We start from the raw sequence: 51,413 nt of genomic DNA on the forward strand, positions 1-51,413 counted from the left end.
GGTGGTAAGCCAGTTCAGACGGGCACATCCAAGGGCCGCCCAAGCTGTTTACAGTTTTCTTCTGTGTCCCGACCCACCGCCAGAGGGGAGCGTTTTGAGTCGGGTGCCGCCACTGCCATCACACGCAAGCCGACTAGCGCCAGGTCACGGTGGCTTACTGCCAGCAGCCTAGACGGGGGATGAGCCGGACAGGCTATAATTAGGGGGCCCTCGCCAGAGCACAGGGACTGCTGCTAATCCCATTAGAGCGGGAAGGCGGGGCTGGCAAGCCCACACAAGCTGGCGTTGGGTAACAGGGTCCTGCCAGTGAGTGACAAGTTGAGGCCAGTGAAGCTTCAAGGCGTTTATTAGGAGCGGTCAGACGGTCAGACCTCTGCGGCACCAAAGTGCTCGGCCATGGCCTTTAGGGCTCTGTACCTGTGAGAAATCTGGTTCTTCTGCTCTTTGGGCATCTCGGCGTACCTGAAAGAGACAGAGGGGGTATCAGTACAAGAGTGGGCACCCAAAGCGCTCCACAGGTGACAAGTCGTCCATCGTGGCGCGGCCCTCTTGTGAAGAGGGGCCACCATAAACTCACGTCTGCTCAAATCCATCTGGCAAGAAGCAGGGGTCCCAGCCAAAGTCCCGAGGCCCACGAGGCTCCACGATGCGGCCCTAGAAAGTACAAGAAAAGCAGTTAAGCTGGCGTGATGGTGTGGTGGACGGGCGCTGTGCCCACTCACACCTCTCACCTCAGTCACTCCCCTAAAGAGCAGCACTGGCGCTGCCTTTCCTGAGCTGTAGGCAAACGTGCAAAGTGCCGAGGCCCTCTTGTCCTCAAAGCCGGCCAGCAGCTTGTAGAGACCTGAGGGGGGAAAAAAAAAATCAGCAGCGCCCGGGTGCCCAGCAAACACGGCCGGTCCTGCCAAGGGTCACGTAGCGGTTAGGGGACCAGCACAGGTGCACTGCATGCCAAGTGACACTTATCTCGCCTCTCTGACCTGTGGCCCCCCGCGGCCCCCCACAAGCTTCTCACCTTCAGGTTTCAGTTTGTCCAAAAACCACTTGCTGAAAACAAAAAGACAGAAAAGGAGTGAGGTGGGTCATGATAGGAGGGGCTGTGCCCACAAAGGCTGGCCTGGCACAAGTACTCACATGTAGGGGCCGGGCAGACCCCCCAAAGCGTCGAAGCACAGGCAGGTATCCTCGACAATGACAGGACCATCCACCTTCACAGGGGGGAAAAAAAAAAAAAACTCAGGCAGACGGGCACAGCTGGCACTCCTCAGTGGGCAAAACTCCAGCACACACCCACCTGCCGAGCTGCCTCCTGGCACTTCTGAATGGAGATCTCATCCGGCTCCCCCTGGTACTCTGGCACTGCAGGGACAAAAACAACTCAGTGACAGAAAACAACAACAAAAAAAAAAATACTGGAGGGCATCCAGCAGATCCTACAGAGGAGTGCCACGGCCTGCCCACCCTGCACCACGGAATTCACAAGCCGCTTCTACTCACAGTCAATCTTCCTTGGCACCAACGTGTATGGGAACTTGCTTCCTAAGATCTGAACCACCTGGAAATGAGAGGCAGCAGATCAGCAGGGCACCGTCATGCCAGTGTGGCACACAGACAGCCAACATTCACCTCTGACGAGTTCCATGCTTCTTTATCTTATTAAAGCTCCTGTCATCAGGGCATCTTTCTTAAACTTCACACGTAAACTCAACAACACATCACTAAGAAGATGGCCATCAAACGTGGGCGTATCGGGCATACTGGGCTGATGCCACCTGCTTACCCTGTGACTTCAGCCTGTCGCCGTTCATTGAAATTGAACTCACTCAGGAGATTCAGGAGGGTCTTTGGAACTCTGAACCTGAATGTTCAGAGATGTGGTGGGCGAGTCCCGTCTGACAGAAGACCCTCTGCTCTCCGCTCGCTTGTCAAACACGCCTGTGACATGGCACTGACTGTCGACATCGTCTCATTTTACTGCGGGACACCCAGTAAGTAAAGACAAACGCAATCCGAGATTTACAAACGTGTGGCATAACAGAAGGCCTCGCATTATGAAGATTTCATTTCCTTCAACAGTAGAGGGCGCTGCTGGCCCTTTTTACAGAGGCCTTCCTTAAAAGTCACTTTGGAGTCTCCAGGTGTCCCCAGATAGTTAGAACTGTCACCAATCTCCACCGCCTGGCCTTGTGTGCTAAGCTCCTGTCAGCGAATGGAGTTTCTTCTGATTAGAAGTTCCTTACTTTTTAACAGCCTCCTCAGCACGGCTTTCATTCTCATTCAGAAGGCTTACAATCACCGAGTCTCATCAAATGTTAAGATGAAGCCGTTTTCAAATTTACTGTCACGCCCATTAAGGCAGAGGACGGAGACATGAGACGAAAGGCGAGACCCCTGAGGGGACTCTGCAGATGAGGACAGCATGGCAGGCAGATGGCCATCGACTCTCGTGACTTGGTTCACACGTCTCTCTAGAAGTGTCCAGATCTGAAGAGTCGGAGCCTCACATACGTCTTGATGCCCTCCAAGTGGCCGTAAGACAGCTGAAGTGCCCCTACTGGGTCTAATAAACTAAGCCTGCTCTGCCAGCTGCCTCACTCTACATTCTTCCTAAGCAGTGATGTCCAAGTCCAAGCCACTGGGCAGAAGTCATCAAAGCTTTTTAGCTACTGAAGTTCTGTCCCGTTTCCACAGCCTAAAGAAGGCCAGGTGAGCTCTCAGGAAACTCACGTCAGCTTTCCGATCGCTCCTTTAACGAGCCAGTGCTTTGGAAGAGCTCTGAATTCAGAAAACCGTCCCACCAAACTGACCTTACGTCACTCCTGGGGCCTCATGTATAATGCCATGTGTAGAACTCACACTATAACATGGCGTAAGCACAAAAGTGGGAATGTGCGTACGCACAGAAAAATCCTGATGCAGGAATCTGTACGTACACAAACTTCCACGTTCTTCAGCTACATAAATCACGATCAGCGTGAAAAGTAAAGCACGTGCACGCGCCTTCTGTCCCGCCCCAACTCCTCCCAGAATTACGCCTCTTTGAATATGCAAATCAATATAAATAGCCTTCTGGGAAAAGACAATGGGAAAAGCACGGGGGAAAATATAAGAATTTCAGCGAATACCAAGTGGAGGCAAAGGAAAAACGTACAATTTGTTGGTTTAAACAGTGGTATAATCAACAAAAGGAAGTTGATCGAGTAACATAGTGTTGGAGAAACTCGAGAGCTCAAGTTCACAAAGTCGCACAGTGCCCGAAATAAAAAAGAAATCACATATCACAGTCACCGTGAAAAGGCGAGTCGTAGCCCACCGTCTGAGTGTCATATGAAAGCTTATTAGGGTACAGACAAAAAAAAATAGGCACACAGTGGGGAAAAAAAGCACGAAATGTCAACTTTGATCTCGAAATTTCCACTTTAATCACGTAGTTTATTTTGCCATTAAAGTAGAACATCATAAACTTCATCTTTAAATCGTTTAATTTACTAGTTTCTCAAATCCCATCGTAACTAAAGTGGCATGTTAAATGCTTTGTTCTGTATTTGATCTTCTATGTGCTCTGTGTGTGAATCACTACGTGCTTCTTAAACTGACTTTCTCTTTCTCCGACAGGACACATAATCCATGACATTCGTGATATGACAGCTCTCTGAATAATTAAAATACTGAGATGTATACGTGATATCTTTTTCATGATGATAGGAATGGAAGCATGTTATTAAACATGGGAACACGGTGGCGCAGTGATTGTTCATGTCTCACTTAAGAGGCTTGCTGCACCATGTGCGACCTTCGATGAAATAATTTATCACAGCAGTACTGTCTCTTTCAAACGTACTAACCTCCAATTCCTGTCCTTACTTTTCTTTCTCCAAATACCCAATCGCCACACAATCAGCTCTGTAACAGACGTGAAGCCATTTGTAAGCTTAGAACGCCGATTCTTCAAAGGAACATTGAAATATCTTAGTAGCACATGTTTAATTATTCTCTCCGTCTATCCTTCCAGTGTCGCGTCAGCACCAACAATAATACAACGCAAGGCAGGAGATATCCATGAACCAGCTATACGCTGCGGCACCGTGTCCTCACATGTTTAATTATTAGCAATACAGATTATTTAAATGAAGTTAAAGTTTTATCTGTATAATATAATCAACACATTTTGCTGCATTTCACCTTAAAAATGATATTGTCATCATATGTAAATACGCGCTTTATAAAGTGGCGCAGGTTGTGTAATATTATAACTGTATCCCAAGTTTACAGTGAGGTGATTGTACTTATAAGTCCAGACAGTTCTACAAGGAGCACTTGATGGACTGATTGAGTGCGTTTAGAGTTCTTGGGATGAAACTGTTTCTAAACCGCGAAGTCCGTACAGGGAAGTCTCTAAAGCGTTTTGCTGTGGCTGAGGCACCGTCTGCTTCATGCTGTATTCCTGATAATTCTCTTTCCGATCAGCTGCTGCTGTGATTCACACTCAGACACTGATATAAATACTCCGAGTGGTGCAGTGAGAGTAATATGGAAAAAGATGACCTGCTGTGGCAACCCTTAACGGGAGCAGCTGACAGAAGAAGAAGAAGATGCATTGAGAGTAACAACGCTAAAGCAGTTCTGGTATTTGGAATACTATGGCTATTCCTTGGACCATTATATTGCTACAGGTTAATTACAATCAGATGCATTACACTAATAAACAATATGCAGTTAGTTTCAGTGTACTTATAAAGCCGCGTCAGGAATGTGGAGCTAAGAAAGACCACACAGGAACAGTAGCACTGCTTTGACGCTGGGTGCCACCAGTCTGCAAAACCGAGCGGAGAAATTGCGTACGCCAAGGTATGAGGTACCGTGGAAATGTGCGTGGCTTTACGCCAAGTTTAGGTTTTATACATCACGATTTGAGCGTGGAAACGGGAGTACACAACATTTCTGTGCGTACGCAGCGCTTATACATGAGGCCCCTGGTGAAGCACCTCGCTTTACAGGTCGGCTCCACTGCAGTTTGCGCAGGAGGGGGTCCTGAATGTCCTCCATACCAGTCATTTACTTTTGGAGAAACTCCTTTGTGAGAATCCCATTTATGGACTTTACTTCAGCCTTTGCCTCCATGAAAGTCAACGTCCTGTGAAGTAACCTCCAGGGGCTGTATGTGGACCCCCGTATCACCCGAGGGATTATGGGCTTTGTCCTTAACAGGGAGCAGTTTGTTGAGGCTGATATTTAATTATCTTTTTACAGTCCATCATACATCAGTAGCTTCTCCACAAGGCGCATGGATCGCCCTGGTGCTCTTCTCCATCCATACTGAGAGGACCTGTTCAGCTGTCAGGTTTGTAGACGAAACGGCACTGAGTGACACCTCTAACAATGGGACACATTTGGAGGAAGAGACTAAGAGGATGAAGAACCTCCAGCTAATTGTGAGCTGCTCATTGGTTTAGGGGAGAATTCTGACCCAGTACCCAGAATCGCAGCAATGGAAAACATTTCACCAAGCACCCTATGGAGCTCCTCTACACACCATATGGCCTGGTTTGGGGGCCTGTCTCGGACTAATAAGAACAAGCCATTGGGGGTCTAGGGCTTCACAACCAAAGTGGAGAAGACTGTAAAGGACCAGGCACACTGCTTGATATCCTAACATTACCTTCTGAAAGATGACACCTGCTGCCAAAACAAATAGAAACAGAAATAACATCTACTGACCGTAGTAAAACTTTTAAAAACACACCAAATTCATCCATCATCCAACCAGCTGTACCCTAACTACAGGGTCACGGGGGTCTGCTGGAGCCAATCCCAGCCCACCACAGGGCACACACGCAGGACAATGTAGAATCACCAATGCACCTAACCTGCATGTCTTTGGACTGTGGGAGGTAACAGGCCGAATTCAAAACGTTTATAAACCTGCCGCGGTTTTCTCTCTGCTTTACTGCACACCTCGCATGAAGCAAAACGTTCACCTCTGGACACTAAAGGTATAAACGACTTTGGAGCCTTCTGTTGTTCTGATGCCAGCCTGAAACGAAACACAAATATGGAGCTGAGCTGAGCTGCACTGAGAGGGTCTGCGCTCACCTCTCCTCCGCCTTCAGCCCTGCACTCACTCGCTCGCTCAGTCAAATCTCCAGTCGCATCCATGAAATCCGAGTGGCCGCTCAATTTTGATTATTTCTGGACCGCCAGCGGCCACCTAAGGTCTTAATGTCCGAGGACAGCGTCTAGTCCGCTGGATCCTCACACTCAATCTCGGAATCTTCTCACACGACAGCTGGAGAGATGACGCCAAATAAGGCTGGAAGAGCCCCGAACGGATCAACGGGAAGAACGTGGACAGGGAGAGTCCGTGTGTTGAGACTCCAAGCCGATAGTCGCGCCGCCATTTAACTCTGCAGTCTTTGACGTCCGAACGTACAGCCGTGCCACCCCACGATGCGGTATTTTAAGACGCCTCCTCGTCGCCCACTCTCACCTCTTCCAGTTTCTTGCTGTTGCCCGTCACAAACACCACACTGCGGCTCGCCGGCGCCGCCATAGCTGCAGACCAATAGACCAATGAGAGGGTAGGAAGGAGTGACGCGCGCGTGCGCACTGCTCGGCGCTTCCGGAGGGTGTCCCGGCTGTTCAGACCGGAGGGACACACACAGCGTGTGTAGCGGACAGCGAGTTCCGCAGTCCGCCATGGAGCTGCTGCCGAGGAGTTCGGAAGAGTTCAGCAGCGCCGAGTACTGGGAGAAGTTCTTCACGAGGCGCGGCGACAGGGCCTTCGAGTGGTACGGGGAGTACGCGGAGCTAAGCGTGGTGCTGCACAAGTACTTGAGGGCGCAGGACAAGGTGAGGACGAGGCGCTATACTGGCATACTGCACATGCCCGACGGAGGCGGCCCGAAAATGGTCGGGGGGTACACGTGGTACGGGTGTCTTGGACGAGGGGCGACGCCGCGGTGCCCCGCCGCCATACGAGGATCATTCTGCGCTGAAAGGGACAGCACGTTAGAGACGCACCGGGTCGTCTGCATTGCCTTCTTTCAGCAGGTGTGCAGGTAACTAACAAAGGAGGGGCCGCTGGAGAAGATGAGAGGAGAAATGAAAACGTGAGACCGAGCCGAGTCGGAGAAGAGGCTTTGAGGGCCTGGGACAGAACACAGACCGTGGCTCAAGGCAGGCCTGTCACGAGTGGGCTTTGGGAGGCGCCTCTCTGTCCCGCCCCTGTAGATGGCTGGCTACGTGACGGGCCCGTGGTTTAATTTTGAGTTTCCCCGATGGACCAGGGATTGTTGGTGACACCGCAGCTCGTGGGGACTGGTGGGGACTGTGACTCTCTTCCGTGGAGTGAGCTGCGGACGAGACGTTTGGTGGTCGATGGAATGCCGGGGGCGGCCTGGTGGAGATTTAGAGAGTTGGGGTTCATCTCCGAGTGACTGCTATGAGGGGCGAGAGGTGGCACTGCGGAGGCTGAGAGGTTTTAATATGCCAGGGAGGGCAGGAGCTGTGAAGAAGACAACCGTCGTCAGTCACTTGGAGGTTTGAAGGCCCAGAAAGCGGAGTGAAAGGCTGGCATCTTAAAATGTTGACTGTGAGATGGCTGGAAATGACTGAATTCCTGTAGCTGGCATCAGCGCCATCACTAGTATGGTATCTTCTGTACAGGTGAAGTAGGCCGAGTGGTGGCACTGAGGCTAAGGATCTAGGGATCACTGACAATCGGAAGGTCGCCGGTTCGAATCCCGTAAATGCCAATAGGGACTCTGCTCTGTTGGGCCCCAAGCTTTGAGTAGTGAGAACAGCGCTATATAAATGGAAAGAGTTATTATTATGGTTATTATTATTAAGTACAATGTCTAGGCAGGAAGAGAAGAAGCACTCTTGATGTTGGCATAGCGCATTCTGTTACCCACTGCAATGCCACTCACCAGGTGTTAAAGTTGCCTTCAGAAGTGAAGGCACTGAGGGTGAGAACCAGTTGTGCCAGTCTAAGGCCGCAGGGGGTATGTGGGGGGATCCTGGACTGGATGGACTGCCCGTCTGGGGGTGGTGAGCCCTTCATCGTGAGGAGTGACCGTGTACAGAGAGGCGATGTCCCTTGTAAGGTGACAAACAGCTGGTGGGCATGGTTACTAACCTTTAAATGTGACGGGACACCTGCATGAGAAGCAGACACAGATTGTCCGGTTTGTGGATTTGGGGGAGAAGGGGTCTTCAGCATTGAGGCGGCTGGCACTGGCAGACCTGTCCTTTCTGCTGATGAGAAGTGTCGGAGTGACCTCCTGGTGGTCTTCATCTGGCACATCCTAGAGAGTTGGCGTGTACAAGGCGCTATACGGACATTCAGACCAGTCAAGCAGTGTGATGTGACACATGTGGCCAGGTGACGTGTCGCGTGCCTGGAGGGGTAGGGGCACGGGTGAGGCACTATATGGGGACGCTGCCACACTGACTGCCCCTCTGTCCACAGGTGCTGGTGGTGGGCTGTGGGAACTCCGAGCTCAGTGAGCAGCTCTACGATGCCGGCTGCACACACCTGACAAACATCGACATCAGCGAGACGGCCATCGGGCGCATGAAGGAGCGCAATGCCACCAAGCGGCCCGACATGCACTTCGAGCTGATGGACGTGCTGGACCTGCACTTTGACGATGGCTCCTTTCAGGTGGCGCTGGACAAGGGCACACTGGACGCACTGGCCTCCGATGAACGAGTGGAGACGATGGAGCGAGTGGAGCGCATGTTCGGCCAGCTGGCGCGGGTGCTGCGTGTGGGCGGCCGCTACGTCTGCGTCTCGTTGGCACAGGAGCACGTGCTGCAGGCTCTGGTGGGCTTCTTCACACGGGCCGGCTGGCCGGTCCGAGTCCACAGGATGGACAGCAAGGCCAGAGACGGGTTTCACCTGCCCGTATTTGTCATCGTTTGCACCAAATTCTGCTGGCCCAAGGGTGCCACAGGGGTGGCCCAAGTCCTGGAGGTGTGTGACAGCGAGGCGGCCCCTCCCCGGCGGCTGGGCACCCCAGAGGACCTGCTGGCAGCAGTGAAGCAGAGCCAGGCCTACGCCCTCCTCCGTAGCAAGCTGGGTACCCGCATCGACCCTGGCGATAAGCCGGCACTGCAGCTGTGCCACGCCACCTCCGGCCAGCCTCGCTACACCATGCACGTCGTGGACAGCCCACCTGCCGGGAAAGGCGCCAGGAGGGGCCACTTCGCCGTCTTCATCGGTAAGCCCCGGCATGTGCTCAGACAGGCTACCCGCCCTTGGCTGCCCCTTATTGTGCTGTCTCTGCAGTGCCCCAGGGTAGGGAGACAGACTGGCTCTTCGGGACAGCGGAGGGGCGCAGCCAGCTTGCCCACACGGCCAACTTCCGCAGGCTGCTGATTGTGGCACTGCACCGCGGCCAGGACTACGGGGACATGCGGGCAGTGCAGGCGGAGCTGTCGGCCAAGGTCATGGAGCTGGCACCGCCCGGCCTGCCCTCCACTCAGCAGGTGAGCGTCGTGGGTCATAGCCGTGTGGGGGGTGTGGGCAGCAGTTTGGCGCTGATGACTCAACCGTTTTCTCTAAAGGTGCCCTTCCTGTCAGATGGCGGAGATCTGGGCTCCCGTGAGGTGCGGCATCGAGGGCACAGCCCGCTCAGTGGGGACTTTGTGGTGGAAGACGTGCGAGGCGAGGAAGGGCAGCTGCGGCGGCGGCTCGTCTTCCTCAGTAACACAAACGTGGTGCAGTCGGAGAGCCGGCTGGCACGGCGCGCCACAGGTAAGTGGGGTGCTCTGAAAGTGACCACCCGGCCGGTGGTCTGCCACTGAGTGACGTCCACCTCTCCTGACTCAGGGCACAAGAAGGGCAAGCGGAAGGGCGCTGAGCCTGGCGGGGCACCTCTGCTGGTGGACAAAAGCTTCCTGTGCTGCGCCCATCATCGAGTGATGGTGGCTGGACTGGCACTGCTGGACGAGGGCCGTGTGGCCGCCAAAGGTAAGCAGTGGTGGGTTTTGTGGCTGGCACCCACTTGGGGCCTCTCCCACCAATCATCTCTTTCTTTTAGGGCAGTCGGTGTCCGTGCTGCTGGTGGGCCTGGGAGGGGGTGGGCTGCCCCAGTTCCTGCATGACTACGTGCCCCGGGCACAGGTGGAGGTCGTGGATATCGATGCGGCCATGCCAGAGGTGGCCAGTCAGTGGTTTGGCTTCCAGCAGGACGACAGACTGACGGTGACGGTGGCGGATGGCTTGGAAGTCCTAAAGCAGCGAGCACAAGGAGGTCGGGGTCCTCGCCTTTGAGGTAGGGACAGGGTGCCACTGGTGCCCACGTGCTGTCATGGGCTCACATCTCTTTGTCCTGGCAGGTGGGCACTCTTACGACGTCATCATGTTTGATGTGGACAGCAAGGAGCGCACACTGGGGATGAGCTGCCCACCTGCGGCCTTTGTGGAGAAGCCCCTCCTGCAGTGCGTCTGGCAGCTGCTTGCCCCGCGAGGTAAGGACCCCCGTCTGGTCACTGTCTGTCCGCCCGCCTGCCACCCGAGTCGTACGGCTAATCCTCCTGTCCCGCAGGGATCTTTGTGCTCAATCTGGTGTGCCGGGACCCGACTTTGAGGGGCAGCGTGCTGGCCGTCCTCGGGGACGTCTTTGAGAAGGTGCTGCTGCGGGCCATCGATGAGGAGGTCAACGAAGTGGTCTTCTGTCACAAGGCCGAGGCGCGGCCACTTGCCGAGCTGCCATCTGCTGGTCACGCTCTGGAGCGGCACCTCAGGACACCTGGCAAGCCCTGGGATGCCAGTCTCTCACTGGCCGCTCTCCTGGATAAGGTCAGCCTGGCGTGAGGTGCCACCTCTCTTGGCACTTTAGTGCCCGCTTGACCCGCTGCTCTCCTCACAATTTTCTTTTGTTATTAAGAACCCAATAAACGTCTTTGACTTTGTAGTTGGGGTCTGCGCTTCCTGCAGGCTGTCACTGGGGGGGGGCGCCTCATTTGGGGCTTTATAATGGGCGAGGAGAGGAGAGCGCCACCTTGTGGTGTCAGACGGTGTGAGGAGTACGTTAAGTGGGCACAGGAGGGACACAGAGTTGAGGCTCAGTTATTATAATTATATAGCGCCTCTCCTCAGCTGGGGGCACCTCCAGAGTGCCATCACACTGGGCACGCTAAGATTGGAATTGGCAGCCAGATGCTTTCCAGTCCGGTGCCCTGCCCCTGGCGGCACACTGGCTGCCTTTTCTTTGTTTTGACCTTTCACCTCTGGACTTGATGCCCCCCCAAAGGGGTCTATGGAGTTGTGATATTCGAGGAGACATCTGGAAATTGGTGAGTGGCCTCTGTGCCATCTGCTGCCATGCTTAGTGAGTGGCTTCTCTCTGCCAGCCCAGGGGACACTGCCCACCAGTGCCAGTTGAGTAAATGACATGTGGCCTTTTTCCAGATTACAAGGGGCTCCTCGTGCTTGCTGCTTGGCTTTGACCCACTTTGACCTTGGTGGTCATTTTCAGGGTCCAGGACCTCTAAAGTCAGCAGACCTGCTGAGTGAAAGAAGTTGGTTTGTGTGCCCGTCTCCTAATCCTGGCCCCTGGCACCTCCTGCTGTGTCTTTGTTGGTTTTCTCAATAAAATGGTCCTGGGTGGACAAAAATGGATCTGGCACTGGAGTGGCGCCCCCTGCAGGGTAGCTGAGCACATTCCATTGTGAATTGCCCCTTAGATAGTGTGAAGGACAGCCGGGTGCCATGCCTGGCAGGGACACTCCTGCTGCATCTGTGCTGGGGGACCAGCCATGGACACTTCAGTATCTCCCCTGGGACACTTGGTGGCAGCCTCCCTGGCGGACGATGACTCCCCAACCTGGCGCATGGCTCCATGGGAGATGGAGTTCTCCACGGCCTGGTTGGGGGCTCGGATGGCCGCTAGGGGGAGCTGCATGGAGTCTGCAGCCCGGCTGGTCGAATCTTCAGCCCCACCTGGAAATGCAATTAGGACCAGGTGGTCAAGCACCTGAAACGCTTCTGGGTGGGCTATAAAAAGGGCCAACCAGCACCAGTCAGAGCGCCAGGGTCAGGAGGAGAGAAGACTCCGTTGTTGGGATTGTGCTTGTGGGACTGTGTGGTGCCTGTGGGTCACGGGGAAGACGTGCGCCCACGGGTGAAGAAAAATAAAAAGTCCTTGTGTTTTATATGTGCCTCTGTGTCGTTCTGGGCCGGGTCAGGCGCCTATATAGCGCCTTTTCTACAATAGATACTTTATTAATCCCATCTATCACTGCTGTTATAGTCCGCCTCAGCAGCCAGGTAAGGATGGGGTGGCACAGCAGCATTGGGCCGTTTGAGAGTGGCAGTGCCCGTTGGAGCTGCGATGCCTAATCCTTTTTCTTTTGTTGCACTTCATTTGGTGTCCAGCAGGGGGCGCATGTTCTTTTAGGGCGGCAACAGAGACGGCAGGCCAGTGGTGGGTTGCGGGACGTTGGGGGAGTTGAGGACCAGGAGTGACGTGGGGTCCCTGCTGGACATCCTGGGGCGTCTTCAGTCCATGCACTGGCGAGCCCCTGCTGCTCGACACCCCAAACTAGCCAATCAAAGACATCGCTGAGTGTGACATCACGCCGTCCAGCAGCTCTCATTAACGGCTTAGTGACCACTTGGCACGACCCACAGGAGCTGCGTAGCCATCGATGGCAGCCGTGGGGTGCATTGGCTAAGGCTTTGGGCTGTCACGGCGGACGCTGGGTGACCCTGAGAGAGTCACTTCACCTACCTGAGCAGTGCGAGCGCATCTCGACGTCACCTTCGATAAAAGCAAGTTAATAATGTGAACCTGACCACCCTGCTGCCCTTAGGCAGCCCTTTATAGCGCCTTCAGGCTCACCGGGCACCACGGCCACACTTTAGGGTCCTCCTGGCCTGGGAGTCTTGATTTATGGGTGAAGGTCCAGACCACAGCTAAAATGGTTTGAAGGGTCCTCGTTGTCACCTGTACGCAGTCCAGAGAGCCTGTCAATCGACACGTGGCCGCCCTCTGGTGCCATCATGAGTGATAGCTATGAAAGGCGCTATATAATAGATGAGATAGGTGTCTGGGGTCCTCACTGTCACGTGTACCCGGGCCAGTGAGACTCATACATGCCAATCAACGTGTGCCATGTGGCCCTGTCCGCCATCATTAGGTGGACAGCTGGACGTAAAGACAGAAGAGGAGGGCGTGGACAGGTAGACGTGACCTGCAGCACACACATGGCAGACAGATATGTGAAAGGCGCTATATGACAGAAGGTCATTCGTGTGCAACGTCCTACTCCTCAGCGCCACCTCTGGTGGGCCTCACATCTGCACTTTCACCTTCTCAGCTGACAAACCTCAGAGGCTCACGTTGTTGTGGACGTCCGCCATCTTTAGCTGACGTCTTAATTTCAGGTGACTTGGACCATCTGAGAGAGCATTGGTGCCACTTGCTTTGCTTATTTCTGATTGGGCAGGTGAAGTGACTTGCTCAGGGTCACACTGGATTTGAACCCACAACTGCTACGCCAGTCACAATGAGGCTGGACGCTCTATTTTTCTGTGCCAGTGAGTGACATCGAGTGCCCGTGTCACCAGGCCAGGTGTCTTGTGACTGTCCAACGCCTGACACCCCAACAACGACGTGAACGAAGAGCAGAAGAGTAAGTGTGTTTTATTGTGTCCATGAAAGGCGCTATACTAGCCTCCTGGGCTCTTCAATGGGTGAACTAGATGATACTCACCCGGGACCCTCAGCCACAGCAGGCTGCCCCCTGCTGGCCGGACCCCCTCAGCCACCTCTCGTGTCAGAAACGCAAGGAGCTTTCTGTAGGAAGTCCAACTTTCTCGACCTCAAAGATGGTGGACGTTAATTCCACATGAAACACCAGAGTCCCCTCCGGTGGTCCGCCTCGTGCGCTCACACAGGTGACAGTCCGTTCTTAAAGCAGCGCCAGCGTCCCTCAACCCTGGGAATTTTTTCTCCGTTCCTTGCATCTTCAAGCCTCTGCTCCATCTTCTTCCTCTCCATGCTTGTGTCCACTGGGGTCCATCTTCGTTCTGGATGTGGCATGTGACCTTCACGTGAAGCCCTGCGTCTCCAATGCTCTCAAACCCTTTGTTTCTATATAGCGCCCTGCATCGGCTCACGACTTGTCAGAGGTCTGGTGAGTGAAGCCCCTCTCCTCATTAGGACGTGGGGGTCTCGGCCACTCGCGAGTTCTGCTGAGCTCACTAGTCAAGGTGCTATATGAGAGTTTGCCCGGGCACTGGCATAGAGCCCATCAGCCCTCACAGGGCTTTCCTCGCGCTGCCAGGTTTGCTTCTTTAGCTTCGCCCCATTTGTTTTCTCGACTTTGTGATTTCGGCCACTTCACCTGAGATGAGACTTCACCAGGTGACACCTAGGCCACCTGTGCAGGGAGGAGGAGGGTCTCCACTTGGGTCACACGGCAGGGCACCCTGGGCATGGAGACCACGAAGGACAGCAGAAGCCGAGCTGACCTAAGAGCTCAAGTCACAAAGAGTGAAGGACAAGCAGGAGACAGAGGCGCATGAAGATGAGGGACAGGTGACAGGTGTCCTCGCATGAGTAACGAGAAGGTGACAGCAACAAACCCCAGAATCCCAGCTGTGCAAGCAGGAGAACAAAGCACAGTGCTGTGAGAAAGTCTCTGCCCCCCGCTGTGTTTGCATATTTGGTAAATCAGGACCTCCATCAGGTGAGACGAGGCCATTGAGCCCACCTTGCTGAATTTCTCCAAGTTGAGTCCTCGAAGCCCACCCTCCGGCCACTAGGGTTACCAGTGACTGACTGGCATGTGCCCCCTGCTGGCCACAGAGTGGAGTGACTCAGGGAGGTCCAAGAGCTTTGGTCTGTGTGAAAAAGTCAATACCCCCCCATACTTTGACTAATGCCAACTGGACGCGTCTTGTCGGCTTCATTGTGACCTGCTGGTCGGTCTGTGAGTCTCAGCCACTCATTTCAGGTCCTCGCCAGGACGTTGGGTGGCCATTCCAGAACGCCCGAGGTCCTCACTGGCAGACTCGCTTCTGTGCTTGCAGTAGGACGAGGAGCCAAAAGCTCCCTGAGTGGACGTCCGCCTTAAGAACATTGGGGGCAAATGCTCAACTCACGGCTCCTTCTTCAAAGCATCTCGACCCACCACACCAGTGCCGCCTGATATGGTGGGTCCTGTGCCTTGGCTTTGCTTTTGACTCGTCTGCCGTTCCCAAAGCCCTCCGGTTTGCTCCGATGTTCCTCATTTATGGCTGAGGTTTGCACTCTGCTCCTCTCCCCTCAATGCCACTTTACTTCATCATGGAGTCCTGAGCACTGACTTGGCACATTAAGCCTCCTCAGTGCCACCTAAATGGGCATAGGCAGGACTCCGAGATGCTCGCGTACTCAGTGCACAGCCTGCCCTTACCCATGTCATTTGTTCCATTGGTCTGCCACCCATCCAGGGAGGTACCCTTGTGCCATTCTCAATTGGGCGCTTTACTTATCAGATGAGCTAGAAAAGCAAACCAGAAGCCCTCAATCTGCGTGGCCACGGCAGGCCCCATGTTGACCGCCATCTGTTCTGACCACGGGATGAGCCACATGGCACATGTGGGGTGCTCTGTACCCGACAGTCAGCCCGTAAAGTACCAGCAGCAATGACAAGCCCAGCAGGACCTGAGGGTGACCAGGGATGCCCACACTGGGAGGCAAGTCATCCGACCCTGTGAAGGGGCTTTGGTGTGACCCGCCCAGCTGGCTGCTCCTTCACCAACACTGCGTCCCCAACGTGTCCCACTGGTCAGACTGGCCTCGTTCCTGCAGAGCCACTACTGAGGTGACCGGGTCACACTGTCCATCTTAAGGCCCAGATGAAGTGATGGGCCTGTGGACAGCAGAGAGGGGGCCACACTTACTGGACGGGGGGATCTCGATGGGCTGCCTGGCGTTTGGTCTGATAGGGTGGGCAGCACATCCTGCTGTCAGGGGTCTTCAGAAGGCAGGAACCCAGTCCATCAACTTGAGGGGCGTGGCAGGAGAAAGCGGGCACAAATGTAACAAAAATAAAATTGAAAGATGGGGCCAAGAAGTGCAGGACAACAGGCTGCCCCGAGGGTCCAGTGAAGCAGACGAGGACCTGTGCCAGCTGGACAGCCTGAATGTGCGTGCCATGCCAGGGACTGGCAGCATGGCGTAGTCTGAACGTCCACCTCACTGACCGCTGCGCTGGACAATCAGCTGAAGTGAAGCCCCCCCTGTAAGGCCCGCTGTTTGCATGGCAGCTTTACCTGAGCATCTCAAACACTTGGCAGTCAAAGAGCTGACTGGACGTCTCGGCTGGCATCTCTCCATTGGCTACCTTGGCACATCACCGGGCACAATGCGACGTGGCGATTTACTGACAAGGGGAGAATGCGCCAATTCCACACTGATGACAAGTAGCGGTGGCATTTGAACCTGGGCTCTAAGTGGTGGCTCTAACCTTTGTGCCACCTTCAAGGCACCTGTGTGGCAAATTCTGGGCACAAGTGGAGAGCCTCCTGTTAAAGTAGGCTCTGATTGTGGTCGGTTCATCTTTATTTATGTCACTGAAGCCCCTTCACATCCATTTTATTTCTAGGGAGGTGCCCCTCAGTGACCATTCTGCCCACTTCAGTCATAATTAGAAACACACCAAGCATCAATGGACATCCTCGGACTTCAATTCTGTGATTTTATCGATGAGTGAATTAAAACTATGAAGCAGCCCCCCCCCCCACACACCATTTAGAGACCACAGTAATCACTGGAGGTGCCCAGATACCCGCTGCTAATTGGCATTCAGTTGGTAACGTCATCAGACTGCTGGTCCGTCTGATCTGAAGGTGGTCACTCCGTGTGGTCCCCAGTCCACCGTGCCCAGTCCAAATCAGACCACAGGCGAGCAGATGCCACGTCACCCACTTCTGTCTTGTCGGCGTCCAGCTCTAAAAGTGACCACCGGCAGGGGCCAGCAGGTCTACAGTTTTGCGCAGGCGCAGTCGTCGCCACGGGGCGCCGGATAGTTAAGGGCGGGGCTCAGCGCTACTTCAAAAGTAGCGTGTCCGTGATTGGGCCGAATGAAAGTCAATCTCCGAGTGGGGTGCCACCATTGGCCGGCCGGGCCGCCTACACGCCTCTGGCTCGCGGGGCGGACGTGGGGCTCAACGGGCTTTCCCTGCGACCCTCCGAAAGTGGAGTTCAAATTAGGGGGTCGCCACTCGGCACGTGCGCTCTCACCAGCTCCATTGCGGCCAAGTGTGCCCCTATTGTAGTGCCGCCCGGTGCCCAGTTGGGGTGGCAGCTTGGATGCCCAGATAACTGCACAGCGAAGGCTCCAGCCTGTGACTGGCACCACGAGCTGCTGCTGCTGCTGCTGAAGGGAGGCACAGCAGATCCTCCTATGTGGGTCCATTAACTTGTAGAGCCCATGTGTCCCCTGACTAGTTAGCCCCCCCCCCAAAAAGCTCAGGTATATGACAATGTGATCCAGCCATGTACCCCCACAAAGTAAATGGCAAAGTGTGCCAAAGCCCAGGGGCAGCTTGTGCCCATTCTGTGCCCTGCCTCTTCTGGCAGAGTGATTACCAACCTGAGTGCCCATTACTTTGTACAGAAGGGGCTGCCACTTCCCTGCAGATGTCCCCACTTGAGCTGAATTTAAAGCGCCTCACAGCTGAAGGTGAGCCATGATGGCATCAGAAAAGAAGCTCAGGTCTCATGCCAGTTATTGGCACATTGTAGATACAGCACAGGCAAAGACAGGTGAGTGACCACCACTGATTGGCAGCAACATCCACCCGTACCAGGCACTGCAAGTACCACTCACAAGGCCTTAAGTGTGGGCACAGCCTGTTGGGGGGCTGCTCGATACCTTTTGTGGGTCTTCTTTTGTGTTTACTTAAGTTGGCACTGACTTGGCACCTCACAGTGCGTGACTTCGGATGGAATCTTGGTGACCCCTGGGGTGCCCATCAGCACATGGCACTCACTCACTCAAGTGTCCCTCTGCCCGCTAGTCAGGGAGGTGACCCTGTCCACTCTGACTTGCTGACCTACATGTGGTATCACAAGCCGGTAGGGGGTGCTGCAGAGTGGCAAGTCATGCCATGCAGTCCAATGCCAGCTCAGTGAACCATTTCATTTTAGGACAGCCTGGCATCTGTACGTCTGGCAGGCCTTATTTTATATAGCAGCCTTCACTGCATGTATCCATCTGCCCCTTTTATGACCCGCTTTGTCCAGTTCTGACGTGTATGGGCAGGAGCCGACCCCCGCAGCACTGGGCACAAGGCAGGATTGAGTCCTGGGCAGGGCAGCAGCCATCACCTGGCAAACAACACACAGGGCAATTTAGAGTGACTGATAAAACAAAAGAAAAGAAGCTGGCACACTGCCCTCTAGAGCTGCACCCCCACCGAAGGACTGGCGCGAGGCAGTGTGACGTGAAACGGGGCACACATGGCCCACCGGTGGCTGCCCTCATGTCCACCCAAACACCCAGCTTCACTTTGGGTCGAGCATGCAGGCTGTAGAGGTGGCATCCACGTTTGTCTCCTTTGTGGTGTGCTGGAGTGTCCCACCAGTGTGGGCCACATGTGTCCCAATGGCTCGGCGCTGTCAGGGGGGCTTTAATGCAAAGACCCTCGTTGTGTTACACGAAGCCATACAGCGCCTTACAGGTGGGCCGACGGCTCCTCGAGTGGTCACTCATGATGGCTGGACGACCTCCAGCATCGCCCATTAAATCAAAGGTGGGTCTGGGGGGACCGGGGGTCACTGCGGCTCTGTGGTCAGGTGGGCTGCTTGACCTTTGCCCTCAGGTCAGTCAGGCTGGGTTGTCATGTGACTGCCTGTCTGTGCCTGCTGTACAGGTGAGCGGATATTCTGTACAGCAAGTGTAGACAGGCAGACACGTGACAACTCGGGGCAGCCAATGGGGAGCCTCCGTCACGATGACATCAGCACAAGCCGGACTGGAGGAAGACGAGGAAGAAATAGAAAAGGGGACAAGGAGCACTGGGGGTGTAACAGGAGGAAGAGGGTGAAAAAGAGGAGCATGAAGTGGAGGAGGACGTACTGCTAATGAAAAGTGACGAGGAGGAAGAGGAGTGTGAGGAAGAAGTGGACAAGAAATGTGAAAAGAGAGAAAAGGACAGGTGGGCCTAACAGGAGGAGTGTGAGGAAGAGGAGTTGTGAGTTTAAAGGAGGAGGAGGAGGAAGAGGAGGAGATGTAGTGAAGCATGAAATGGAACAAAGAAGAAGAGGACTGGGGGGAAGATGGGTGGTCCTAACAGGGAGACGAGGAAGAGGAGAGTGGAGTACAAAAAAGGGCCGTGGACAAAGGAGGACAAGACATGGGACGGGGGGTCCGAACATGTGGAGTCCATCTGGAGGAGCCCGTGGGCAGGAAGGGGGGGGGGGGGGGAGACTGAAGGCGCCACAGGGTGCCACACACGGAGAGAAGCCCCCAAATGTGGGCGGTCGGCAGAAGAGAAAGCTGGAAGTTGAGAATGAGGAGCAGCACACAAAGAAGAAGAAGATGACGATGAAGAGGAGCAGCACAGAGGGGCGACGGGAAAGAGTAAAGGTCAGGCAGGGAGGAGGAAGAAGATGAGGAGCCCCATCGAGGAGGAAGAGGAGCGAGGGCTGGCCCAGAGGGGGAGGGTGGGGTGGGCACGGCTTCGTTCACCGTATGCCCCTCCTTTATTCCCCCTTGGAATGTCGGAGCCTGGCAGGCTGCGTTCCCGCACACACACCGCCACACGCTGGTCCCCACCCGGTCTGATGGCTTGGGGCCCCGCCACCCTCGCTGTGCCCTTCCTCATCCCCCCAAACCCCCAGGTGGCCAACCCGGGTCTGGCTTACCCGCTGCACGGCGTCCCCGGCGCCAGGCTCCCTCGCTGAGCGGCCTTGCCCCGTCTAACCAATGTGCAGACTACTGTACACCAGAAAGGTCCTGAACAGGTAGTCTGAACACTGGGGCGACGGGGCAGGATGGGGGGTCCCTCCCCGTGGCGGCGGCCGAGCCGAGTCCAGCGGACACCTTCCTGCAGTGGACGCCGGAGGAGACTGCCGAGCGCCCCAGCCTTGACGTGGCACATGAGCTGGAACTTCGGGATCTGGCAGCGGATTTAGGGAAGGCGCGGGAGAGAAGGGGAGGGGGTGGGCCTTGCGGCCCATATAAGGCGTGATGGGACCCCAGGGACAGGCGCGCTGGGCCCCTCTCGCTCGCACCGCCTCGGCAAAACGCTACCAGATGTGCAGGGCAGGCGGCAGCGAGGCAGGAAGTGGGCCTCTCTGGGCGGGCGCAGAAGGAGCGGCATGGAGGGGGGGCTACTAGGGGTCATCTGCAGCTGTGCCCCGGGCCCGTGTGTCCTCCGGGGTGCCCGATGGTCAGTAAACACACCCTGGTGGTGCCCCCAGCTCACCATCTTCTCCTCTGCCAGGCGGATGCGGGCGTCAGCTGGATGGCGCCGTGGCTCTGCTGCTGGAGGTCCTGAGAAGGAGACGGGCAGCATGTCCGTCCACAACCTGACGCACCTCATGATGGGGGAAGTGAGGGGTCCGACGCCCCGACCTATCAGCTGGCGTGGACAAGTGCCCAGGGGCAGCAGTCACTGGTGGTCTTTGGCACACCCAGTGGGCAGCGGTCTCCTTACCTAGACAAATGTGTGCCCCTCACTCACGGTGCCCACCGCACTCATCTCCTCTGACTGACATCCCCAAGTCGTCCAGCTGTGCCCCTCTCGGTCTCCTCAGGGTGAAGTAGGCTGGTAGATGACCTGCATCATGTGGCACCCACCTACTGTATGGTGCTTACCAGTCCATGTGCTGCCATCTCTGCCACTGTGACCCCTCACTCTCGGACTGACCAGAAGCCCAATGCCCGCCCCTCCGGCCTGTGAGATGCTGACCCCGAGCCAAGAAGAGCAGCTGGCACTGCCTGCCTGATGGCACCACTCTTTAAAAATGACAAACTGGCTTCAAGGACTCAGAAGGGGGCGATGGACTTCAATCCCAGCAGGCACTTGCCAGCCGCTGTGGGTCAGTGGTGCCCACCGAGTGAACTGTGGGGACACCCACGTGTCATTAATGCTCTGTGGTGGGGCACAAGGACAGATGTGGCAATTGGCACCAGCAGGTCAAGAGTCCCCAGGGCTCACTGGGGCTTCGTCCATAAGAATTGGGTTAATGGGCACAACACACTGGTTTTGACAGTCACCCCGGTGTCCCACTCGACTATCTTGGTGGCATCCAAATCTCCGCTCCCCTCTACTCCTCTTTGCCCACCCTCTCCCCCATGCCAGGCACGTGCCCATCAGTAAGTGACACAGGACGCAGGCCAAGTCTGGGGGCACACGGCTTTATTCAGCGCAGGAAGCGGGACAAGTCCTCGGTGATCTCGGCCTCGTCCCACGGCCCGTGGATGTTGTCCTTATGCAGCTGCAGGCAGATGAGGAGGTACGGGCAGAGCAGGGAGATGCAGAGGAGCAGCAGCGCCAGGAGCACGCCGCCCACCACCGTGACACTGAGTGCCACCGCCACGCTGGCCACCGACACCAGCAGGGACACGGCCACATAGCCCTGGGGGACGTGCGACTTGAGGCGGCGCAGCAGCAGGGGCCAAAGGGCGAACACCTCGATGGCGCAGGTCACCGTGGCAAAGGCGTGCAAGGAGCCGGGCAGCCGGGATGCCAGGCACACCGAGGCGAAGATGGCCACGCTGAGGGACAGGCTGCTGGACGCCACGGCCATGTGGGTGCTGTACTCGAAGAAGACCAGATGGGCCAGCAGCATGAGGAAGGACATGGCGTAGATGGTGTCCGTGCTGATGGACTCGGTCAGCGTCTTGAGCAGCGGAGAGAAGCCGTACGTGAAGAGGACAAAGACGATGGCGCTCTTCAGGTCCGCCCAGCGGGTGCGACCACTCTGATGCCTGCCCAGCCCACCGTCGACCAGGTCGTAGGCCACGTAGCCGACGGTGGACAACAGCAGCCCCGTCCCAAAGAGCCAGTGGGGCGTGAGCAGCCCCCGGTCCATGTACCACCAGAGCACCACGAAGACCGACACGCAGGCCAGCTGCTGCGCCACCAGGCCGGACTCGAAGACCACCGACCAGTAGCGGTAGCGCCGCACGTAGATGTTCTTGCGCAGCTCCTCCAGGAAGCGCTCGTCCACGTAATTGTCCGGGAAAGGCTGCGGTTCGTACAGGACCTTCCTCCAGCGAACACCGGGGTGCTCCATGTAAGCGCCTGTCGGGGAAGCAGAGACGCGCATCAGTGTGAGCCGGGGACCGAGGGGCCGCTGTCACCACCCGGCTTTCATCGGCACGTACCTGGGAGCCACCACCCGGGGAGCCCGAGGAGCGAAAGAGCGGCGCGAAGAAACGGCCAACGGCGCGTCGATGACGTCAAAGACGCCCGCGCACGCGCTGCCGAGGTGACGCCTGCGCACTGGGCCCTGCGCTGCCGCGTGTTGATTGGCTGGAGCGCTGCAGGGGGGCGGGTCGAAGCCTGGCGGTTAGAGCAAATGCTGCGCGTCGGGGTTCTGCAATGTCCGCGCAAGGCTCTATAGGCGCATTTCTAGTTTTAACTTAGCGGACGACGACATTGAGAACGGAAGGCCATTCGTGCCGGCATTAAAAATCGTAAGAAACAGTCGATTAGAACAGAAAACCGTCAAAGTCCACTTACCGTGGGGGGAGTGGGGCTCCGGCGGCACTTTGTGGAGGTCACCTCAGCTCTGAGCTCAGACCACACCGAAGCTGGAGATGAGCTTGGGGGTTTTCGTGCTCGGCGCTTTCCTTGTACTACGGAGCACGAACTGCAGGGGGCGCCACATCGCAACGCTTTCATTAATCTGATTCAGAAGATAAAACGTTAAAGAGTCGCGCTTAAGTTAACCAAAGTCCACGGACAGGCTGATGTCACCGTTTAGGCTGAAATGTGGCGGCTGAACGCCAGAAGAGAACGAGTGACGAGCCGCTCGCCTTTTAATGGCGTGCTGCTCATTCTTTATTTACGGAGATCTTCCTGACCACCAGGCGAGTTCATCCGCGCATCTTCCACCCCACATCGACCAATGACCAGTAATAGTTTTAGATTGAAAATAAACTTCTCAAGTAATTAACCAAAAATGTGGAAGCATAGCCGGTCTTGTTTTCGGCGACACAAAGTGGGCACAGCGGTAGCAATGAGGCCTTGCAACGAGCAGATGAGGGTTCGCGTCCCTGTGTGGAGTTTGCATGTTCTCCCCGTGCCACTCACAGTCCAGGTGAGGTGGGTTAGTCTTGTTATGTTGGCACTACCGTGAGCAGGTGTGCCATCCTCCCCTTGTGCCCGATGACTGGTGGCTTAGGCTCCAGCTGCCTCTCGGTGAATATTTGCTTTTAAAGTCGCAGCCTGCATTTTGCCAGCTTCTAAAATCTTCAATTTCTCTTTCCTTTCCCTTTCAGTGTCAGCTCTTTCTCGCTAAGTTGTGCCATCTTCCTTTCAAAATGGGCCTGCTGGCTGTGTTTCTGTGGTCCAGTGTGCCCACTTACCTGAGGGGGTCCCCTGTGGCTGCTGAGGACCTCGCGAGGTCACAGTGTGACCCTCAGCAAGTCACTTCACCTAGCAGATGTAACTCGTCGTCCCTCAGACGCTGAAAGTTGGCAGCTAAATAATAAGCACATGTAACACACGTTCAATTGCATTGCCAATGTCTGCTGCCGTTGTGCCCGCTGCGTTGTACCATCAGTTCAGCTGCAGAGCTGCTGGTCAGTTCACATGTGACATGGCGGGTCACCCAAGGTACCCCCACCTTTCTCTTCTTCTTTCCTTAAGTTCCCCCCCACTTCATGCCCTGTGCCATCTTCTCAATAAAGGCTGACGTCACTGCACGGGGTCACTTCTCCAGTTTTACTTGAGTGTCACTCTCGTCCTCCATACACTCGTTACGTCACGTCGATGTCACGTATGTCTCGCACCGTTTCAGTAGCTCTGCTCGACAGGTTTTTGTCACTTACTCCTCCCCCAACTCTAATAACAACCCCAGTGCAGCCAACTGTCATCGCTGACGTGTGACATAAAGTGACATCCTCCTCACTGGAGTCTACTGGCAGTGCTGTGACGCGTTTGTCACTTTGCATTACAGAGACTCGTGGAGCAATGTCACAACAGGACTCGGTTGCCTGACACAGCTCTCGCTCTGTGCCCTCCGGGTGCCCATTTCCTGGGGATGGCATGTGTTGTGCTTTGTCTGCTGGTGCCCGCCCATTGTGGCCTTTGCTCTCCTGAACTCAACCCTTGGACACTTTTTCTGTCGGTTTTATTGACAGTGACATCGCTTGTAAACACAGCCTGGGCCCCCTTGTGACATTAGTCCACATCACAGTTAAGGGCCACTGGTGTCAAACCAGCAACAGGACATGTGACGTCACACCCTCCAGTCACCAGGACTGGGACCGAGCTCTCGTGGTGGAGGAGTCGGCCATAGGACATTAATGTACGGGCACAGGTCTGGCCTACGTGGACCGCTCACAGTGTGTGCCAACGGCATGATCTCCTTGGGGGTTTTCAGCCACAGGCCACCCAGGTTTGGCTCTGCCTCATGCCTGCACTTTGGTCAACTCTGATCCTGCCATCTTATAAGCTCACCAAGTGACTGGTCTCTCAGAGTCACCCGCCCTTCTGCTGAATGTGGACATTGGGTGGCAAGGGTGGTCCGCAGCAATGAGAACTCTGTGACAGGCGAAGGGCACAGACTCCCAGAGTGGCAACCAACCCTGGTCAGGCTGCCGGTCCACCATAGGCCCAGTGTCACACCCACAACATGGGGGTATTCAGTGAGACCCCACCCAGACAGATCAATGAGATCAGACACCGTCCTTATTTACTTATGGAGGACGTGGGCACGATGGGCACTCACCCACTGGCCAGCAAATCTACAGTGGGCTGTAAAGATCCACCACATCTGCACAGTTGTGTTCTTTACCCACAATCCTGCGGTGCTCTATGCTAATGATGCATGGTTTATGCAAATGAGCTGAGGAGTTCAGGCCGGTTGAGAACAAATGGACTTTATGTTGGCAGAACCCTTTACTGTATGTGCTGCTACCCCATAGGAAAAGTCGCCAGTCAGTCAATGGCGTCCAGCACAGCGGGTATGACGGAGTGAAGGCTGGCAGAGACATTCCTGACCGCTCAGGCCGGTGTGTGACAAGTGACAACAGGTAGCCAAAATAAACTGACAAACATGTAGCAATGGAATCAAACCCAGAGCCCAAGTCGTCAAAAACTGGGTGCCAGTGGTTTGTCTGGGCACAAGTCTTGTTTGTGGAGGAGATGGCAGTCGATCTGCTCTCACCTTCATATTTTTAATTTGTTACGTTGGTGATGTCCACTTCCTCTTCCTCTGGGCAGGACAGTCTGCTATTTGGACACCAGGAATGAGACATAAGCAGAGGCCAGTGGCTCCAATGTCATGCTTACAAAGTGACCCACGTGGCACTGATGGCACTCCTAATAAAAGGAGCCCTATGCCCAATCCTGATGAGATGTTGAAAGCCAGAAGCAGCAGGATGTGCTGCCCCCTATAAGCACTGGTGATGGCGGCTACAAAATGAACATGGGCAGCCGTGCCAATCTGGAGACCCACTGCCACTCCCTCACCACTGGAAATGTTGGACACGAGGACTCACTTGGCATACATTTCTATAAAAGGAGCGATGAAGAAACGGCACAGACGTTACTCAAGGAGCAGCAGCAGCTGGCAGAGGGCCACACCATGGGCACTCAATGGTCCCCGCTGCTGTACTTCTGTCAACACTTTTATTACTCATAAAGTGAACATCAGCCACTAAAAATTGTGGTGGGTCCATGGAGAAGGTAAGCAGCAGCTGCCATGGGCCTCACAGTCAACTGGGCCGGCCGGCCGGCGAGACCACATCAAGAGTCCGGGCACTGCAGGCAGCGGGCACAAGTACTGATGGACCAAATCCACGGCCCCAGCCGGCTGCTATGTGCGCGTCTTCCTTCTGTCATCAAAGAGGCTGCGCAGCATGTAGACCTGCACGCTGGACACGAGCACCATGACCACCAGGTTGGTTGCTGACCACAGGTTCACCCGTTCATAGTTGCTCTCTTGCAGGTTTCGGTCCCGCGCCTCAAACGCTCGCAGGATTGTCTGGATTTGGACGCTTTTCCCCAGTCGAGCCTTCACATTGTTGATCGACTCCTGGAAGAGATGGAAAGAAAATCACGAGAAAGGGACACAAACGTCACAAAGTCTAGTGGAGAACCCTGCATCTCCTCAGTTCATAACACGTGGCAGGTGAACCCAGGGCCACGGTCTGGTCATGCAGTAGGCCCACTGGTCCCCCCCCCCCCCTTCCGTACACTTAGTGACCCTCGCACCCCTCCATCGGAGCGCCTTTCTGGGGTGGGTCCTCAGTCAGACTTTACACCTCCTCCTGTACTGCCCTTACCAAGATGTCCTCCAGCTTCATATCCAGGAGGTCGGTGCCCTGGACGTACTCCCGCCAGTCCTCTGGGTCGCCCTCCATACCATCTTCCATATTGTCCAGGATGAGCTCAAAAAAGATGATCTTCTCAGAGACGGAGCTGAAGGAGTTGTCAAAGCAGAACATGTAGTCGCCATCCTGGGTCTCCATCCTGCAAGACAGACTCGGTGGTATGAGGAGGCATAAGGCGGAAGACAAGCAGTCAAGCAAGTGGTCTCTTACGTGTGGACGCCGTCTGACTTCCTGTGGTCCGTAGCCAGAATATCTCCAGAGGGAGAAAACAGGACAAAGTCCACATCTAGGCCAGCCCCGTCCAGCACCTGAAAGAGAAAGCAAGAGAGCGGCGGTCAAATCAGGGTGGGCTGTCTGTCCAGACTTGTAAAGGAAATCCAAACCTCACAGGAGGAGAAGCCAGGATGGCAAGAACTGGGCAGGCCAACCCCTGTGCTCGAGTCGCTACCCAGGCTGCCAGTTACATTGACAGCTGTTCATCATCATCATCATCATCACTGTACTGCACACACTTTGAAATGTTACCTTAGCACACAGGACTCACTCGCACGATTCACGAGGCTCTTCTCTAGTGGACACCCTGCCTTGGCAGTTTGTACTGACCAGTGTCCTGACTGACCGCTCATCACTCACTCTGCTGCTACAACTGCCACTCCACTCAAAGTCCGACGGGTGGGAAACCTTCAGCACCTCCAGGGGCGCCACACCAAGGTTATCAGAGCTGTGCCTTTGTATGTTACTTTGTTATTTCGACATTTTTTCTGGCCTTACTTGGCAATTCAGTTTAGTTTTAGTTTTCCTTCATTGCGTTTTTTTAGTTTTCATTTCACAAAGTTCACAAACAGATCTGTTAGTTTCAGTTTTAGTAATTATGGCCTGGAGCTCCGACTGAGTTTAGATTTGTGTCACAATCAGACAGGACTGTACACTTGACGAGTTTGGATAGAATAGAATAGAATAGAGTTTAATGTTACTGGAAGCTCACCACAGCTCACGGCTTACTGTCCGGTTTTGTTGTTGTCTGATAAAACAAGTAGAATCCAAACCAGAAAGGGAACAGGAACATCTGGATCACGGTGCTGAACAAATGTGTGGCAACTGTTGGCACTTTGGATCTTTTCCTTCTTCAGCCATAATGGGACAATTAGTAATAAAGTTAGGGTGCATTTTAAGGTGGTTTTTATTTATCTACATCAGGGTTTCCCAAACTCAGTCCTGGGGACCCCCTGTGGCTGCAGGTTTTTGTTCCAACCAGCTTGTGTTTTTAATTGGACTCCTGGGCTAATTAAGTGATGTGTTATTTCCAAACGTTCTGTTTTGGGATCAATATAGAAATTAGAAAACTAAGTTTGGTAAAAAAAAAAAAAAATAATATATAAAACGTCCCAAGCAGTTCTATGGGAATAATGTATTTTGTTCTTTTTAACAATATTTACCTCTCGATTCTCATTCTACTTCCCAGGTGTTCTATTTGTTTAATGAATTCATTATTTATTTGTTAATGAGTGGGTCTGACGCTGAAGTACTTGCAGCCTTTGATTATTCCGTGTGTTGTTTGCCTGGCTGGCTGGCTGGCTGACTGTCTGCTCTGCTCATTATTAAGACACAATGAAGGGGAAAACTGCACAGAGAAAGGGAAAAATAGAATGAAATCAACGAAAGAGAGATAAGCATTGAAATCAAACAGCAAAAAGTGAAATATTTCTAAACTAGCCGACGCCCGCCATAGCATACAGCGGTGTAAGAATAGGAACAGAAAACAGTGAGAATTCAGAAATCAAGAACAAATAAATACTTCTTGAAAGACGCAGTGTGCATGTAGAATTTCCGGCCAAGCAGGATTACATGTGAGAGTGATAAATAAATCAGGCTTTCTGAATTCACGTACTTCAGCCATGGCATCCTGATAGTTTTGTTGCATGTATCTTGGACTTCCTGGAGATGTGGACGGTGATCTGATCATTTTGCCTACATGTATGTTGTTATTTTCAGCGTTTGCTTGCAGTGCGTCTGATAGTTCAACACGCAGATCTTGTTGATGTAATCTGAGATCGTTGAGACGCGCGCCCTCGGTTTTAACATACACATCTACCACTTAATGTTGGAATAGTTTGCCGCTGGAGTGCAAAATACTAAATGTATTCCTCATTGCTAATCTGTACGTGTAAAACTGGCATTGAGTACGCCTTATTCACTTGGTGCTTCTTTTATCTGGAACATGTTGTAAATCTTTATGCCAGTCAATGTCTCCATAAGGGAATAAAAGTGAGTAAACCACAGGATCGCAATTCATGTTGAGCGTGGAAATCTGTTTACAGGAGTTGCATATGGGATAGATGCAAATGTCCCTTTCGGCAGACGGTTCGCCATCTTCTCCGATGAAAATCACTGCAATGTCGGGGCATCGTATCGTCATAAATCCTGCCCAGGGTATTCCTTGAAAACCATTCGTACAGATGCTGTTGGATTGGACTGAGTGATTTCATGCATGTGTTTGTATGATTTAGCAAAGGGGTTGATGGTTCTGAGCATGGAATCTCGCTGGAGAAGTACATCTTCACTGCATGCAGAGTTTGCTTTATTTTGTTAGTGTTCTTCAGTAGCTTGCGCTGCGACAAAAACATACAACTGTCCATATCCTGGAGAGGTAGAAGTGTTAGCGTATAGTGGAGAGATTTGGTGATAAATTTGTCCGTGTATTTTAAAACAGTGTGGTCCGTGGCCAGGAGGTTGAGTTATCTGTGCACCCATGGAAGCAAACGCTAGAGAAGAGTTGTATTCTCAAATGTGTTCACGATCATTTTTAGCTTCTGATGTTTGCTGTGTAAGAAACTGTTGTAAAGACACAGGTGGCTCCTGCAAAGGTGGTAAAGCTACTTTACCGTTGTGGCAGCACCTCGAGTACTTGTTGGATAGATTACACTCAGCAGGCCAGTATAGTGCATGGCATGGAAGATGACGAATAGGAATCAAGAAATGCCGTGTGGGCGGGGCCAGTCTTGAAGTGGAGCAGGACGAACCAGAAGAGAAATATATATGAGAGAAGTCTTATAAATGTAAAAATCAGGCTGCTGTGCTTTTCTGAATGAAGAATAAAAGAAAACAAATCCCAGCTAATTAAATGAGCTCAGTGTGATCAGGTGTCATCACTGATTAGGAATATGGTTGGAACAAAAAACCTGCAGCCACAGTTGGTCCCCAGGACCGAGTGTGGGAGACACTGATCTACAGCACACAACATCTCCTGCTTCAAGACAATGTGCTTATAATGAATGCCTTCAATACTGCATTCAGAAATCTCCCATACTGGGCTTTGTTATTTTCTACCTGCCATATTGATCTCCGATTCCATCTCAGTTCAATTTATAGACAGATTGTTTCCACCTGCAGGCCTGCAAAGATATCAAAAATCAAAAAACAGGTGTGATCATGAAAACCACAGGGGCTTAGGCTTGAATGAGTGTGCAGACGCCATCTAACTGTATTGAGGGAAACAAAGAAAAACAAGCATGTAGTGTGAAGGTTAGGGGCAGTGAGACTTGAATAGCCCACCATAAGAACAGTAAACCCTTAATGAGTAGATAGTGGGTATATGGATGGGCACAAAACAACAGAGACAGCATCAGATTATTAACATGATCTAAACCTGTTTATCCAGAGCAGGATGGCAGGAAACCTGGAGCCTACCCCAGCAGACTTGGATTCAAGGCAGGAAAAATCCCTGGAATGCAATACAGTATGTATGATAAGGCTGATGTTAAGAACAAAGAAGAGATTTCAACTATCTACTCTGAGAGAGAGAAAAACACTGAAAATAGGGGGGAAAATATTCTAAAACATAATTCTGCTACTTGATTATTTTCACAATATCAGCTATTTTGAGCTGTGAGTAAAAACTAAAAAAGAGGAATTAATAAATATACAATAAATACAAAAACACATTAGTAGGTTTAGTTTTTCACCAGTCATAGACTCCCTTTGCCTGCTTACCTGTAGTTCAGTAGAGACGTTGGCAGCTCAGGAATTTTACAAGGTTTGGATCACTTTATTGTTAAACGACTTTTTTAAAGCAAAATGATTGGTCAGCAACAATATGCTGATCTTATACGAGGACGTAGTCAGTCTCTCCATCAGTGGCGTTTTATTGTCAAAAAGGATTTCTCCTGTGCAAGTGGCCGGTGAGTTATTGTCAGCAAATAGACACCTGAGAAATAAACTGAAGCGTTACGCACTCGGGAACTTTCTGTCCATACGGTGAAGGTTTTCTTGAGCAGCACATTCCGATTTCAGGAGTTTGAATTACATCTCGACGTACAACAAGTGCAAAGAAAGGCGGCCCAGTAAAAGCTTTACGCACCCGTGTTCAGCTCGCTCCGTCACCTCAAATGCTGTGTCGACACAAATCCTGTTCACTGGATGGATATGTGCAGGTGGCTCGTGGTGGAGGACTTTCAGTTTTAGAGTTAAAAGTTACAAGCGTATATTAAATATTCATTCAAAAACTAAAAATATTTTAGTAAATTATTATTTTCTTTCACTTCATCTTTCCAGCTAATTTAATAGTTTCGTTTTTTTGTTAATTATGTTATTTCAGTTTATGAACTTGTTTTTTTAATAATAGTTTCAGTTTTCGTTATCTATAGTAGCCTTGCACCAGACCGCCGTCAGACCAGCTCTTCAGGGCAGTGTGTGACGCCTGGCAGGGCACGCGGTCGGTCGGTCTGTCTGCCGGCCTCGGTCAGCGCACTCCGAGTCTCCTCCTTCCGTCCACTGGATTTTGTTTCCTCTCCAGCTGCTCCTCCGTTGTGCTGCCACACATTCTGTGACATTCATTTACCAGACGGAGGTTTCCTTGATTGTACTTCTCAGAACACAGCAGCAGGGCCTGAAGGCTCCTCTCCTCACTTCTGCTTTTTCACTCCTTTCACGGCTGCTAATCTTTTGGTTACCATTTTAGATTTGCAAGTCTAAGTATTCTTGAGGCCGTTTTCAAAGAGATACACAACTCCGCAGGTTTTTAGGGTAGTTCATCAAATATTATCGTTGGTATCAGGGATGCCCAAAACAAGTGACCAGTGCAGTGCGTCTTTTATAAATATCAAAAGCACAAATGACCACATGAAGGCTGACGCCCGTAACCAGCGTGCCCTTTGGTGCTCTCGGTGTTTTATTGTCTCTCCTGTTCAGGGGGAATGTGCATCAGAACTTGCTCAAATGAGAAGAACAATGCAGGTTACGTGCAGTTACTTTATTAAACGTGGTGATCTCTCCTCTGTTTCACATCAGTATACACGTCTCCATGAAGCTGCGGACCATGCAGCAGACAAGCAGAGGAAGCAGAGCGACTTCACTCAAACACCCCTCAGACTCCTGCTGATCACGTGTGCTTCTCTCCAGAGACCCCGTGACTTGTAAAACAACAGGCACCAAGGGAAAGGCAAAAATCAGAAAACATCAAAACCAAGACATGAGGCAAATTCACAGCCTGGGAACCAAGGGGATTACAGGCCAAAGGGGTCTTCATGGACTACGGCTCCTTCCCCAACCACTCAAACAAAACCAGAATTTGTTGTTTTTTTAAAATCTTCAGTCCAACGCACCATACAGGTGCGGAAAATGTCATGTGACCTGCAAAGGGAGGGGCGTAGCGACCACAAACAATATGGCTGACACCATCACACAGGCAAAAAGGTGGCAACTCTCAAAAAAAAAAAAAAAAACCCATCAGAACACAAACAGCACCACCACGGAATGAACAATAAGAAAACAAATAGAAACCGAAGTAGAACAATGGCCAAAATTAAACAGGGAGGTTCCAGGGCAGCCCCCATTTCAATTCACGACACTTGCAGCATACAGACTTTTAGATCCAATCAATGCGTCCGTGTATTCCGTTTTCTTAACAGATGATGTGCAATGCTGCCAGCTCAAACCCAAAACAAGACAGGTCTACCAGCGGGCACCAGGCATTGAACCTTCCTCAATCCCAGCAGGCCTTTTTGTGAAATTGCTGGCTAAACGCAGGAGTAGAGCCATCAGTCTTGGTGTCAGCGGTGGGATGACCATTGGCAGAGCAATACAATCGTCGTGTTATCGGTAGACAATGAGCAAAAAAGAAAAAATAAAACAGATAAAACAAAGGTAAAGTTGTAACCAGAGACCTCATGTATAAACAATACAATACAATTTATTATTGTGTAGTGCCACAGTGGGCTTTAACAGGCCCTTCCTGCCTCTTGACAGCCCCCCAGGCTTCCAAAAAAAAAAAAAAAAAACCCCTTGTAGGGAAAAAAATGGCAGAAACTTCTGGAAAGGCAGTTCAAAGAGAGACCCCCTTCCAGGTAGGTTGGGCGTGCAGTGGGTGTCAATACAACACAATAGACAGAAGAGAACACGTACGCCGTGAGCCTGGAAACAGACGCACACGAGACGTATAAAAACGAAACCTGCCATAACCCACAGACATTCCCATGGCAGCCTAACGCCACGCGTTCACACATTTCTACTTGGTGGCACCAGGCATCATAGCAGTGCTACGGCTTCTGTGCCATTGCCCTTTCCTTTTCAGGTTTGTATCCAGGACAAGGGCTTTATCAAATAACCCAAAATTAATTACGTATCATTTACAAGAATCCTTCTGGAACAATATATTGGGGCACAGAATGGCCAAACTACTCCAACCATCACAGCTGCTTTAGTGTTGTTAGAAGACATCGCAAATGGAGGGATCAGAAGAGAGCGCCTCGTATTTAGAGAGGATGATGATGATTGGCTTCTAAGTTGACTTTGATTTCCCAGAGCTCTCCTCTTGCTGTTGTGTGCTGTTAGAATATTAGGCTGAATACTTGATCTCATTTTTATGATGAATTGCATTAAAGTGTACATTACATTTTACACATGAATTGTTGACTTCATTTAATTAAAGTAGTGGGGTGGGGGGGCACATCCTGCGTGTCCCCTGCCTGGAGTTTGAACGTTTTCCTGGTGGGTTTCCTTCCAAAGGCATGCAGGTTAGGGGGTCTGGTGATGCTAAACTGACGCTATTAGTGTGTGTTTGTGTGTGTTGCTCGTCTTCACCCTGTGGTGAGCTGGCACCCCATCCAGGGACTCTTCCTACCTCACGCTCGATGCTTGCTTAGACTGGCACGACCCTGGATGGAATAATTACATATGCATACCAAAGATTTTTCAATGTTCCTTACAATTTCTGAACACTCAGTGCACTAAGTTTATGGCTACTTTTACTATCACAAAGTGTGTACAACTTTCCTTACGCACAGTTTTATGCATCAGAATTTTTTTGTGTGTATGCACAGTTCTAGTTTTGTCCGTACGCCATGTTTTAGTGTGAATTCTATGCAAGGCATTACATGTGAGGCCCCAGGAGAATCAGAACCAAAACATATGCCAAGAACCAAAAGATGAGTAACCAGAAAAACCTTCAAAGAGAAAATCACCAACAGCAAAAGTCACATTTAACTGCAATCCCGGATGAGGGAGGGACATCAGCACGGATGTCTTAGCCTATCGCATCAACGATGTCAGATGCCATGACCTCACAGACCACGCCCCTCAGCAATTGAGAGCTGCACCTTAAACACAAATCACAAAATGATGGCACCCTTAAAAAAAAAAAAAAAAAAAAAACTGGTATGGGAACTGGCACAATACTGTAACTCGTCAAATTTGGATTCCTCACACATTAAAAGAGTTGCCAGAACAGCTGGTTTCACACCCAATTGGGCTATTAAAAAAAAAAAAAAAGGCTTGGGTGTGACTGTGCGATGCTCACCAGCATGCCAATGCAGCGCCAGGCCACTGGCGAGAGACAGCAGCACCACACTCCATAAGCAAGCAGCAATAACTAACTGACTGTCAGCGGGTTTCCCAGAAGCAAACTCAAATATTTAACAAGGTTTGCACTTTCCGGCCGTGTGTTTGTATATTTTTTGAATGATCCGCCACTAGTTTCAGCTCTGGGCCTCATGTGTAGTATTCCGTGATTTAAAGCTGGCGCCAGGCTAAGAAGCGCAGTCACGGCTGTCTGGGACTCCAGAAGGAGAGTCACTGTCACAGTGGAGTCCATTTTGTACCCCCAGTCGTTGATCGGTTTGTTTTAAACTTGGTAACCCTGAAGTTAGGTACAATTGTGGATTAATTAGGTTTCTTTTGATTGGGTTTCATCCTGCAGGACTGATATGGAGTCTCCCCGAGTGTATGCATGCTGTACAGGAGCTGTGGCCACCAGAGGAGAGTCCCCCCCGCCTCCCGAATTGGTGGTGGAGACTTGGAAGATGATCAGCGTTTGTGAGGGGCTGGTGGCCGAGCAGTGGGTTGCTGTTAAGGAGCAGCTTGAGGCTCCAATGACCCAAAAACAGCTCCTGAGAGGTTTCTTTGGAGGAGTTACTTGGGCTGAAGCCGAGTCCAGTTTTTGTCGTCTTTTTGGTTTTTTTAAGGATGCCAATTCCCCTTTTAAAGGACGGACTCCATATCTGGGTAAGGACCTTGGCTGTGTTTCTTTCTTCATTCTCACTATATGAACTCTGGCCTGCCCTTTTAGGTTGTGTTTTAGTGTATCAGACATGTTTACCACGGTGATATATTTCAGCTATTCTGGGATGATAAGCTGCCTCTCTTATTATACCCTCAGTCCAGGTGGTCCCCAAATCCCAGTAGTAGACGGCTTGTGACGGACTCCTCATTTTGAGATACGGTCCTTGATATTATGTGTGAAATTGGAAAAGAGAAAAATCAAAATTCTCACTTAGAGGATCTGCACAAAACATCTTCAAAACCTGGCAGGATCTCGTCAGTAACATTCGAGAATAAGCATTTCAATTCAATCCCCCCTTTTTATTCATTTATCCATTTCCTTATTTTTACTTGTTTAAAGTTTTACTCTGCTGGCCTGGCTCTCTGTCATGGGTGGGCGTTGATTTGTTTCAAACCTTGTTTTGTAAAACCTGACTTATTTTTATGGAATGTTATTTGATTTTAATAAAATCCAAAAGTATGATGTGGGATTTAGTAAAGACTATAAATGTCTACTGTGGTGGGTTGGTTCCTGCCTTGTGCCCTGTGTTGGCTGGGATTGGCTCCAGCAGACCCCCGTGACCCTGTGTTCAGATTCAGGGGGTTGGAAAATGGATGGATGGATGGATGTCTATCTGCATTGGCATGCCCCCTTCTTTAACCCATGACAGCGGCTTTTCATTTCCATCCTAAATGTCACAGACAGTTACACTCCACTCCACCACGACCCGTCAGTCGCAGCTCCGGCTACACAATTACTGATAAAATTGAGCAACGCACTGGGAATCGACCAATCATGGCTGATAAAAGAAGAAATCCACAAACGGGTATCCAAAGGTGGAATGCCAATGTGTGCCATGTACAGTACAGAAAGTCTTTTCCCAATAACTCAACTACTTTGTCAAAATGTGAGAAAATTAAATGTATTTTTAAAAATAGAAAAAAGTCTCAAAGAACAAAAGCAATCTATTGTTTTAAATCGGGAGTATATTTTCCAAATCTTCTAGTACAATGTGTGAACAAAACATGTCGAATACACCCGGAGGTCTGCAATTTCACTGCTTGGCTTTAGTGACGACGTCCTACGCTTCTGAGGAGAAGAAAGTCAGAGGTTACATCTCCACACCAAACAACCCATAAAGTGTGACATACACCTGATGAAGGCTACACAGCCGAAACATCGCGTCTCCTTGCTTGTTCAGCACAGACTTTTTATTTTTTTATTTTTAGACGCAGCCTTTCACTGCCTGTACTGTCAACGGAAAAGGAAAAGAATAAAAAGTGCAAGACACATACGGGAAAAAAAAAAAGAAGGATGCCTGTGAGCCGTCCCCTCGGACATCAGCAACTCGTGGACAATACTCTCAGATTCAGAATGCAACTCTCTGGCTGGCCCTGCCCACCTACCCACACAAAGGACTAACTGGCCAATCAGAGGAGTAGGAAGGTGCATTTGGGGGGTGATTTGCTTGAAATGTACAAATCAATATCAGGCTGGAACTTGTAGGATTGGGGGGGGATTGACTGTGAGTGGCCCGTACAAAAGGTCTCAACCAAACCTGACCAGACCCTTGTAAACAAATAAAGACTTGCGCATGGGAAAGGCGCTATATAAATAAAATGTATTATTATTATTAGCACAAGAGGGATCTCAGTTTACTTAGCCGGGGGTCCATCCAAGGGTCCAGTCCACAGTACGTGTCCATAGACAAACACAGAAGTAACCCCACAAGCACGTGGTGAACACCAGTCAGGAATGGAGCAGGCACTTGTGAGGCGGCAGTGGCCTGCTCAGTCATGTCCACAGATCTCTTCGATTTTCTTCTCACTGTCTTGTGCTCACAAGAACAAAGTGTCAAGGAAGCAGCAATCACATCAACTACAGGGAGGACATCAGAGTGACAGCCCAACAAGCTGCAGTCATCCGGAAAGATCAAGAGAGACATCATATGCCCTCCAGGAGACCTCCAAGGCTAAAGAGGACAGTAGAGAAGTGCAGGTCTTCTGTTTCTAAACATTGCAGACAGCCACAGTTTGTGAAGCCTAAATGAACAGTTTATGAGGCATTCAGCCAGGAAACACGCTTGTTGATCGAGAGTGCATCCTGATGGGCATCGCCAACAGACATGAGTTTCTTTAACAAGTTTAATCTTGTTCTTCTCCACTTGATCTAAAATTCAGTCAAACTAGGCCTCATCTCTTTATTTAACATTTAGGGTTACACTTGGGCCGTGTGTGGCGTGGTAGCCAAGGACCAGGACGTCTGTCAATTCCAGCTGCTCTCCCACCATGTCATGCCAAGCAAGTAAGTCCCTTAATCTGCCTGAGCTCTGACTGTAAAAATTAAATGTAAATGGCTGGCCTACCAGGCTGCTGGCGATTAAGTCACTTTAGAAAATGTTGTAACTGCTTGAAGGCTTGTAAATGATGAACAACTTCAACAAGCGTCAAGCAGATGTCAGTATTTCTTCTTCCTGCAATTCTAATTTAGCAGCAACTCTGCCAACACACAGATTCTTCCTGCCAGGGTACAATTCAGATCTACAGGCCGTTCACCAAGTTCATTTATGCTGCAGAGAAGATGGTGTCCAAAACAGCACCTCTTCTGAAAAACCCACGACAAGCAGTCGTCACGCAGTCATCACTAAAGCTGGCAGAGGATGAGGACGACCGTCGCTCAATGCAGAGTGAAGACAATCCCTCCATCTTTCACATTAATAAGGCACCCATTTTAAGAGGTCATCAGAAATTCCTTGGCCTCTTTCTGACTACAAGTGGACACCATCAACATACTGGAGCCGTCACCTTCAAAGCCCCCAGTTAAATGATGTGCGGACACCTGTGACGAATGGCTGGGACGCCCCTTCACCACATCTGCCAGGGGGACAAGGGTGGGAAGCCCAGTATCTCCCCCTGGACACTAGATGGCAGCCTCCCTGGGTTGCAGCGGTGCCTCAGACTCCCCCAGGGCTTCATGGGGGTTGGAGTTCTGTGCAGCTCTATGGGGGTCCGCTGGCGCTGCCAGGGGGTGCTGCAACAGGAGCAGCTGGCCCGTTTTGGGCACTGGTTTCACCTTAATAAAAGGGAGCTAGCGACCACCACTCAGCAGCCAGAGTCAGGTGGAGGAGGACAAGGTGATAGATAAGATAAGATAAGATAAGATAAGATAGATACTTTATTAATCCCCAAGGGGAAATTCACATTCACAATCAGGAGTGGTGGTGCCAAGGAGGAAGAGAAAGTGCGGTGTGTTAGTGGTGTGCTTGTACTTGGCACTGTGTTGTGTCTGTAGGTACGAGGAAGGCGTAGCCCACAGACGAAGAAAATAAAAGTATTTGTTTTATTTTACACGTGCCTCCCGTGTTCAATTTGTGTTGGGTCAGGCACCATACAGCGTCAATCTTACATGGTCTTGAGCACTTGGAGTTCTCCTGTCCTCTACGTGCTTACAGTAAATATGAGGACACACCTCAGTGTTTCCCAACACCATTTTTAATGCTGCCATTTGTTGTTTGGGGTTGGGGGGTTGTCTTGGGCATTTCCCAGTGTGATGAACTGAGCCCGATCGAGCTCAACCTCTCACCCTCCTAATGTGCAAGGTGACAAATATAAACAGTTCAATTCTCGAGTGTGCACACAACAAACAACGTCACCAAATCCGGGTGATTATGTGATTCTAAAAGAAACGAGATTGATGACCCCCCCAATAGCCACACCCACCACGCTGTGAAGAATCACACGTACAGTCAATGCACACATACCTGAGCCTCCCAAAGTTCACTCAGCACTCCTAATTCTCAACAAGATCCAAGATTTGGAGGAGACGGCCAGTCGATGAATCAAAGTTTAAAAAGTACAACATTCCAACAGTCCGTGCTGTGTCACAATAAGGACATGTCCACCTGGAAGCCACCGAGATGAACCCAGCGTGACGCAGAAGAGAAGAGAACAAGGATTGCTGTCCAGACCAGGGGGTCCTGGAGGGCCGCAGTGGCTGCAGGTTTTGCTTTAACCAGATTGCCAGTTAGGACCCATTGATTTAGCACTACAGCTGAATGTTTTTGGGCCTAGTGTTGTGATTCTGAGCCCTTACTCACGGATTTTAGTTGTAAACTGCTGCATTTCGGGTTTACTGCCTGCATGCCTGTTGTCTTAACCAGCCATCAGTGATAAATGAGGTGCAAATGACAGGTGACATTTAAACCTGAGCACAAACATCAGGAGGGAGTGGCGTAAAGACGAGGTTTTTAAAGAAATGACAAAGGAAGACAAGACCAAGAAGTACCAAACACAGGAATACTATCCTCCAAAAATGACAAATCTAAAATGTGACAAAGATTTGTCTTGGAAGAATGAAAGCACCAATGCACCATATCATTAAAAGAACACGTTTCATTATCTGCTCGGCGTGCCATCTAAACACAAAACTGGTTGGAATTAAAAGCTTCAGCCACAGCAGACCACCATGACTAGAGTCGAGTGCCCAGATCAGGATGGCCCATAGATAACCTCCTGGTTTCTTGACACGACCAAAACGGTTTCCAATTTCTACGAGGACACAGAGATTGTTTTCTTTTCCCCTTCTAACTGCCGTTTCTCTTCTTCATTTCAAAAATGGAGTGACTCATGCAAATTACCAGACAGATCCCGGAGACTGGATATCCCACCTTCAATGGTGCTGCTCTCAGTCACCGGCCTACTTCATTATTGAAAGGCCAGAAAGTCCAAACAGCAAAGCGTAACCCTGACACGTGTTTGTCGCAGCGCTGTACTGCTTATAGGATTGGCACCGACGTTATGCGTAGAATTTCAAAATGAAACCTGCTTAACTTTTGTAAGTAAGCTGTAAGGAATGAGCCTGCCAAATTTCAGCCTTCTACCTACACAGGAAGCTGGAGAGTTAGTGATGAGTGAGTCAGTGAGTGAGGGCTTTGCCTTTTATTAGTAAAGATTAATTACAGAGATGAGATGAGCAGTGATGCATTTGCTTTGGGGCAGGGTGTCCTGTTATTGCCCAAAGGCAGCGTCACATTTACATCTCGACACAACTCCTACGTTTGAGGTGGGGGGGGGGCACATTGATGGACTGCAGTTGACAAACCCCTGCTACCTCTCACCTGGTGGTGCTGTCCCCTCGAATGGTGGCCTACTTACTTGGAATGTGTGCAACAACTCCGAGAAACAGCCAAGTCACGTTTTACTAGTAGCACAAGGCGAGATTTATTTTTCTCACCATTAAGAGTGACAGAATGATTCACAGGAGCACCAAACACCACAGACAAGCAAGCTGCACTGTGCCAGCTTCTTTTTTAAAGTTCAGAGCAACTTAATACGTTCATTCAGTTCAAATCAAGACTTCCTGCAGCAATTCCTGCACTCAAAACAGCAGGTACCTGTGGGTCACTGGGCAGCCTGCTCTGGGGAGCTCACAGGTGACGTGGGTACAACTGAATCATATCAAGAAAACCCGGCCCATCGATCTAAAAACTAGCCAAGGCTACACATGGAAGAACTTGATGAGGATGGTCAAGTGGATCCATCAATGCAGGGACAGCACAGTGCTGTATACTAAAAGAAATTAATTCGATGAATACACAAAGTTATTTCTGCTTTTTATGGACTGATTTATTTAGCAGATCTCTTTATGCCAGGCGACTTACAACCGTTGAGATACAGATGGTTACATCTCTTTACTTTTTCCCCAAACGGAGCTCAGGCAGATGAAATGCTTTGCTCACAGCCACACGGTGTCAGCAGCAGGAACTGAACCCACAACCTCAGGGTTTGAAGTCCAAAGCCCTAACCACAAGTCCCCCCTTTTTTTTTTGCGATACAACAATTCCTCGACTTCCTGACTTGCTGAAAGGAGCCCAACAAGGTAGAATTGGACACAAGGCCCAGAACTAACCCATGGCAGGACCCAATTCTGTTGTGGCACACATGGGCAAACACATTCATGAAAGGATTTGAATCCCATAGGTGTGAGGCAGCAGGACAAAGCACTGTGCCACTATGCCACTCAGTCTGAGGTATAGCTAGAAAATGTCCCACTTCTGCAGTTTACCCTTTTGTAAGGATTGCCAAGTATGGATGAACACACTTTTGTTAGGTCATCTTTCTAATAATAACAGGACAGAAGCAAATCCTACCACCGCATTCATCTTCAGAGACGCTGCACAGATAGATTATTAGTACACTACTTTATTTTATTTGCGCTTCTGTAAACTCTTAATTTCCCACTGGGCACAAACAAAATAGAACCACAACAACAAAAAACTCCTTTTACTGGACTTATTAAAGTTCTGAAGAAAACTGAATCGGCCATTCTGTGATATTCCGCTCTGTGAAAACTCCATGTTATGGGGTCTGTGTTGAATAATAAAGTGTCATTGTGGGCAAGACTGACTGGCACAGGTGGCTTCAGCTGCCAGGTGTAAACAGGGTCTGGGCTTTTCTACAGGGCGTCAGACGAGGGGAGCAAGAGGAGTAAGAAGCTGAGCCGATTTGAGTTTTCTATCAAATGAAATTCTGCATTTGAATCCATTCCCGCTTATCACAGGGGTGGTGTGTTGCATGTTGGCACAAGTTCACATTTACATATTTAAAAAATGTAGGTTTGTAAGTGAAGTATTCCTTTATCTGTTACTTACCACATGCAGTTTGTAGTGATGTCCGAGAAGAAATGTTAACGTCATATTTTCATGGAGAATGGACATAGCAAAGTTTCTGATAAAATGGCACCCAATGGTGACCAACATTTAACAACAGCAAAGAATATCAAAAATATCCATGAGAACAAAAAAACAAATCTCAAAACCCTGGCGCAGCATAATCCATAAGTCAAGTCATCCAGCAGTACGTTCACAATGCATGCATTGCTTGGCAATAATAAACTGATAAATCAACAGCACCGCTTTTGAACTGAAGGCCCAGCTCTCCCCCTCATTCACTGGTCAAAGGTCCTGTCTTCAATTCAAAAGCATGAGTCCGTGTGAGGGGACTTACTGTTTGTGGCCTACTTTTGTTTTCCTGAAGTATTCAATGATATTTTAGCTAGAAATGCATGCATTTGGCATTGCGAGCCTACACCTGGATGGCTGGATGGCTTGACATGTGGATTATGCAACACGAGTAATCAGATTTGTTTCATGGACGTCCCCGATATTATTTGCTGTCACTGAGCGTTGGTTACCATTGTGTCCAATTCAATGTCAAACTTTGTTAGGTCTGTTCTCCAGAAGAATGCGAGATTCCATTTTGTCTTTGCCAGCACTACAAAGCACATTGGGTAAGAAACATATAAAGAAATATTTTTGGATGAAGTATTCCTTTAATACAAGTCCTACTAGGAAAACAGCATTATTATGGCAATTAGTAATAATCATAGTGATAAGAGCCAAGACAAGAAGCACACTGACATCTGCAGAGTCAGGCTGAGGTATGCAAGACCAGCGGAAGTGTCTGCTTATTACGTTTACAACTTCCTTCTGTGTTACAATCACTTGACTTTCATTGCGAGGTGCCAGTTAGAGAAGATGCAACCAAGTAAAGGCATTCAGCTCAGTGCAGCGGGTGAATACAAAAAAGGCAGCAGGGAACGCAGTCTTGAGCAGTCTAGTACAAACAGGAGGTGAGCGATGAAGTCAGCAGTCATAGCGGCAGGCCTTCTAAAAGAACAGCAAGCCAAGTCCTCCTGTCCACCACACTACTTGGTCTCTTAGTCCAGGCATCTGTGGCTCTCCGTGTAAAGACAATTTTTGTAATGTTTGTGCAAAATGTACCCTCAAGTTTCCAACTCTGTCCCCATCTTCTTGCTCTACTCATTTTTAAAGTAACAGTTGAGATCCACTGCACTAATTCCCTTCATAATTTTAAACATTTCTGTTATGTCTTCTCTCAGTCTTCGTTTGCTTAAACTGATTTAACGAACCCTCTGTAAAAACAGAACATCGAATCAGGAGGCTACAGCAAGTCTCGCCACTCAGTATCGTGTAAGATTGATCAAACGGCCTCCAACCTTTGGCGAGAGCATAAAAAAGCACATAATGCATGTTTGCTTCGAATCGTCGATCAGTAAAAACGAGCAGTTGGCACCTGAACTCTCAATGCCGTGAACACGTGAGAAGATTGCCAAGTGTATGCCAGCTCTTAGTTACCAGATACTTGTACAGTTTTTTTAAAAAGGCACCTCTGTTTTGTTGACATATGTAGTAAGGACAGTGCCAATGTTATTAACACTTGGGTTTTAAAAAGAGTACACTAAAACTTTAATAATTTATCCATTCATTTTCTAGGTTCCTCTAAGATGTGAGCTAACGCTGGACATGGACCCAGGCCGGGGGCGACGTGCACAGCTCGTCTCACTCATGTCAGGAGAGTTTAAGAGTCCCCAATAATCTAACTAGTGATGGGCAGATTGATACCTTAATACTCTAACTGTACTCATTTGGCATCGAGTACCATTCAAAAATATCGATTACTACTTTTTTTCTGCAAGATACAGAAGCAAGGTTCTTGTAGGCGGCGTAGAACGTTTTAACACACTTTCTGTGCTCACGTACTGAAATGAGCAGACGCACCGTGACGCAACAGAACCATAAAGCCAGGCCCCTCGCACAAGTGCAGTCTCTACGCCAGTGGCAAACCGAGAGAGAGCTTAGTTGTGTGCTGCGACTTTGTACAGATGGAAAAGAATACAGCGGCCCGATGCAATATTTCTGAGGAGAATCAGCAGTCCAGTGGCAAAACAAGCTGCCCATTGAAACACCTAAAACACACAGGCACGCCGTTCAACAGAGAGACGTTTGTAAAACATCAGAGCGAAGGAAACCTAAAGCCCGGCGATTTGACTGCAATCAGTGCCCGATGAGGGAGGCGGCAGGAGAGTTTTAAAGATGGACAAGATGTCATTCAGGTAACTCTGCCACTAGTAGAATTATGTAGAAAGGGGTTTACTGAACACTTTTTAGCTGAGTAAAATATTTTACCGTTTATCACCCATTAATATTTATGAAACGTAAAGCCCGTTGTTAGCAGAATGGAGGGCATCACTGTCAGAGCATTTTGTCACAAGTTTTGTTTTAATTGGCAGAAAACAAAATGAACCAAGGGTACAGTACAACAAATATACATAAATAAGAAGGTCAAATAGTCTTAACACTATCTAAAATACTTCATAGCTATGCCTAATTTGAAGATGAAAACTTAAAGTAGTTTTTCTTTCCGAAAAATAAGTGCCTGAGTAAATGTTAATAAAATAGTAATTATTTTGCAAGTTTAGTGGATTTAAAAGTACTTTAATTGCATTACTAACAGCATCTAGTGTCATAAAATATTATTGTTCTGCTTCATTTTGCATTCTTAAAATTGTATTGAGCTCCAGTTTCCTCCCACAGTCTAAAGACATGCAGGTAGGTTGGATTGTCAATGTTAAACTGGCCCCTGGTGTGTGTGTGTGTGTGTGTGTGTGTGTGTGCGTGTGTTCACCCTGTCCTGGGATTGTTCCTGCTTTGCACCCGCAGAGGCAAAATAGGATTGTGTGTAAAATTTGTCAGCATTATTTTTTCTAAATATAAATTTGAAACTAAATGTAAAGCAAATATGACAAAATCTTTCTCAATTAAACAGAAGGGCAGAATATAACAGAAAATGCAAATGTGGGAATCTTATTTTGTTTTGTAAATGTTAGCGTTCTAAGGGGATCACAGTTTAAGTACATTTGTGAAGTGATTGCTGGGTTTAAATGTATTAAACAAATAGGCAAATCTTTATGAAAATGTAAAAATTCACATTATCTTTATTACATTTGTATATACCTGGATCCTGCCTGCATGGAGTTTGCATGTTGTCCCTATGGCTGCGTCAGTTTCCTCCCACAGTCCAAAGACATTCAGGTTAGGTGAACTGGCAAAGCTAACTTGGCCAGAAGTGTGAGTTTGCCCTGCAATGGATGGGCACCCTCTCCAGGGTTTGCTCCTGCCTTGTACCCTATGGCAGCTGGGACAGGCTCCGGCAGCCTCCCATAGCCCTGGTCTGGAGTGAGCAGATTAGAAAATGACATGTTCATTCTATTAATATATATTTTGTAATAAATTTGTTATGGTGACCTTTATACCGTGTCGTGGTATTAGTTCATTTAAATACAGACTGGCCCATTAATATTTGCCATTGTAAACACTATCATCGTTTGAAAAGACATTCCTATGCTTTTTAAAAAATACTCGGAATCGGAAATCTGACACATAAAATACTTGTATCGGTATCGATTTCAAACACAGTGGTATCGCCCATGGCTAAATCTAACCCTGCACCTCTCTGTAATGGGAAAGCAGAAAGGCCGGGTTACACAAGAGGCGGTGCCCGGGTAGGGGTTTAAACCGGTTTCTTAATTATTTTAGTTACGTATGGGACACGTGTTTCCCTGCGCCTTTAGTTCACGTTAAAACGACCCTCACGCTACAACTTAACCCCAAAGTATGAAAATGCCCTCCGCTCCATTCCACTCCACTGCCCTCCTAGCAGACCAACCAAACGAGCGCGACTGCAGCCGGAGCCTCCTGGGCGAACTCGCTAAAGTGAATGGCCGCGGCGCCGTCGGTGATTGGCCAAGAGCGCGAATGGGCGGAGTCACTCGTTCCAGCAGTGTCGCCTGCCTCCCCGGAGGTGGCTAGAAGCTGCTAGTCGGATTTCTAAGATTTACAAAAATCAGAACCAGGACATTCCGATATATAAGGAAACGCAAGAAAAACATGAAATGCGACCCTGTGAATTAAATTTAATTCAGGTCACGTGGCACCAGTAGACCTCTCTATTACCAACAGGAGTTGAGAACTGGATAGCTAGCGGGCCCACAAAGCGGTCACACTTCTCGCTTTCGCGACACCTTTTCGCACAAGCGCCGGTTATCAGCGGTGCAAAGCGCCAAAGCATCTGATCTGCGCGTGCGGAGCTGGGCTTTGGTCGGAGCTCCTGAAGACGAGGAGATGGAGCAGTCCATCCAGGCCTGAAGTAAACGAGCAATGCGTTTGCCCCTACCTGGTACTCGATCTCCAGAGAGGCGTCCTTCTTCATAGTTTGGTAAAAGCACTCCTTCCGACCCGCCGGCAGCGTGAACGTGAAGTCGCTATCCAGCGCCTGCGAAAAGGCGGCCGCGAAAATGCTCCATTCGGCGAGGAACACAAAAGCGAACACCGACAGCGCTTGAGCGCCCATGTCGCCAGCCAGCCAGCGAGAGCCCGAGCAGGCGGAAGGAAGCGCGCGTGTCGGCTGCAGAAGAGCGACCAATAGGAAGGCAGGCGTGTCGCCCTGGAGTTACCCGCGCAGCTGGGGCGTGTCACGTGGAGCGGGTGACGGCACTCGTGGTCTTCAATCCTGGAAGCGTCAGGTCAGCTTTTAAAGGGGCCACGAACGGCAGACTTCTGCGTTCACGTTAGCGGACCTGCGCGATCCGCACCTCTACGTTTTCCGTTTTCTAACGGGCTCGTTTAACCCGACGGATGCAACCAGTCACCGCGTCTCCGTTCTGATTTGACTCCTGGATTTCCGTTATAAGCGGCCAGGCCAGAAGTGGCCGAGTGTGGGGCTTTGGGTAGCAACCTGGCTGACGAACTGTCCATCCATCCATCCATTGTCCCCCGCTTATCCGAGGTCGGGTCGCGGGGGCAGCAGCTTGAGCAGAGATGCCCAGACTTCCCTCTCCCCGGCCATTTCTTCTAGCTCTTCCAGGAGAATCCCGAGGCGTTCCCAGGCCAGTCGAGAGACATAGTCCCTCCAGCGTGTCCTGGGTCTTCCCCGGGGCCTCCTCCCGCTTGGACGTGCCCGGAACACCTCACCAGGGAGGCATCCAGGAGGCATCCTGATCAGATGCCCGAGCCACCTCATCTGACTCCTCTCGATGCGGAGGATCAGCGGCTCTACTCTGAGCCCCTCCTGGATGACTGAGATTCTCACCTTATCTTTAAGGGAGAGCCCTGACACCCTGTGGAGGAAACTCATTTCAGCCGCTTGTATTCGTGATCTCGTTCTTTCGGTCACTACCCATAGCTCATGACCATAGGTGAGGGTAGGAACATAGATCGACTGGTAAATTGAGAGCTTTGCCTTACGGCTCAGCTCCTTTTTCACCACGACAGACCGATGCAGCGCCCGCATCACTGTGGATGCCGCACCGATCCGCCTGTCGATCTCACGCTCCATTCTTCCCTCATTCGTGAACAAGACCCCGAGATACTTGAACTCCTCCACTTGGGGCAGGATCTCGCTACCAACCCTGAGAGGGCACTCCACCCTTTTCCGGCTGAGGACCATGGTCTCAGATTTGGAGGTGCTGATTCTCATCCCAGCCGCTTCACACTCGGCTGCGAACCGATCCAGAGAGAGCTGAAGATCACGGCCTGATGAAGCAAACGACCTGAACTGAACTGAAATTCTGAAATCAGGAAAGTCAATCGCCCGTTTTGGGAGTTTCGTCAAAGTCTATGAATGAAATGCACCAAAAGTTGTCGTTTTAAAGACTAATATCCAACTTCAGGTCGCAGCGTTTTTTGGCCGAAACTAACATAACCAAAGAAAAGTGGATTGTCATGTCCTCAATGAACTGTGCGTTCAAATGCGCTTTAATAACCCGTTTTTTTTCACAGAAACACCCTTTTTTTGAAATGTCATGTGAACTCGTACACTGGTTAGAGTAAGCAGGTTAAGAGAGGTAGATTTCTCCACGATGAACCCGATTATGTGGCCATGTAATCCCTTAACCAGGTTACAGCCAAGGATTTCGTGGTCAGCACATGTCCGTTACGCTCTGTTCATCTGCATGTGTGTTAACGTCACACAAGCTTCCAGTAGCCACAGGTAGAAAATTGTGGAGGTGTCCACAAGGATAGATAAATAGATAAATACTTTATTAATCCCAAGGGGAAATTCACTTACTCCAGCAGCAGCATGCTGATAAAAAACAATATTAAATTAAAGAGTAATAACAATGCAGGTGTACAGACAGACAATAACTTTGTTTAATGTTAACGTTTACTCCCCCCGGGTGGAATTGAAGAGTCACATAGTGTGATGGAGGAATGATCTCCTCTGACAGTGGAGCAGGACGGTGACAGCAGTCTGTCTCTGAAGCTGCTCCTCTGTCTGGAGATGATCCTGTTCACTGGATGCAGTGGATTCTCCATGATTGACAGGAGTCTGCTCAGTGCCCGTCACTCTGCCACAGATGTCAAACTGTCCAGCTCCGTGCCTACAATAGAGCCTGCCTTCCTCACCAGTTTGTCCAGGCGTGAGGCGTCCCTCTTCTTTATGCTGCCTCCCCAGCACACCACCGCGTAGAAGAGGGCGCTTGCCACAACCGTCTGATAGAACATCTGCAGCATCTTATTGCAGATGTTGAAGGACGCCAGCCTTCTAAGGAAGTATAGTCAGCTCTGTCCTCTCTTGCACAGACCATCAGTATTGGCAGTCCAGTCCAGTTTATCATCCAGCTGCACTCCCAGGTATTTATAGGTCTGCACCCTCTGCACACAGTCACCTCTGATGATCACGGGGTCCATGAGGGGTTTGAGTCGCACCATTTAATAAAGTTCTTGATTAGGTTCCTATACTCCTCCTCCAGCCCACTCCTGATGCAGCCCATGATAGCAGTGTCGTCAGTGAACTTTTGCACGTGGCAGGACTCCCAGTTGTATTTGAAGTCTGATGTATATAGACTGAACAGGACTGGAGAAAGTACAGTCCCCTGCGGCGCTCCTGTGTTGCTGACCACAATGTCAGACCTGCAGTTCCCAAGATGCACATACTGAGGTCTGTCCCTAAGATAGTCCACGATCCATGCCACCAGGTATGAATCTACTCCCATCTCTGTCAGCTTGTCCCTAAGGAGCAGAGGTTGGATTGTGTTGAAAGCGCTAGAGAAGTTCAGAAACATAATTCTTACTGCACCACTGCCTCTGTCCAAGTGGGAGAGAGATCGGTGTAGCATATAGATGATAGCATCCTCTGCTCCCACCTTCTCCTGGTATGCGAACTGCAGAGGGTCAAGGGCGTGGTGCACCTGTGGCCTCAGGTGGTGAAGCAGCAGCTGCTCCATGGTCTTCATCACATGTGACGTCAGAGCGACAGGCCGGAAGTCATTCAGCTCACCAGGACGTGATACCTTTGGGACTGGGGTGATGCAAGATGTTTTCCAAAGCCTCGGGACTTTCCCCTGTTCCAGGCTCAGGTTGAAGATGCGCTGTAGAGGACTCCCCAGCTCCAACGCACAGGCCTTCAGCAGTTGTGGCGATACTCCATCTGGACCCGCTGCTTTGCTGGCACAAAGTCTCCTCAGCTCTCTGCTCACCTGGGCTGCTGTAATTGTGGATGGGGGGAAACTCTCTCCTATGCTGGTATCAGCAGAAGGATGGCTGGAGGGTGCAGTACTCCAAGGTTAGAGTGGGTTAGGGTGGTCAAACCTGTTAAAGAAGTTGCTCATCAGGTTTGGTCTCTCCACATCTCTCTCGATGGTGGCACCCCACTTCAAGCTGCAGCCAGTGATGATCTTCATCCCATCCCACACTTCCTTCATGCTGTTATTCTGCAACTTCTGCTCCAGCTTTCTCCTGTACTGCTCCTTCGCCGCCCTGAGCTGGACTCGGAGTTCCTTCTGCACGCGCTTGAGCTCATGCTGATCACCGCCTTTAAAAGCCCTTTTCTTCTGGTTCAAAAGGCCCTTGATGTCACTTGTAATCCATGGCTTGTTGTTAGCATAGAAGCGTACTGATCTTACTGGAACTACAATGTCCATACAGAAGTTGATGTAGTCAGTAGTGCAGTCAACAACCTCCTCAATGTTGTCACTATGTGACCCCTGCAGGATATCCCAGTCTGTAGTTCCAGTCTCTTAGAGCCTGCTCTGCCTCTGGGGACCACTTCCTGAATGATCATGTGGTTGTAGGTAGGACCCTCACTCTTGGCTTGTAGTGAGGCTGAAGCAGAACCAGGTTATGATCTGCTTTCCCAAGCGCAGGCAGCGGGGTGGCACTGTATGCGTCTTTAATGTTTGCATACAATAAGTCAATAGTCTTATTTCCCCGGGTGATACGTGTCCTGAGGAAGATGCTGTGGGCGTCTGACTCTTCACAGGCCTGCCGCCGGAACAAACAACGACGACCTTACCTCCCCCTCATGCTCTGATAACGAAGATGATTATTTCAAACAAATTGGTGTCCCTGTGGCATGGGATGCTGAGTGTGTTAGCCATTAACCAGAACAACTGCATTGTTGGTAAACTTTAAGGAATCATCATTCCATTGTTCCCATTTAAAGGAGGCTGGAGTTTACCTAAACTGAAAATGTAAGAGAGAATGAGGGTCTGGACCGACCTCACTGGGCGTGGTTTCTCCCCACAGTGGTGCATCGTCATGAGACGTCACCTTTGGCTTCACCGATATGGGATCGACTGCGTCACACTGAACAGCCACGTGACTCCTCAAAGCCAGCTGTAAACACGGTGTGGAAGCAGATTGGGACGGTTCTTGTCCTTCCGTTCCCAAGCCTTAAGGTTTCTCAGGAGTGGAGTGCGTCACACCGCTTTTGCTTTCAGATGAGTCTCGCCCCAGTATCACCAGGTAGGGAGGATTACAGAGAGCCGCTACAGTTAGGGTTCTTAAAGTGCCCATACCATCAAGTGTCCCCCTGGATACAGGTCAGACTGGTCTGTCCTTTCAGCCACTGTTGCTATAACACAAACCGGCAAGTGACGGTGGATATGTTGCTGTCACAATCCGTTAAAGCGGTCACCTTATGTCCATTCACTAACGCCACTCCTCTACAGGGCTTGGCGACTGTTCAGTGCCTTCCTCCTTTTGTCCAACTGCAGTCCATGGGTTGGCTAAGCTGAGGGCAGTTGGCGATGGTGTGCCCTTCGTGGAGAGTCTCTTCTTCTTAGAGTTCATCACGTGAGCCCTGTTGTGGCGGGAGGGCTCCTGGTGTGTGACACGTCTAGTCAGGTTTGACCGTTCTGACCTCTCAGCCTAGGATGTGGCTCTGTGCCGCTCGATGGTGTCTATCAAGGCTTCCATGTATTTCTATGGTTGTCTCCAGCAAAAGAATGAATCGAGTGTGACTGCGTTTCTGTCAGCAGATGCTCACGTGAAGTTTCACCACAAATCTTTGGGTTGCATTTCAGTTTTCACGCGGCTGTCTTCTGATCTCAATTTTGGTTTTTTTTTTTACTTTTGCCTGCAGTTATGGAAGCCAAGTTCTGCCAAAGAAGGAAATAAAAAATGACATTTTTGTCTATTTTCTGATCTTGTACACTGCCTTAGCAGTCAGTTCAATGTAGAAATCAAAATGATTCCCTGGATGGGAAAAAATGGAAAAGG

At 50.5% G+C, this 51,413-nt stretch overlaps 4 protein-coding genes across 4 annotated transcripts; 1 reads left to right on the forward strand and 3 right to left on the reverse strand.

Moving 5' to 3' along the window:
- Positions 1–328: 328 nt before the first annotated feature.
- itpa (inosine triphosphatase (nucleoside triphosphate pyrophosphatase)) lies at positions 329–6,583 on the reverse strand. Its single transcript, XM_028810723.2, has 8 exons — positions 6,488–6,583; positions 1,498–1,555; positions 1,295–1,359; positions 1,135–1,208; positions 1,016–1,047; positions 732–844; positions 578–654; positions 329–462 (listed from the first exon to the last, which is right to left on the reverse strand). The coding sequence occupies exons 1-8, from the start codon at positions 6,548–6,550 to the stop codon at positions 366–368; spliced, it is 579 nt and encodes a 192-aa protein (XP_028666556.1). The 5' UTR covers positions 6,551–6,583; the 3' UTR covers positions 329–365.
- Positions 6,584–6,586: 3 nt separating this feature from the next.
- mettl13 (methyltransferase 13, eEF1A lysine and N-terminal methyltransferase) lies at positions 6,587–10,922 on the forward strand. Its single transcript, XM_028810718.2, has 8 exons — positions 6,587–6,849; positions 8,471–9,224; positions 9,293–9,492; positions 9,571–9,760; positions 9,836–9,976; positions 10,047–10,259; positions 10,345–10,476; positions 10,554–10,922. Exons 1-8 carry the CDS (start codon positions 6,697–6,699, stop codon positions 10,820–10,822), a joined length of 2,052 nt encoding a protein of 683 aa, XP_028666551.1. The 5' UTR covers positions 6,587–6,696; the 3' UTR covers positions 10,823–10,922.
- Positions 10,923–21,355: 10,433 nt separating this feature from the next.
- On the reverse strand, positions 21,356–22,463 carry pigc (phosphatidylinositol glycan anchor biosynthesis, class C). Its single transcript, XM_028810721.2, has 2 exons — positions 22,342–22,463; positions 21,356–22,258 (listed from the first exon to the last, which is right to left on the reverse strand). Exon 2 carries the CDS (start codon positions 22,248–22,250, stop codon positions 21,375–21,377), a length of 876 nt encoding a protein of 291 aa, XP_028666554.1. The 5' UTR covers positions 22,251–22,258; positions 22,342–22,463; the 3' UTR covers positions 21,356–21,374.
- Positions 22,464–25,737: 3,274 nt separating this feature from the next.
- Positions 25,738–46,318, reverse strand: tmed5 (transmembrane p24 trafficking protein 5). Its single transcript, XM_028810722.2, has 4 exons — positions 46,087–46,318; positions 26,731–26,828; positions 26,473–26,659; positions 25,738–26,222 (listed from the first exon to the last, which is right to left on the reverse strand). The coding sequence occupies exons 1-4, from the start codon at positions 46,261–46,263 to the stop codon at positions 26,004–26,006; spliced, it is 681 nt and encodes a 226-aa protein (XP_028666555.1). The 5' UTR covers positions 46,264–46,318; the 3' UTR covers positions 25,738–26,003.
- Between the last annotated feature and the right edge of the window lie 5,095 nt (positions 46,319–51,413).

This window comes from Erpetoichthys calabaricus, chromosome 10 (assembly GCF_900747795.2).
Source record: "Erpetoichthys calabaricus chromosome 10, fErpCal1.3, whole genome shotgun sequence".
Lineage (NCBI taxonomy): Eukaryota > Metazoa > Chordata > Cladistia > Polypteriformes > Polypteridae > Erpetoichthys > Erpetoichthys calabaricus.

What these genes read in the sequence shown, in the direction of transcription:
- itpa (XM_028810723.2), bottom strand. Translation starts at nt 6,550, where the DNA reads ATGGCGGCGCCGGCGAGCCGCAGTGTGGTGTTTGTGACGGGCAACAGC. An exon ending in TCTTTAGGGGAGTGACTGAG is followed by an intron (nt 655 to 731) that starts GTGAGAGGTGTG and finishes TGTACTTTCTAG; the next exon opens with GGCCGCATCGTGGAGCCTCG. An exon ending in CCAGATGGATTTGAGCAGAC is followed by an intron (nt 463 to 577) that starts GTGAGTTTATGG and finishes TGTCTCTTTCAG; the next exon opens with GTACGCCGAGATGCCCAAAG.
- mettl13 (XM_028810718.2), top strand. Translation starts at nt 6,697, where the DNA reads ATGGAGCTGCTGCCGAGGAGTTCGGAAGAGTTCAGCAGCGCCGAGTAC. An exon ending in GCCTGCCCTCCACTCAGCAG is followed by an intron (nt 9,493 to 9,570) that starts GTGAGCGTCGTG and finishes TTTTCTCTAAAG; the next exon opens with GTGCCCTTCCTGTCAGATGG. An exon ending in GGGCCGTGTGGCCGCCAAAG is followed by an intron (nt 9,977 to 10,046) that starts GTAAGCAGTGGT and finishes TCTTTCTTTTAG; the next exon opens with GGCAGTCGGTGTCCGTGCTG.
- pigc (XM_028810721.2), bottom strand. Translation starts at nt 22,250, where the DNA reads ATGGAGCACCCCGGTGTTCGCTGGAGGAAGGTCCTGTACGAACCGCAG.
- tmed5 (XM_028810722.2), bottom strand. Translation starts at nt 46,263, where the DNA reads ATGGGCGCTCAAGCGCTGTCGGTGTTCGCTTTTGTGTTCCTCGCCGAA. An exon ending in CTCTGGAGATCGAGTACCAG is followed by an intron (nt 26,829 to 46,086) that starts GTAGGGGCAAAC and finishes TTTCTCTTTCAG; the next exon opens with GTGCTGGACGGGGCTGGCCT. An exon ending in AAGTCAGACGGCGTCCACAC is followed by an intron (nt 26,660 to 26,730) that starts GTAAGAGACCAC and finishes TCTGTCTTGCAG; the next exon opens with GATGGAGACCCAGGATGGCG.